The sequence below is a fragment of the Ornithodoros turicata genome, chromosome 9, assembly GCF_037126465.1.
Source record: "Ornithodoros turicata isolate Travis chromosome 9, ASM3712646v1, whole genome shotgun sequence".
NCBI lineage: Eukaryota > Metazoa > Arthropoda > Arachnida > Ixodida > Argasidae > Ornithodoros > Ornithodoros turicata.
Genome location: NC_088209.1, coordinates 78,494 through 147,806, shown reverse-complemented (window position 1 = coordinate 147,806; position 69,313 = coordinate 78,494). Strand labels below are relative to the sequence as shown.

The following is a 69,313-nucleotide window of genomic DNA, read 5'->3' as shown; positions in this document are numbered from 1 at the left end:
AAAAAAAAAAAGAAAGAAATAGAGGGGTGTTTAAAAGTGTAAGAAGAAGAAGAAGAAAAAGCTCGTAAGATCCTCGAGACCACAGTACGACCAAACTCGGAATGGCATTTGTTTCCTGGGGAGAAACAAATACTATACGTAGCTTGTCTCGCGAGGTTCCTGAAATTCGAGAGTACTGTCCGCGTGTGGGTCAAAATGAAGGGTGAGGTGTCTAAGTTTAAATTGGCGCGTACACAAACAACACCGAAATGATGAATTGCTTGTCGCATTAAATCGCCATTAAGGTAACGCTTTTGTTTCTTAGTGCTTTAGTTTTGAGAAATTCCCTTGGTCCATTGAGAGTCGAACTTATGCAGAGCTAGACCAGACCGGTTCCCTCTCACCCGGGCGAGATTGGTCTAAGCTTTGGCAAGTGCTTGGCCAACGAGGTCGTTTCTTGATATGGATCTGTACCGTGGCCGACGGCTTCCCAATCCTCGCTCTGCCTATCACTATGCAACGTTGCGCCAACGTTGGATGGCCGAAAGAGTCGCTGGCCAACTCTCATCCGACCTTTTGCCTACCGTCGGCCATCGGCCATTGCTTGCTTGGGCCGTGACCTGGGGTTGGCTCTGAGCAGTTACGGGTGGCGAAAGGTGGCGCGGTTTCGTATTATTCTTCGCCAGCTAAAGCTTGACATTTATCGAAATGTGACAAGAAAATCACGGTTCTTCCTGACTTCATGAAGGAATATTCGTGTCGCTAAAAAGTCGCTGAATGTATCAGAAAGTCGCCAAAAAATCCGCTAATCCCAAATACAAAATTTTGTCGCTAAACAAACCCCGAAATCCGCTAAATTTAGCGACTTTTCCCCAAATTTGGCAACGCTGATATGGATATATCAAGGGAATGAAACTCGCCAGTTCCTTTGCGGACTAAAGTGAGGCGCTGCGAGCCTTTCGCGTCATCAAACGTCATGAAACGTCAAAATTTTTACGTCGAAGCGCGGGTTCTCTACCGAGAGCATCCCATTGGCTCCTGCGGCCGCTCCCCTGGTATGCGAGCGCTCATTGGTCGGTTTGAAATTATAACCTTTTCGTGGCGCGGGAAAGCGGGCACCGCTGCAGCTGCACCTGCACCGCCGTGTCTGGGGTGCCGGAGCAGCTCGCCGTAAAGTTTCGAAATATGGTGCATCAGGGACGCACGCAAAGCATCTTTGCCGGTACCGCTTTGGATGGCTTTTAGTGCCCGTCGATACCGACTCTGCAAAACTTGAATCCTCTTGGATACTTCTGCAAGTAAATTCAGTGATAGATAAGTGGAAGGCGCAGGTCTGCTTCGCTTGCTTGGCGCGACAACGATTCAAGAAGGATCAAAACTGTGTTTTTCCACTCGTTGGCAGGTAAGTCAGTTCCTATTCCATTCTGCCTCTTAGCGTAGCATAGCACCGCACCTGTGGCATATACTCAGCATTTCGGCCGGTAGAATTTTTAGTTTTCACGTTTTCTGATCCCTGTTCTGGTCTTTCTTGCTCAGGTATCAACTAGGTACTGCTCAACTCATATCTGCTTCAGAAAAGCATCAGCATGGACGCAATAGAATTGATATGCCACCCTGAGTGGTTGGAACATCATCTTTTGGCTTAGCAGCTGCACAGGTTCCTTTGTGACGGGTCAGCCTTGACACGTGACACTATACAAGCAGCAAAGGGATATGGACATGTTTCCTGTCATGCTGGATTTGTGATTGTGTGTGCCTGTGCAGTGAATTTACTGATCTACTGTGAAGTCTTCCACTTTAGACATCAGCTAACAGTGAATGTGAAGTTGCTTCGGCATATTACTCGAACTTCAGAAACAATGTTCATATCAAGTTCGTGTTTGGCGCAGATACAGAAGACTGCATATGTGTGATTTGGAAATACCAATCCTGAAAAATAAAGCACCTTGTGCTTCCGCGCTTTATTTATTTCACTGGATGCGAACGAAAATCCAGAACCGCCAAAGCGGGGAGAGAACAGAGGGGAAAGGGAAAGCGAACCCCTCGGCAGCGTCGCTTTACGTCACGCGTCACCCATGGAGACAAAATAAAACAAAGCAAAAAACTACTCTACCGAGGCCCAACGATTGGCCCGACGTCTGAGGTCACGTGAGTTTTTCCCGACAATAGAAATATACTACACGTTCATTCCCCTGGATATATCCTGTGGCTTTAAGCGATGGAACGGGAAGTAGCTTGAAAGATGAAAGTCACTGAAAAGGTTAGCCAGCTGTAGGACTCGAACCAGGCCTCCACAGCTCCCCGCATTTGCGGCAGTAGAAAAATAAAATCACGTCACAGTCACGTGGTATTACTACATCGTCAGGCATCATGACGGATGCCCATTGGCCGAAGGAGGATGCGCGCTCCAGCGTTGGTTGACAAAGTTTCGAAATATCTGCTCACTTTTCGCGGGAGGCTCTTTTCGGCTGTAACCTGAGTCACGTGGGCGGAGCCTCTCCGATCATGTGACCGTTGCCTCCGCGTCACGTGACCGGGTCGACTGCTACTCGTGGCCTTCGTTGCTGGCTTTCCTGCGGAGCACGCAGTGGTAAAGGGGAAAACGCACCATAAAGCGAAGGACTGTTTCGTGCAGGAAACCCACCTGCGCAAAAATTGCTGCAACATTGAGCATAGTTAGAGACAGAGTTTAGAGACCACGTGAAATAGACGAAGAAACGCCAAAGTGCAGGCCAGCAGGGGATATTAACGGGGAAAACATGAGACGCGCGGCGGGTAAAGAATTAAGAAAAACCAAATCTGACACCGCATGCCGACCGCGCGCAGCACATGACACGCCGGGACTAGACGCGCGCGAGAAGCGGCGTCTCCAGTAGATGTTTTGCGTCTTGCTGAGGTGCTGTACAACGCTTGTGTTCACTTGTCTACCAGGCTTGATTCGCTGCTTTTTCCCGGAAAGAAGGCTAGGGGATGAATGTGGACTGTGATGAATATCAGGTGCTGAAGAAGCACGTTCACGACTTGCGAAAAAATCGGACGTGTTGGCATGGATATGTTGAATCTGAGAGTTGTTTAAAAGATTTCGAACGCGACTTGGCTGCCATCGGGTTTTCGTATCCCACCGAATGGTCCCGGAAAAAGGAAGGTGATGAAGGTGAGTATACCTCTTTATTGTTTGGGACGATTTCTTGTAAAAGCTGCACATGTTCGTTTACTCCAAAACTATACCAGGTTAGGTACCTTTGGAGGATATAATTAGTAATTGAACTTCAGTTACAATTACCATTTTTGTGAAGTCTGCATGATTACAGACGTCACTTTATGCTTATCTTTGACGCCGCCAACGCTGATCCTTAAAACGTATCCAGGGGATAACAAATCACATATCAGAATCAGACATAAATGCTTCTTAATAAAAATATTTTGGGAATGAATCCCAGGTGAAAAATGCCTGCAATCCCAAGTGGTTGATGAAAGGATTTCCACCTGAAACTACTTTGAACCAGTTTGAACGTAAGCGGTTTCAAGTGGAAATCTTTTGACGACGACGACGATCACGCAGTGTAGTCGGATAATTTTGACAGCTCTTCATTTCTAAGCCTAACGTATTCCTAACTCCTCTCCAGCCACAGGAACACTTAGACAAGGTTTGTGTTACCTTCGTTGCGACTAACTCCGAGTACCTCCCGATATACTGCCTGGCTATCGGGCAAAGGTGCGCTCCACGCGCACCTGTGCGCCTGTGCACTCTACAGTATGGAATCGGGGAAACGATGAAGACATGTCGAGCACAGAAACGATAAGTAATTCATATTCCGCGGACAGCGATAACACCATTGATGGCAACATACAAAAGTGCAACATGAAGAGGCCAGCGACAGGCTTCGATCCGTCAAGAACCCTCAATACCACTTCCGATGAAGAAGGTGGGTTCACCGAGATTAAGAAGAAACGTCCACGCAAAGCGACCCTGGGGAATGACAGAAGGATACTCTCAGTAGAAGGAACGACTGTCATCTTTGCACCTATTCAACGGGATGCGCAACTAGCGAAGATGAACCACTTGAAGTTGTCCGAGTATCTTACCTCAGAACTTCCAGGAAGAATAAAAGAAATTCGTCGAAACCCATCAAGGAACATCATAGCAGTTGACGTCGTCAATCCAACTGCAAAGATTACCCTGCTGAAACTGACGAGTATATGCACAATACCTGTGCGTGCCTACGAGCCACGCCCACAGAACTCTTCTTTTGGGGTACTCAAAGATATCGACATCTCTCTCGATGATGCCCAAATTTTAAAAAAGCATCAAAAGTGACACCCCAGTCCTTGCAGCACGCCGTATCAAAAGAGGTGCCGGTGCTGTAAGGGTTACTTTTCTTGGCGACAACCCTCCGCAGCAAATCACCTTCCAGCTGGTCAGCATGCATGTCTACCGCTACCAGCCACGAACGCTACAGTGTGATAAATGTTACCGCTATGGACATATCGCGACGTGCTGCAGCAACAGACAACTTTGCGCCAATTGCGGCACCAACCACGGAGATGAGGAATGTAGGACTAAGGAACCCATTTGTGTAAACTGCGGAGGAAACCACCCTGCTACTGCGAAAGAATGTCCTAAGCTCAGGATGCAGCGGCGCATCGCAAGGGAGAGGTCCCGCTCAAATAGCTCATACAGGCAGGCGAAGCAAACAGTGAACGGAAAACATAAGGATAAAAATAGGTCAGAGAACGCAACGCACCAGCGGACCCACATGTCGCACAAGGCACACAGACAGCTCACACAACCAGTAGCACTGCCAGCAATGGCGGTAGCAAATGAACAGCGGGATGTAATATCAGATTTCCCTTGCTTGTCTGAAACTACAGAGAGATCAAGACATAACGATGCACGCAATCATGCTCCCCTCCAGCAAATACAATATCAGACATCTACTGAACGAGAGCACGAGACTAAGCCATATTCACAGGCAGTATGGGAACAGGTGGAAGATTCACCCAGCGCACTCGTAGCACCCGTCCCGCACTCAGCAAGAAGTGGGTGCATGCCACACAATAAGTTGGCTCATCCTGGTGATAACCAACAGCATCGTTCATCGACCAATGCAATGCCATCGACCAATGCCACCGAAGCCATGCCAACGTACACTAGCTTCGCAGCAACTATTGCAACAATGTTATTTGCGGCTTTATGCCAGTTATGCTCATTGGACGCGCTTCCCGGGAATGCACGACGTATCATACAGCTCATCTTGCCATTCGAATCGGCAGTCCTGAGCCTACTCTAAAGGTCTCGTTCGTACATTTGGCGCGACACCTTCGCACAAAGTCCAACGAACCCATATAATGGCTAAAGTGAATAAGTCTGCCACTATATTCCAATGGAACTGTAATAGTCTACAGCAGAAAATGGGCGACTTCCGCAATTTTGTTCATCGTAATCGTTTTCCAGTACTGGCCCTAAGTGAACCTAGGGTAAACGACAGGTTCAGGCTGTCAGGCTATGAGACATACCACTCTCACTCGATGAATCACCCCAGCAGAGCCATGTTATGTGTGAGAAAGGACATACCATGTGCTCTCCTACGTGCGTCCACCGACGAAGACTTCGAATACGTGACGTGCCGCATCAGACTGAACAACGTCTTCGTTACAGTGACTAGTGCATATATAGTGTCCAACGCAAAAGTCACAGTGGAACAGGTAAGAGACTTGCTGAGTGGTGTTCCTCCTGTCATCGTGTGTGGCGATATGAACGCCCATAGTGTATTGTGGGGAAGCAGGCACACTGACGCTCGTGGCAAAATTTTTGAAACACTATTAGAAGAATTACACCTCACCTCCGTCAACGATGGGTCGCCCACTTTCTTCCGCGGACCGCGTTGTCACAGCTCAATAGATGTTACGATCTGCTCCACGGACATTGCACGCCACATCGAATGGTCTACGCACGTTGACTCCTTGGGGAGCGACCATATGCCCATTCTCGTTAGACATCGTATGCTCGGCTCTGAGAAACAACATCACCGCGTCCGTGTAGTGGACTGGAGGCTGTATAAAACCGAATCAGCTATAGATGTCGCAGATGCAACTACAGAGGAAGAGTTTGTCGCTGCTGTGAAGAAAACAGCAGACGGAGCCTCGAAGGTCGTCATAGCTCCTAACACGCACACGCGCGTAGACGCAGAGTATGAGAGGCTACGAGCGATTCGACGCAGAGCAGAGAGGAGGTTTCGCCGAACAGGAAATCAAGTCGATTATAGGGAAGCATGTCGGCTGCAGCGTGTAATACGGCGGCACTTACAACGATTGTCTCAACTACAGTGGAGATCGTTCTGTTCATCACTATCACCGTTCACACCTACGACACGCCTATGGCAGGTAATGCAGACACTCGGAACAGTAAACACTACGCAATCGTACCCTTCCAGGGCGCTGTCTGTTCACCTCAATACCGACGAGAGGTCTATTGCAAATGAGTTTTGTAGCCTACTGACGAAGCCATCTACCTCCTCTCTGACGCGTGCATACAAGGCATCTGTGGAAAATGCTACAAGGAGCACTGTGCTAACCGATAGCGCCCCGTGTACGTCCCTCGACAATGATTTCAGTCTAACAGAGCTGGAGGCAGCTATAGGATCAAGGCGAAGCAAATCTTCCCCAGGTCCGGACGGTATTACATACAAACACATCGCTGGCTTAGGACCCTCCGCTCTGAAGGCATTGTTAGGTATCATTAATAAGAGTTGGAACGATGGCAAGCTCCCAATTGGCTGGAAAATCTCTAAAGTGGTACCTTTGTTGAAACCAGGAAAATCTCCCAGGAATATAGCATCTTTCAGACCAATTAGCTTATCAAGCTGCCTGTGCAAGGTCATGGAAAAAATGATCCTTGGTCGAATAGAGTGGGTCCTAGAAAGCCAGAAGATGCTTCCGGAATGTATGTCTGGTTTCCGACAGGGCAGGGCTACTATGGATGGTGTTTTGGACCTCGTCACTTTTGTTGAACACGAACGCGCCCAAAACCGAACTACTCTGGCAGCTTTCCTTGACATTAAACACGCATATGATACGGTGAGCTACGGCCACGTGCTACATGGTCTGTACATTCGGGAGATAAGGGGTCGGGCTCTGCGGTGGATTGCTGACTATCTTCAAGGAAGGTCTGTGTACATACAGACCGAGGACGGGAACAGTAATTATCACGACCTCGGTAGCGGAGTGCCGCAGGGTGGGGTCCTGAGCCCTCTGCTGTTTAATGTAATCATGGCAGATTTACCGCACCGTTTACCCAAGAAGGTCTACATCAGCATTTACGCTGACGATATATGTATATGGACGTCTGGGGCGCAATTGCCTGCTTTGCAACAGCGACTCCAGAATGCGTTAGATTGCACGGTATGCTTCCTCTCGGACAGAGGCATGGACGTATCTGTCGAGAAGACGGTATTTATCCCGTTTACTCGGAAAAGAATGAAGAGTCTTCAACTGACTCTCAATGGTCTACCAATTCAGAGGGTGTCTCATCACCGCTTCTTGGGAGTCGTTATTGACGCTCGACTATCATGGTCTGCTCACATAAAACATCTTCAGGAGCGGTCTGAGGCACGGGTCAACGTGCTTCGTCGTCTCTCCGGCCCCCGTTGGGGAATGTCAACGAAGTCCCTACTTACGGTACATCGGGCGCTTATTCGGCAAATGGTGGCTTACCATCTACCTGTACTATATGGGATAAGCAACACAGCAGAGAGGACACTACAGAGAGTTTTAACAAGAGGTCTGAAAATCTGCCTCGGGGTACCTCGAGCCACCTCCAATGTTTTGGCAATAGCAGAAGCTAGAGAACTGCCTGTAGAGGTGCTGAGAACGCAAGAAATAGTGCGCCACTATCTGCGCCTGAATCTGCGCCATGACAAACACCCCCTGGCACGGAAATTGAGATGCCGAAATTCTGACTTCTACAAAGTCATTGCTCCTTACCAGCGCAACTTGCCAAAAACACAGCCTCCAAGAGCGACTCAGCACCCCCCTTGGACTCTAGAGCTACCCCGGATTTGCATCTCCGTGCCTGGAGTACACCACCCCAAGTCCACTTTGCCCACGACAGTGCTGAGACAGCATTGTCTATCTATGATGGAGCGTCACTGTAGCAGCATTGCTATTTTCACTGACGGATCGACGACGGCATCACGCTCAGCATCTGCTTTTGTGGTTCCACTGCACAGGAAAGAGGGAATGGCACGACTGTCGCACAAAACAACTTCAACAACAGCAGAATTGGTGGCCATCCAGCTGGCAATGCAGTACGTAGTAGCACAACAGACACCTGCCGAGTGGGTGGTATACAGCGATTCAAAAGCCGGACTCCAAGCCATGCTTTCATTCTTGGGAAATGGCTGTATGACACCAACAGTTCACCAAATACTCCATGAATACAACAAATGTAGAGTCGCCGGCCACAAAGTAACTCTGCAGTGGATTCCTGGACATGTGGGTATAGGAGGGAATCAAGCAGCAGACGAACTAGCGGACATAGCACACCTATCTTCAACACTACATCCGGTGACATACTCAAAGTCAGATGTTACATCTTCATTAAGGTCATTGTCGCAGGAAATGTGCAGACAGAGATGGGTGCAATTGCAGAGCGATTCGTCGCTGCTACATCGCATAGATCCGGAGCTGAAGTTCTGTGTTCCCTCTACGTTACCGCGCTCTGTTCAGACGTTCTTACACCGGTGTCGCTTGAATGTGCCTTATGGCCGTCATTTTCTTCATAAAGTTGGAAGAGCCGACTCATCGAATTGTTCAGTTTGTGCAACAGTGGAGGATAGTGAGCATATTATAATGCACTGCACTAGGTATGCATCTCAAAGAGCTACACTGAAAGCTACACTTGATCGGCTAGACAGCAGGGTCTTCGATATAGTGAAGGTGTTGGGACTTTGGGCACCGAACACGAGGGATGCTGCCTTGGCGGCACTTGTGAAATTTGTCCAGAGCTGTGGGATGGATACAACCCTCTAGCATCCTGTGTGCATGATCTTGGGATAATTGTGAATAGTGTTTAATTGTGGACTTCTAGTGAACATGTGGATAGTGGACTTCTGAACAGTGAATAGCGAACTTGAGAGTAGAGGACCTGGAAAGTAGTTTTGGGGGGTGGGGTGGGGTGATAATTTTTGTTAGGAGTAGCAGAACAAGTCGGGAGACGAGTTCAATTTCTCCTTGTTTTTTTTTCTTACAAACAAACAAACAAACATCAAGTGGAAATCCTTTCATAAACCATTTGGGGTTGCAGACATTTTTCACCTGGGATCCCACGGTGGCTTATACAGGTGAGGAGGGCATTGCCTTCAGTAATGTTTAATTCCAAAATTAACTACGAAGGCAGTAACCCAGTGCATTAGAGTCTCCCTTCCACTGTACAGTTGGATTGACACATGAACCTACATCTTGGCACACAGTAATCACGTTCACAAACACATTTTAAGGTGAGGTAAATTCTCTCTCCATAAAAATGAGGTGAGGACAAAGATCACAAGGGCAGTTGCCCACTTCTGGTTGTGTCTTTTTCTCATACATCCTAATGTGGTTACATTTGCCCTTCTAAATGAAATTATCTATTTTCCTACTTAATGCCTTTACTGGGGGAAAACTTCACTTCTCCACAACTCAAGGGGCTGTGCCTGTCTCTCTTTCGTCCCCGTTCACTGTCGTCGGATTAGTCAGCAAAGGATCCGTCTTTGGAAGAGACCGCCACAAGGTGAAGCCACATCGGCAGAGTGAGGAAGGGAACCAGGTCTGTAATGTGCCTGTATGGTATATGTTGTCCACAGTTCTTGTACCTATGTCATAACCCATATTCAGGGGTACATCGAGTGGACAGGGTCTTGAACCACGTAAAAAGAAAGAAACTGGATGTGCCCCTGCCCATTCACAATTAAAACACACAAACAATTAGACAATTAAAACAAATAGCCACATTTCTGTTCCTTTTGATACCTATGCTGAACTGTGAATGCATGGAATACTACATCAACTCCAAAGCTTATGCAGCAAGGCTTCATATTAGGAGCTCCCCTGTGAAAGGTTGTTCAGGCACAGCCAAAAGGAAAGCAGATTGCCTGCCACATTTCAGTGCACTGAAAAGAACAAACAGCAAGGAGCACTGGCGTTCCCGGGGCCGTGTGGGATTCCGTGCTGGAGCACTGCGAGCGACATGTGACATCCCCGTCAGTACGGATTAGTGCTTCCACCATTATATGTACACTGTTGCTTCCACCGTGAGGCTCAGTGCTGATCAAGGTGACAGTACGTGAATGTGCAGGATATTGTAGCAAGCACGGTGAAGATGACAGGAAATATACCTTATATCTCAAGTTTTTCTTTCAACATGTGCTAAGTGATACTAAATACCAAGATAAGGTAAGCACAACACAAAGTCAAGGTGAAAGAGATCATGTTAAAGGGCATAGTTTGTGCAACAAAGGGTATGAGGAAATGCAGGGAAGTAGCCCGACAGTTCCCGAACGCACTTCGATATAAGTGGTGTTTTGTGTTTGCTACAAGGTAACTGCTTTTACCGCTTGGTTGTTTTATTAGTGCTGCATCTAGATATGCTCTACCCGAACTACAGATACCCATTAATATGACGCTGTCAAGTCAGTAGCACATCTGAAGAAAAAAAGATATTGTCTGTGGGGTTCCATATTTTCAGGAAATTTCTGCCTTTACTTCTATTTCTAAGGTGCACTGTCAGAAGTTATAAATAATACAACTTTTCCTTCTATGACGTGGTGCCTGTGTTTTGTATCTGCACATGCCCTACCTGGAAAGAGAAGTTGACAAATCATATAAATCAAAAACGGAAACCGACAAGATCCCTCTAATGGTTGGATTGCAGTATGCAGTGTATCGTAGAAGCAATTTGTTGCACTGATACTACTTCGGGCTATAGGCCTCAGTTTGCCTTAGCAAGAAGCTTCTGCAGCTTTCGTACAACGCAGCAATTTCTATAGGGCAAGCGTATGAGGCTGTGGAACGCGAGGGCGTGGCTATAAATGCACAATAGTTCAATTTCAACACATCTTCGCATCATGCGTGTGTCTACAAGCCTACATATTGCGCTTCTGAAATAATTCTAGAGCTCCCAGCTCAACGAGCCGCTTCAAATGGTCCGATGGTTCCATTCCTATTGTATTGCAGGCACACGTGGGGGAAGGGGCGAGGCAAATGCGTGGCTATGTTTGTCAAGCTAGACAAAATGGCAAAGCACGTGACTTTTTAATAGAGGGGCTTTCGCGCAGCACCTGCCACCCTTCAGGTTACGGAAAAAGCAATCGAGTTAGCAGTCTCACCTTCATTTCTTTGCAAAAACATATGGCGTGCGCACAGGGCCGGTACTATATAGGGGTGTGCGGGGCCTGTTTCACACCAGCAGTAATGAAAAGATAAGAAGTGATAAGATTTTCGCAGGGGGAGATTTAGCAGTCTCGGAAATGGCAGCAGGAGAGGAGGGTGCGAAATCCTCAGTATAGCTTACAGGGTTGATGGATTTTTCTTAAAAGTGGGACTTTTTCTCATCACATGACGGAATGGCACATAACACTTCTCTCATTCCTGTTTCAGTCGAAGATCGCGTGTGCGATTAAGTAAAAAGCTGATATTTAAAAAAAAGTAATCCTAGGTAAGGGCCCAAGAACAGAAGAGAGGGAACAAAGGCCAAAGAAAGGGAACAAAGGGTGTAAGGGGTAAAAATAAGTAAGGGCCTAAGGCGATCGCGCCTTACTCCCCCCCTACCGCCGGCCCTGTGCGCGTGTCAGGTCGTGCATCCTAGCACAAGGTCAGCATGTGGCACGAACAACGGTAAGTAGATGAACGATGACAGTCACTGAAAAGGTTAGCCAGCTGTAGGACTCGAACCCACATCTTCTGGATTGCTTTGTATGTATTTGTCCCTTCTATGTTCCAGCCTCAGAACATCAGCTCTCATGTTCAACGGTAAGTAGGTTCGAGACAAATTCGCGAAATCACAAGACAACTGTTTTGTAAGAGTCCAGTCAGTGGAGCCCAGCGCCACGTGTATCACCATTTCACGTTCCACCCGTTCGCGACTTCCCCACACCAGAGCGTGTCACGCGGGAAAAACATTCACAAAGGCTGCGGGGATGTCGAGATGTTCACATGACGTGTGACGTCACGAGGCTCCGCCCGTGTGACTCAGGCTACAGCCGAAAGGAGCCTCCCACTTTTCGCGGGCCGGGCGGCCGGGCCCGGGCAGTCGGCCAGGCGGGCAGCTCCAAGCAAGGTCGCTGCGTCTCCGCGGCTCGCCGATGTCGGTTGAGCACAACGACCAAAGAGGAAGTGTATGCGCGGGTTTGTTCGTGAGTTATAGTGACTCTGGCCATGTACTGATCTCCGATAAAGTGTCAACCTACGGACATTCTTGCCGAGTCGGAGCGAGAATGCTTGGTGAGCTGACGCCTGAGGAACACTTTCGAACGCTGTCGCATTTTAAAATACAGTGACTAAGAAGAGAGTGTTCGTAACGACAAAAGTATTTCCCGTGACTGTGTGACCCACGGTGCATCGCAGGAACGAGAAGAAGATGCTCATCTGTGAAACGCGCGCACTCGTGGACTTCGCTCGCCTCCTGAAGTAGACTGTGGCTGCGTCTACTAAAGCAGCGCCGCTGCCAGCGCTGTCAATGGATGGCAAGTTTCCGTCTACTAGGGCAGCGCGCTCGTTGTTTCGTAGACAACCTGCTGCCGCAGCGCCGCTGCTCCCGCTGGCCAGCGCAGGCAGCAGGTCGGGAGCCACTGAGCGCGCTGGCGCTATGGTAGCTAGAAAGTACAGTGCTCTAGAAGCCTATATGATCTGAGGTATTTCTGCAGCGTAACCTTGCTGGGCAAGGTAAGTATGTTGTGCTTGCGCATATGCTCGTACAGTTTGGGACCTTTCATGCGCATAATGATGCACTCAAGGATCCATTCCTTCGAGTAGGTCATCCCCTTCCGGCTTTTCCTTTTTGCTGCTTTGAACATGTGCATGGCAGCTTCCTGTTGTTTTCTTGACAACGACTCAATTCTATGCTGGAAGGCCTGTTCATTAATCTTCGAATTTTCTTCACGCATGGTGCTGACCAGATTTGTGAGGGTGCACAGACGTTGAGACAACCGTTTGCTCTTCTGGCTGGAAATCTTGAGACGCTGGGAGAAGTTGCGTGTAGCCTTCTTTTTCTTTATGTTTGACTTTCTTGTCAATAGGGCTTTCCTTAGGTATCTGCAATGAATGCAGCAGCCTCCTAGAAGAAAATAAGAAACACCACAGTAAAGAAAACACATTTTGATACAGACTGGAATTCTGAATCGCACCCAGGGGAGGTGATAAGGTGACCATGCTTACCTTTAGCTGTGACTGTACCAAGGCAAGCCTTGTTGAAGACATGGCCATTTGTCACAATAACAGTGTTCTTCATTTTATCAGTCAGTTGCTGGCTCAATTCTTGGTATGTCATTGCACACATTGCACCTATACACAAATGTGAACTGTCAGCTTCTCTCAGTAAATCCTGTGCCTCATCGACTAAGTTGATCTGCCTCGACGTTTTCTCCATCCCGTTGTAATAGCAGTGGCCTTTGATACAATTCTGACCATCCGTAACGAACTGCACAAGCTTCGTATGGAATACGGCAAATGGAGCCTTTTTGATGCAAGTTGTCGTGTACAGAATCATGTCTAGATCGGGGGTGTTCAGCTTTGTCCACAGTTCAGGAATGGTTAGCTTTTCGGAAAGCAGACAAAGATCGCCTGGCCCAACGGTAACCTTTGCTTCCTCGCGGACACGACACAGATTTCGTTCATAGTTTGCACATGCGTTAGGGTCCATGTTTTCATCCTGGACCGTGAATAAGTCGCTCGCACCAGGACGTGACAGACGAAACTTCTTTTTCCGAGACTCTGTGGGACTGGTACGGTGCTTCCTTTCAGGTCTCGGTTGTGGTGATGGCTTCGATAGGTATTTTGGAAGTCCAGGCAGCAGTGTCGGGACTGCGTTTGCAGCCAGAGTAGGCCGCCCTCGAGGAAGTCGAACTTCGTTGCCGTTGATCACATGTACGTAATCACGAACAATAAAATGTTCTTCAAAATGTTTTTCACAAACTGCAGATGTTTCCGTCAGTGGTTTATCTTTGCGCTTCAAATTCCTCCCCCACAATCGTCTCCGTTCTGCGTCCTTTGGTGCAGAGAACAGGGAAAGTTTCCTGCCATCCTCCAAGCGTTTGCCGGGATATCCAGTCTTGCAGCCCGGCGCGAAGCAATGCGTGTCCGTCTTCTTTTTCTTCTCCATCAGAGCTCACCAGTCGTTTCTTTCACAAGTGCACATGTTGAAGAAACGCGCTTGAAAAACGTAGGCAACAGAACAGAAGAACAGAAGCACAGAAGTACCCACACCGACCAGACGCCCTTGGTATTTTCCACTCCAGCGGCTCGGGTTGTCGACAGCAGCGCCACACGCGGCTGTCCGCTTTTTTTGGCTCAGCTGCCGTTGGGGAGTGGGCCGGCGCTCTTCCCACTATGTTACCCTTCTAGAACACTGTATAGAAAGGGTGGTACCCCGACCGGCGAGAGAAGCGCACGCTCCCGCTGGAAGAAAGGCGCAGAGGGCGCTCCGAGCCGGAGGTATGCGTTGTTTCCCCAGTCGGCGGTACGCATTTCGATGAGTTTCGCCAATAATCGCGTTCGGAAGCATTTTCTTGCGAGTTTATTTTTGGCCTAGACACTACGAACAGGGGCTACGTGTATTCCTGAAAGATTGCGGGGCTTTCACATGAAAAACAATAACAACAAAATACAATTCGTACGATAACAGCCGACAGATCCTAGCGAGCGCAAAAAGCTGTCGCGGCTGCACCAATTACATATTATACCTTTTAGTTATCCGCCCTTTCCTCAGCAATAACGGCACTTTACTGCACAAACAGGATACATTTATGACTATTTATGGCTAGAACAATCATACAGCCCTGCCCAGAAGTCTTGGCGACTAGCATAGCAGCTACCGCAACGAAAATAAAATAAATATTAAATAAATAATAAATAAAGCTTGTTTAAATAAATAATAAATAAATAAAGCACTTGGCCTGGTCTTCCTGCGTGCTATATTAGTTTAGTCGAGACTGTTTGGACATATTCCTGCGTACTCTTCTCTGCTGCCTGTCGAGGTTCAGGCCCTTACGTAAAAATAAAGCCTTGTGATCAAATAAATCTTGCACTCAGCACCTCTTAGTTCATTTCTGTGGAGATCACAACCAACTTGGTGTGTTGAGGCTCGAGCACTGGTGGTCAACTCATGGAGGCTGTCAGGATGTAATTTGTACATGCTGAAAAATCTAGTGAAAGCTGCTTCAAAGGAAGCAGGGAAAAGGGAAGGGTCCTTTTGTGCCGACGTATTCCCGGCGTCTACAGCTTCATCACCCATGTCAGGATCAGATGTATTCCTTCTTTTGCAAGGCACTAGCGACTCCACGTTGCGGTTCCTCCTGTTGCGCTGAGCGGGCAGTTTCTTGGAATTTGTCCGGGAATTTTTGGGTCTGGGAGCAGGGATTTCCCTACACCCCCCTCAGGGGGGGTGTACACCCTCCCTGCATTTTTGCAACACCCCCCCTGAAGTTTCTCAGGTGACCCCACCCTGTTCGGCCACCAACACGTTCTGGTAGTGAGTCCGGCGAATTACATCCTGTGCTGTCAAACTTGGGCTGTAGGACCACAGTCATGCAGATGATCGTACCATGCATTTGTCCAAAATAATTTGAAAGTGAGTGTGCAATGCATATAGTGCGCGCATATACGAGCAAAAATGCGTGCGTGCATGCAAACTCAATGTGGATCATCAAGAGCCGTTTGCGCCCAACTCAATCAAGCGAGGTATTGTAAGGTTTTCACCGTTGGTTGCAAGGTGTCCATTGACAAGGTGCTAGTTTCTTTTCTTTGTCGGTCGTGTGATTATGCATCTTAATGTTGAAATGCCGTTCACAATGAATCTCTATTCTAATATATTGTGTTCTAAAGTAATAACATGTACAAATAAACCGGGAAAGCTGTGCAGATATGTCACCATTGTGCCAAGATTCTTTCCGTGTCTAAGAAAAATTCCGTAAGTGAAACCTTCACCAAGCATGGACCCCCCCCCCCTTGAAAGCTCGGCACCCCCCCAGTAGTGAATTTCTGGGGAAATCACTGTCTGGGAGTATTGTGCGTACCGCATCATCTTTCAGGGTAGGCCGGTCATGCTTCATTGGCTCGATCTTGACGTTCACGACAGGAGCGTTGGCGTAAAAGCGCAATCGTCGAAGTGTATTTCGCAAACGGCCGAATGCGTTTGGAGAGGCATGTCTGCACTTTGTGTACGCTGATTCCATTCTTGAAACCTTTCTGGGCCCTGCGGAACGGCGAAGAGCGCGAACTTTCCAGTTGCGGAACGGTATCCGTTGCAGCCGGGCACAAAACAGTGTTTGACACGCTGCTTACGTTGTCCAGGCATTCAGGTGTCACCCTTGTGCGCTGAGAGAACTAAGTGGTCACTTGCTGAGAGACGCGAAACGCTGAAAAGGCAAAAAAATAGACGCGCGGGCCGGGGACGCAAGCAAAACGTACGCGCGAACGCGGCGAACATAGCATACCTCAGACTCCCAGCGCCCACTGGCGCCGTCTTCCAGCGGCGGCGTGCTCCGATGTACGGGAGAAGCGGCGCGGTCGAAGTACCACCCTTTCTAGCTACCATACTGGCGCTGCTGCTGGCTGTGTGACGTCACGATAGCAGACGGCATCGCCCGCCGCGTAGTTTGAACATGGCGTCCACATCGACTGCTGTGCTCATCACTGTCACAATAAAAACACCGCAAGGATGCGTGAACGTTCTTGTCACTCCAGAAGAAGCAAGCAGACTGCAGCGCGGTACGTACACGGAACTAATTGAAGTACGTTTCATGTGCCGCGATGTACTAACTGAAATAAACCTCCCACGCCCCTTTTCGCGCGGTTTCGGTTCTGCACACATTTCCTTCTCTACAGGAGCACTTTTGCAATGTATACGACGGATCAACGAATTATACAGAACTGAGACGTCCCTCGTGATAAAAGGGAGTCGCCTTTGGGCATGTATTGGCGTGAGGGAGGGCTGGAGGCCAAGATGAGGGCGTCACAAAGCTCTCGTCGTCTGCTCGTTGACCGCCATTTTCAGCAAAACCAGCGAGCTTGTCTACTAAACACGGAGGAGAAGTAAGGAGACCGAACTCTGCCGCGCCGCCGTTGAAAAAGTGTGGTCCCGATTCCTCGAGTCTAATTGTGGCCGCGGCGCTCGCGCTCCGTCAGGTACTTGCTCCTCTGAAATGACGTGCTTGTAATGTGCAGTGTCAGACTTACTACTGTGTCCAGTGCAAGCAGCAAAAAATATTTTGATAAAGAAACACGATTGTCGTGTATCAAAGAACAATCTCTCTTTGCATTTTTCTCCTGGAGTCCTTGTTGGTGCAAAGCGGGAAGCTTTCATTTTACAATGTGGGGAAGCCGCCGTCAAGGGGGATCCGCGTTTGCTCGAAGGCTTGAATGTGTAAATAAGCGTAGTGCTCTCGCAGTTAAGAAGCTGTTAAGAATCGCGGAAGTACGTTTTGTTTTATTTGAAAAGGCACCCGAATGAGCACAAAGGTTGTTGTTTGACATCGTACAGGATGGTAGTATAAGTTGCATGACTGGCAAGGCACGACTGCGATATCTACATTGTTAATGGCGTGCACAGATTATTATTACTTCCCATGAACATCTCGCAGCGTGAGGAAATGACGGAATTGAGCACATTTGGATTCCAGCTGTTGCACGGCAGCGTCGTAGCGCGCGTTTCTACCACCCGCTTCGCGTGCACAACGTTTTGGGAAACGGGAACTTTTTGTCGTAATTGTGAAGCGTCCGCTAGGGTACAGAGGATAGAGTTACATTTCATATGACACCACACATGAATTTAATGCAAAGGTGCCAGAACGCACTTTCTGTCACAGGTCTGCAAACGCGGTAGAGGACTCAGTACACGTACTTCAGTTTAAGGATGAGATCCTGAAAACGATTTTCATCTTGGTGTCCGGTTGGGGTGTGAAGCCCATATATACTGGATTTGGGTCTTTTTTAGCTTGGGTAGAATACCTGGTGTAGCGTTTTGAGCAGCATGCTTGTGCTGAAGTAAATTGACCCCTAGGGCATGGAACTGAACATCAAAAGTCAGTGTTATTCAAGATGTCAGTGTTGGACAACACACATAACAGACTACATACCGGCTTTCTTTTCTGTTCCCAAAACCGTAGCATAGCGTGTCACTAAAACCGTCGCCATACACGAAGTTCTCTTAATTGCTACACACGTACGCAGATAAAACTTTCCCAGTCCCAGCTTATGCGGCGACACCACATAGAAATTCCCACATATTTCGGAAAGATCGCGTCCGGAAACTTTACAGATCTTCAAACACATCATTCCCTCCACGCCATTTAAATATGGCTTTCCAGCACAACCTTTGCTTCCTTTGGAGTAGGTCTCACCTATGACACGAAAACGGGGCAACAGAAATTGCAAAACAAGATTGGAGCTGACCAGAAAACATTAACTCATTATTGGATAAATCGTTGTTAAGTTTTATTACACAAACATTCGTTTTTAACGCTTCTTAGTAGAGTATTCGAGGACAAACAGCGCATTGCCTTGTAGGAGATTTCGCGGAGCGAGTACCGGAGGGAACGCGAGCGCCGCCCAGCGGCCAACAATAGACTCGAGGAATTCGGACGTCATTCTCCAGCCGAGTTCGGTCTCCTTACTTCTCCGTGCTACTAAACCAGCGCCTGCTGTCGCTAGCGCTGCCCCCTACCGGTGCTGTCGGCGCTTTTTTAGTAGACGCAGCCTGTGTGTGTGCTTTGCAAGTTCGAACTTGGTTTGGTTGCTGTCTATTCAAGGAACGAAACGTCCTGTACGCACGGTGAATATATGAGTCAAATATTTGAGTTTATACGTTGCATCAATAAATATGTATTTAGCCTATCAAAAATGTCTTTAGTTATTTTGGACTAACGGGCGCCAGGTATGAAAACCAGTAGAAGTCAATGGCAGCCAGGGCCGGCCGAAAGCAGAGCCAAACGGAGAGGTTACTGATTGGTTGGCTGCTAGGCATCACGACGCATTTTCATTGGTCGTATGTCCAATGTTGCCTGAATTATCTCAAACTACGGGCTCTATGGAGAGCTGTGGGCGCCTGACTCGAACATCGAAGGAAGTAGCTTGCGCCACATGGAGGAAGGAAACACAGGAGCGGCCGTTTCGAACAGATTTCCGTGGGACCCCTCTGGCAGTCGCTCCTGTCAGAACCGCCATTACTTCCTGTCCACCACGTGACCCTCTCTCAGTGTTGCCAAATTTGGGGTAAAGTCGCTAAATTTAGCGGATTTCGGGGTCTGTTTAGCGACAAAATTTTGTATTTGGAATTAGCGGATTTTTTGGTGACTTTCTGACATGTTCAGCGTGTGCTATATAATCTTTCGTGGAAGCTAAATCTGTACTTGCTGTCGTGTATCCTTTGGTAGCATCATGGACGCTCAGGACTCGCTACAAAAGCTATGCCGCTCCGGGGTTTTTAATGTCGGAAAGAAAGAGAGGAAGTCGCCCATGTGGATGAAGTTTGGTGACAGTTTTTTTTTGTTGCCCCCCCCCCACACACACACACACTTTTTTTTTTGCTGTTTTGTGCTGACGGGAAATAACGTTTATTTCCTGGAAAATTGGCCTGATATATCGAGGATAGAAACTGAACTATTGCTGCGTACCGTGGGGGACGCGGATTTTTCGGATAGGATGCGGATGTAAAAAGGCTCACCCGCGCAGGGCTTTAGCTCACACGACAAAAAGTATTACTTAGACCTGGCCATCACCGCTAATCCCCAATCTCCGTTGCCGGCACCGTGCACACCGGAAACAATGCCATAAACTTAGCCACCCAGGATTGCAATACGCGTGTTATGCTACAGAAGCAAAGGCTATGGTAACCTTGCAGAAGTCTGTGCCACAGCATATTGCTTGCTCATTAAAACCCAACCAGACCAGAGAAAAATTGAAAATCAAGGGAATTAAAACAGGAGCCCAAGAAACAAATATAGCACCCCACTGGACACATGCAACGTGGGTCACTGTGGTCGTAATACCCTCTACTACAAAAAAATTATTTTCTCCTGTATACGAAAAAACACCCTCGAGATTTTTTAATATGTTGTAGAGGAAGGCTCGTTCTATAAAACTGCGTTGGTTTCAGGCGTCTCTTCTGACCTCTTCATTGCGTGTTTTACGCTCGATTGTAGCGAATTTTCGAAAAATCGCATACTTCCTCTTTTTTTCCTGCAATGACTATGAAAGTTACGTGTCTGGCGAGTTTTTCTGTTGAAGTATTCCCTGGGGCCTTGGCAGGAAAAAATATTCATTAAAATTTAATGGTTTGATTTTCCACAAAAAAATCGCAAAGTAGGAGGAAAATTGCGAAACTTCCGGCCTTTGTATACCTGCAGCTATTACAGCACGACAACCGGGATTTGGATGTTGTGTAGAGCATAGCTACCTCTATATGCAAAAGAAAACCGCACAGTTCTAGGTGCTTTCTATGAGCCGCAGTTGCCGTTCACGCCAGGCACGGTTTTCGCCAGCGCTGCGAACTTTGCTCGTGTCTAGCACCCGCCACATTGAGATTTGGGAAGAAATGTTTCGTGGTGTGTCGTTTTGCATTATTAGGGACTGCTAAAAAAAATTTCGTAAAAATTTGAGATCGTTTTGTGGGGGCCGAGCGGGTCCGCTGGATCATTTCGCGTGGAATCGCCCAGGTGCTAGATTGTAGATTAGATACACTGTTATCAGAGCATGGCTCACTCCAGGGAACTATACAGTGGCGGCGTATTGTATCCTGAAGGCAGGTATCGTTCTGAGCCTCTTCTCATACGTGTTAGATAAGTAGTTGTTCAAGCACATACGACATAATCTCGCGTCTGGCAAAAGTTTCAGTCGGGTCCTAGGGTGTGAGCAAGATGCTGCTCTTGTGGATTCTCCTCGCTGTCTCGTTGTCCAAAGGTACGTTGCGTGTCAAAAGCTACATCGGACGTGACTTTTACGTGAATTCGTTTGCCTGCAGCGTGCTCCAGTATCACTTTAGCCGGCAACTTGAACAGAGCTCAGGCTATTTCTAGAATCACCTGAGATTTTTTCAGATGAGATTTTTTATTTCAAATTCTATAAAGGCGGCAGTCCAGGTATTCGTGAGCGAGGTAGGAGAACATGGACCAGGACCTTCTGCACTCTAAGAAAAAAAAAATTAGGGGGGACTAACTAACTTTTGGGGACTAACTGCATGGCCACAGAAAATAGTCCCTTTCGGGAGTAAATGCACGGGAGTAAACGAACGTCACAAAGTGGAGACTGCATGTTAGGCACTGTTCTAACAGTTTCAGGTACATAACTCGAGTGCATGCATGAAAATACTTTGAATCAAACCGTGAACTGTGATACATCGAGTAATATAAAATCTTGCGACATACATACGGCACAATTTTCAAAGAAAGAAACGTTAACTGTGTCTTACTCTGTGTAGGTGAGAAATTTCTAAGTTTGCTTATGTATACAGCCTTATGCCATCAAATTGACAAAGAATACATATTTACGTAGACTGTTGCATTCGGAAGACCATTGGCAACGTTCTGTGACTACTTGCAGTCCTGTGGAGTAAATGTCGGGGTTAGACAAGTAAAGTAAGGAGTAATTGCGGTACAGAGGACTAGAAGCTGCAATTACTCCGTATTTTACTTTTTTTTCTTAGAGTGTGGATCCGACGAAAATGAGACATTAAGGACACACTTTTCATCCCTCTTGTTTGACAGCCATGAGTATGAGGTACAGCCCTCTGTAAGTTTGAATTACAAACACGTCTAGTATCATTTATTTGTTCCTTTAATGGCTTTTTTCCTGCATTATAATTCACTGGCTTGCACTGTGGCTTTGAGGAGTGCTCAGTCACCCTCCCAGGTGTATATCGCTCGCTGAGTGACCCCTGGTTTGCCAATCCCGAACGATGCGCAGCTACCCAGGGCCGACGAGCCGCAAACACGGCGAGACACGTGTCCTCTGGTGCTGTCGCATCGTTCCATGAGTATCTGTTTTTCTACGTGCAGCCATAGAAGCCATCTTAATCTGTAAGATTGAATTTCAAACACATCTAGCGTCATTTTTCTTATTTTTTAATGGCTTTTTTCCTCTCTTTATAATTCACTGGCTTGCACTGTGGCATTGAGGAGTGCTCAGTCACCCTCCCAGGTGTATATCGCTCGCTGAGTGACCCCTGGTTTGCCAATCCCGAACGATGCGCAGCTACCCAGGGCCGACGAGCCGCAAACACGGCGAAACACGTGTCCTCTGGTGCTGTCGCATCGTTCCATGAGTATCTATATATATATATTTATAAGTCCCAAACGTCGCCACACCAGCATTGGACAGCTGTTTCGGCCTTATTGGGCCTTCATCAGCAATGCGTAGGTGGGCGACGTTTGAGCAAGTGGCGTCGGAAGGTCACGTGGAACGTGATGTCCTCCCGTCAGGGTGAGTGACTCACCTCTGAAAGCCCAGTGCGAAGCCAGTAAAGTATTAAATGAAGAAAAATAGCATACGCTCTTTGGCTGCACGTTGAACATATGTTTATAAGTCCCAAACGTCGCCACACCAGCATTGGACAGCTGTTTCGGCCTTATTGGGCCTTCATCAGCAATGCGTAGGTGGGCGACGTTTGAGCAAGTGGCGTCGGAAGGTCACGTGGAACGTGATGTCCTCCCGTCAGGGTGAGTGACTCACCTGTGAAAGCCCAGTGCGAAGCCAGTAAAGTATTAAATGAAGAAAAATAGCATACGCTCACCTACGCCCACCTACGCATTGCTGATGAAGGCCCAATAAGGCCGAAACAGCTGTCCAATGCTGGTGTGGCGACGTTTGGGACTTATAAACATATGTTCAACGTGCAGCCAAAGAGCGTATGCTATTTTTCTTCATTGAGCGTATGCTATATTATATATATATATATATGTATAAGCACATTTTCTTTTGTAACTTCTGATCCCCGAGTCATTCCCACATGGCAGTCTGAAGTACCTGCAAGAGGACTTACAGCAATGACTTCGTCGGGGAAACATCCCATGTCATCGTCACTTCTTCATTTATTGTTGTTGTTGTTCGTCGCAATTATATTTCCCATGGTTCGTCGAACTGGTTATATTGAGATGATTCATTACAAAATTCTTCATGGACGTCTCTCTCCGCCCTATATTCCATGGCACATCTTTCGTAGGCTCCGCAGTGGTACGAACATTTTCCGTATGGGTCCCACAGCAGAGAAGACCTAAAAACAATCAACCGTGGAGTGTGACAAAGAGGAATAGTGAAGAACTGACAAGCACACAAACCAGGCACTGATTCCAGGTGTATTATTTTGCAGGCCACTAAACACAGTCATACAACCTCCTACAAGGTAGTACATTTGTAGGAGTGTCTGTCTTCTCACGTTACTTCACGTTACATGCGAAAGCACACTCCGTCAAATGCAATAGCAGCAATGCAATAGCAAGCTGTTGACATGGGACGTTCACGACTTATATTTCATCAACTTCACCCTTTCATACTGTGCGTGCAAACTACGCGCTAAGTGGGGCCGAACGTTGTAATAAACTCCACACAGGGATGGATCAAAGTAAAGGAGAAATATACATATTTTATCTAGAACATTTTTTTTTAAATTTCGTGTTAGCGCCGCAATGCAACCGTGGCTATGAGCGGCGTACAGACGTGTACTGATGGAGAGAGGACATCAGGAAGGAGTGGGGAATGCGTAGTATGCGTCCTGGGCTGACTTCAGGGGGAACTGTGCCGACATTCGTCTGAAAAATCTTGGGAAAACCCAGGGCAAAACCTCAGACAGCACAGCCGGTGACAGGATTCCAACCCGTGGCACCTTCCACTCTCTGCGTGAAGAGCGATCATCCTAACCCATGCCCAGCAATTCGGGACAAAACGTAAAGCAGGCTTCACCTGATACTGCTACCATAGAAGCCATGTATTAGGAATAGAAAATCGCGTGCAGCACGCTCCGTTGTTGCCGCTTTGCATTCGTTCTCTAGTGGGACGTTGCCTGTGTCATAACGAAACATTTAGTGCAAGTTTCATTGACGAATATTGGGTTCTTCGAGGTTCCATTTTGGTTCCAAATTTCCGACCTGTAAAGGAGGCTTCACGAGATACACTGAAGCTTTGGTTGAGGCCCTCAACCAGGTGAGTTAACGCAAATACACCACGCATTTTGCAAGAAACGCGTGAGTTGAATGCTCTGTACGGCATCTCAAACACCCTACAAGACAGATAAGTTCGCAGAATTTGTTGCGCACGCAAAAATAAAACAAATCCCTCGCTGTCACGAGACTCTTGCTTCGATGCACGGAGCTTGGGATGAGGTCTGAGGTCAGTGGCGCGCAGGCAAGGAATATCGTGATATGAGCGATGGTAAACTATCACAGAGGCCGATATTAGAGCACTAAGTTGATTCTTTTCGCCTCGTAAAGTAGGCATCATCTACCTACCGCCGCGGGATGCGCGCATTGAAAATCGAAGAGCGCGTGTAGTTTGTTGTTTTTCTTATGGCGATGCTTTTAAAAGTAGATTTATGGGTGAATATTGTCAGGTTCCTTCGAGGTTTCAAACTTTTCAGCAGGGCTGGTTGAGGGAGCTCCACTTGGAAGCCACAACGTGGGTGGTTCCTCTGCACGCTTACGCATCAACTTCGCGTGCTCCAAATACAGCTAATAATGCTAATGCACAAATAATGCTCGATATTCGAACGGTAATGGCAACATCCCAGTTACGAACATCTGTTTCCAAAGTCCCCAAACTACAGAGCCGGCCTCGCCACCTTTGTCCTTTATGATTCGTCCTTGAAACAACTGATTTACGCAGCCATATTTGCGTATGGATGACTTTTTGTTTGCGCTACTTGGCTACGCGCGTTTCGGGTCGTTTTTCCTCTCTTTGGTTGGTAACGTGTATTAACCAATATTTATTGATGTCCCAACTACCGTGACATTGTGGCTGGGATTTCCGCGGGTTCGAATCCCGTTACCGGATGTAATGTCTGAGGTTCTCCCTGGGTTTTCCGACAGACTTTCCATACGAATGTCGGCACAGTTCCCTCTGAAGCTGAACAAACCCCCCGCTACATCCTGCTGTCCTCTCTCCATCTGCCATGTCTGTACTCCGCTCATAGCCACAGTTGCTTCGCGGCGCTAACACGGAATTAACACACACAAAAAAAATCAAACAATTGTTTATGTGTCCTTCGTCATCCAATGTCCATCATCACGTCTCACTTTGTCAAGCCGGGCACCCTGCTGCTCTGCACGCAAAAGAAAAGAAAGAAAAAAGCATTTCAGACATAGTACATGAGCAATTGGTGCAGCTTTTGGTACCCGTTTACGGAACACGGCGCTGACGTATTTCTTCGTCGAAGCGGCCCTCTGTTAACTATCAGGAAGAGATCGAATAAGAAACGAGTGACCGGCTATATTCTATCCATGTCAGTGTGATTGTCCGCTCCTGTTTGCTGCACAGCTGTCGCTCGAATTGAGAAGTACGACACCATGGTGTTGCTAAACTTTTGTCCCAATCAGTACATCAAGCGGAGGACCAACTGTCCAGCAGCAGAGTTGAATCCGTAAAAGTCAAGCACAACTCCATTTGTTGGGTATATACGGTCACCGTAATGCAGCGCACACTTGCAACAATTTTCGTTTAAACATCTCCTCACATAAAGGTGACATCGAGACGCTTTTACTGCACCCTCCTGTATGCGATGAAGAAGCTTGACGAGTCTATACCATGTGTTGAGATGGAACCGTGTCCAGTACAATGTCGATGAGAAAACAAACAATGCCCTCGTACAGTTATCGCTTATCGGTACTTCAGAGACACGTAAGAGGGAAGCAACGATGCCTTTGATGCCCCCGAATCGCACAATATCGTTTTTTTTCTTCTTCTCTCTTCAGGTTGAAGCAACCACATTTCTGTGAACTCCATGACGCAAGCTGAAGTGCACACGGGTGTACGTTGAGCAACAGCCCAAGGGCTGTTCCTCCAAGGCCTGTTTCCTGGGTTGGCACCCACTCTCTGCGTTGTAGCACTTCGTTGTGTCTCTTCGTTGGAAAAGACATAACTTGTGCTACAACGCAGAGAGTGGGTGCAAATGAAAAGGTGTAAAAGAGCGGCTTCATAAATTTCATAGCCCACAGCTTTTCTTCCTTTCTTATTGATTTAATAATCTCGCGCTCGTGGTTCAAGGTAAGCCGTGAGCAGATAACTTCCGCTTCCCGTGTTTTGTGTCGCTTCACGCCTAAAAAACAAAGAATCAAGAGATAAAGCGCCGCAGTGACCTCGCTGGTGACCTCGCTGGTGTCCCCGCACCCGTGACAGATAACAGCATAGGCGGGACGGACGACATCAATGCTTGTTCGTCAAGCGGCCGTGAGAAAGCGCTGCAATCAAGCGCTCTTTTCGCGCGACGGAAACTGATTCCGTCGTAGTTTCGGAACTCCGGGCCCTTTCTGCTGGCCCGGGAAAAAAAGACTCGTATGAGCTAGAGAGTTGCAACACACTGCATTCGCTTTCTCATGTCAACTGTGAAGTTGTGGGCGTTGACATCTCCGGTGTGATCCTCCTAATTAAAATGTTAGAAAATTAAATTAATTAATTAATCAATTAATTGCGCGACAAAAATACTATGAAATGCTCCAGGTCACTGGTTACACTATGCACTTGGTTTCACTCTTCTACGATGATTCATTATTTTTTAAAGGTGGGGTCAATCTTAAATGGAACACCCTGTATATATTACTGGGCATATTCTTTGCATACTGGGCAATGTGCCACAACGGAAGAATTTACGATTTTCTCGTTCTTCCGTGCCTTCTTTTTTTTGTCTTACAACCAAACAAACTGTCGGTTTTCCTGGGTTTGCAGAGAGATGTCGGCATGTAACGCACAACCCTCGTCTATCCCCCATCCTTTGCCTGTCTCACGTCGGTTGACATCTGTACAGCACTGATTGAGCAGCCGCTTCGCGGCGTTAACAATACACAACGCAGGATAGACTTGATGACAATATAATAAACCAAGCACATGTGTGTACATATCGCCCGTTTCTTTTTGCCAGGGGAAGAGCAGCCTCCATCCTTTCCTTCTGACTTTAAGGTGGATGTCCTAGTAGACACATGGTGGGAGAGAGGACTCAAGTTGTACACCATCGCATACACTGCCAAAGGCAATGGAAGGGGAAATTTGCTGTACGTTTCGGAGACGTCGCATAACAAGGAATACATCAAAATGATCGACTTCGGGAAGGACACGATCATTCTGGCTAACAGTAAGTAACGTCGGGAACTGTCAAAAGTGATTATTATCTTTTGTTATTTATATTTTTTTGCGTTTACGCTACGCGGCGCACGACATACCGGGAACTTGGATGTTTACGTGATTGAAATACTTGACGTAGTTCTAATGGTGATTGTCACATACGCAGCTCTAGACGAGTCATGCAACTATGCGAAGGGCATCCCAGAAGTTGAGAAGACCAACATTTTCTTTCCCGTGGATTTCGAAAGACGCGGACACCAAGTGCAATTTCTCACGCCAGATAAGCTGTTCCGGTTCGATGGAAAGAAGGTGAGCAGAAGAAGTTCATATCGAGTGCGCGAGTGTCGTTCAAGGTTGACCGATATTTTTGCTCGGGAAAAATTAGCGAGTAAATGAATTAGAAAATGACTGTAGTCTTTGGCGCACGACCAAACGCGTATGAAATGCGATAGCATTTACTACAGACCAAGGACGACGACTCCATTTCGGATGCGAAAGAAGCACACTTTTACGTTCAGGAGTTTTAGCAGATGGCCAGCACTCTATACGGAAACGATACTATATCAAGGAAGCTGTCAATTGAAAGGTCAACAACGTTATCTAAGCCACTTCAAACGAATCAGGCGATTGACACCTCATGTTACCCGAAGCGTTATCTTAGGACTTTCCCATCTGTTTAAACTCTCTTCCTCATGCCATGAAATAACCTGAAAGTATGTGTGTCAAAACTGTCAACGTACACAATCACTCGGACGATTCCTCTTCGTCTGGGTGGTCTTCAGTTCTGGCGATGCGGAGAATGGGTTTGTGAATACTGTAGTAGGAGATGTAGTCCATGCAGCGCACACCATATAGCTTGGTTGACACTATACCGCGTTTCATTGCGTGCAGACACATATACGTGCGTATACATGCTACATAACTCACGTAAGCAATCCGCTGGAAAGACTCCCGTATTATCACCCGTTACTAACACGCATGTAAATTAGATCACAACAGCACCGGGATGTACCTCACATCTCAAGTCATATGCATATTTATTGTGTGTGTGTGTCGTCGCATGGTGTCTTCTGTTCTGTATGCATATTATTTTATTCATGCGTTATTGAAACGCTTTCAAGAAATGGTGCAGCAGACCCCGATGGGTGTCACTCAGCTCCAATGTTTGTAAATAAACTGGTATTCTCCCTCTCTCTCTCTCACACATACATGTGGGCATCGATAGTGTCAGCCAATGCGAGCCTTTCATGAATAGTTGCGGCGGAAACTTGAAGCCTACGTTTGAGTTCAGCGTAACGCAAACTGCAGTTAGTTTGTGTGCAATTAAAGTGCTAGTGTAATTAATCCTGCACCTTTTCTTGCATGTTTACTACGGCCTTGTTGAAATTCATATCGCACAAAAGAAGGGAAGCGCTTCAGCACGCAAGCGTAGCAGGCGGCGATATGTTCAGGCTTGGGCGGCTCGATGCGTGCGTCGGAGAAAGTTCAGCTCGGCTCGGGCGAACTCCTTGCGCTGGGCTGCGGAATGTCTCGCACGCGTCCGCACGCAATGAAACGCAGTAGTGTGAGCCCTTCTCGTGAACACACGGTCTATCGTTGTGCCGTTGCCTGTGGTCGGCACGTTCACATCACCCACGATGTCCAAATTGAACGTCTCCTGTGTGCTCGGCGCTCACGCTGGGTTTCTGCGCGTCGACATTTACGTTCGACTTCGGCCGGTGCGCATATGGCGGTTCGGTTCGGCAGTTTGAGTAGGCGGGTAACAAATACTTATAGGGAAGTATTTCGAGTGTAGTATAGTTTAGTATTTATGCAGCGTCGCGCGTAATTCGGCCCCTCCTTCGGCAGCAACGGTAGTGCGCTTTGCAGCACGCAGTTTCCTGGCATTCTCGGCGTCGCGTCGCTTATGTTCATTTTCTTTAGCGAACGTGTCCGCATTTCCCGCAGCAGTGGCGGCACATCTCTGAGCTCTATACTTGCGCGAATGCTCCGCGGTGCGTCGTTTACACCGTGTACGACGCGCCCAATCAAAAGAACTCGCCGACGTCTCCCTCCGGCAACGCGCTTGTCCAGGCCGTCTATTAGGTGCGGAACGTCGCCGCCTAGCGATTCCACGAAGGAACGAGGCACTACACCTTCAGCGATGGCTTTCGAAGTGATCCCTGGATGGTCTTTAGTCGATGTAAAATTTGGGATGGTGAACGGTCGAATTGTCTACCGTACTTTTATTGTCCAGAATTCTATTGTTGTCCGTGTATGTCACCAAATGTATACAGGTTTTGTCACCAGGTATACATAGTGTTCCCCCACATGAGCACTGGTCGACGATGATGGAATTAATGTCTCGGAGGGCCGGGTGTGCTTCTCAAGTCGCGGCTTCACTCCACGTTGCCGATAGAACTGACTGGCTTGTGCCATGGCGTGCGGTAGTAGTGACGCGGCGCCATATCGTCCACGGGCCGCTGCAGCACCACTCCGGACTGAGACAAAAGCGTGTATTTTATTTAGTCCATGAAAAGAAAGTGCCTCAAGGATTCTATACGCGAAATTTCAATCCTGTTTACGAACGCTGTGCATTTCTGTCAATTTTTGAAGATCTGCTGAGCCTCCACAAGTTTCGATGACGCAGGCAGCGGGTGATGTAATCATAAGCCCACAAATTGCGATGATGTCATGTTCTGGAGAGGGTACTCGTCTCCTACCAACGACGCCGGCGTCCGGGGAGGGTCACGTGATGGAGAAATGACGTGACGCTGTTCGAAAGAGGGGATAATGGGAGAGATGTCTTCTCCCTCCTTTGTGTTTTCTCCAAGGTCGGAGCGGTCGTGTGATGTGTCACGCGGAAAACGCGAAGGGCAACAACGTTGCCAGATGAGAGCCGGGCGCTCCGTCGGAGCCTAGCATGACGTCACAGTTCTCAAAAATAAAAATTAATTTTCTCTAGCTTTCTCGTCACGTAGAGCTAATATATTTTGCAGGAATGTAAAGTGAGACAAGAAGATTTCAGTAACATAACTTTGGTAGGATTCTGAGGACACGATATTTAGTCCGTATGATGCTGTGCACAAATGCGTTCTTTTTTCCATCGATCGTGCGTTTTGTTCCCTCAAACTTCCGTATTTTGGAATGTTGATGATAAAAGCGCTACATCTGCGTGACTCCGGCCTGTGAGAGAGATAATCGATGTCTCTATACCCTTGTAAAAGCCTTCCATGTTCGATACGGCGTGTGCTGTGACAGTGCAATTTACACTCGTATAATTGTCAACGAAAGTGGAGCCAATTGTCTGTTCAACTTGAGAACGGTACGAAATGGAGTTCATCAGCCCTAACAAAGTTGCTTCGCCGCGTGACTTATGCTACAGAGGCAACAGGCGAGACGCCAGAAGTTCAGAGCCATTTCGATGGCGGTACTTACGATACATTTGGAAGGGCCGTCCGGTAGAAAACGTACGTGCGATACATGTGTCGTGATGCTGACGTTCTGGTGGGTGGTGAGGTGACCCTCTCACACATGACAGCGAAAACTGAGGAGTGTACGTAAACGGTATTATGCGCCAGCTACTTATACCTGAGAAAGCGAGCATGGAAGCAGTCTCAACATCGATCTGTCTTTGCAGACCCCTGAATCAAGTATTGCGGCAGGCCTGTCACGGTGGAGTTCAACAACTGTTCTGCATGACTCTCCCAGTGGAAAAGACGTGCAATGCAACATATCATTCGCCTGGACAAGTACGTATCGTTCTTCTTGACGCTCCTCGTGATGTGCCTCGTACCATTCGTGTAAATAAAATGTATAAGGCTTGTCTTTCACTTACAGCAAACGGAACCAAAACTCCTCGATGCGATCGAAATGCCGAGAATGTTAACGCCTGTCCTCCGATTCCTGTTGTATCCCAATTACTATGTGACAAAGAAACGGCCACCTACACGTTCTCCAGTTATACTGAGGAGTTGGATTACAGCATCTTTCAGGTAATTACCCAGCGGCGTTATTGAACCAGGGTGACGTACAAAGTACCGAATAAATGGTGCGACTGTCTCCCACTTTCAAGAGGTTTCACTACAGAGCACACATCTTGGGCTATCACGTGTTACGGCGATTGCTTTGAAGTGCCCCGATCGAAAAACACGACAGAAATTTCTGTTGTGACAACAGGATTTTTTGTCGTACGACAGACACTTCTGTCGTCATGACAGAACTTTCGTCGTAACTACAAAACAAGTCTGTAGTTACGACAGGGGCGCCTGTCGTAACGACAAGCACTTTTGTCGTGTGACGTACACGTTTGTCGTCACGACAGACTGTTCTGTCGTTACATGTCCTCCTATGACAGGTCTCGATCAGCGTGTCTTGCTTTGATACAAAGACTTTGCACCATAAATTAGCACTACGGTCAAGTTTCACGTGGATGGTACATGTGGGGTCAGCTTATGAGGGCTGTAGGTAGCTGAATAGTGGGTATAAAACATTTCACGCATTCTGTTAGTTTTTTTAAGTTGCATGTTAGCACCGCGGAGCAACTATGGCTATGAGCGGCGTACAGACGTGGTCAGGTTGAGAGAGGACAGCAGGAAGGCGTTGGGGACAGAGGGGTTCGTATGCCTCCTCGGCCGACTTCTGGGGAACTGTGCCGAGATTCGTATGGAACGTCTTCGGAAAGCCCAGGGGGAAAACCTCAGACAGCACAGCCGGTGACAGGATTCGAACCCGTGTCACCTCCCAGTCTCGGCGTGGAAAGCGATCATCTTAACCACTATGCCACGAGAGCTGGTCTTCTGTCAGGTGAAATGCTGTTTTGCGTCAGTGGTTACTCTCGGCAGTCAAAACGTTTTCTCCGCCCACTCCATAGGTTTCACATAGTGCTCTGTATGATGTCCTAATTATGCCGTAGTACGGTTCTTGTTGAAGCTTGTGTTGTGCTCGTATATTTGTGTGTTCCAGCGGCGCAGCAGTTACTGTGTCACAGTCACATATATAAGCGGTTTAGTGCCTCATGCCTTGTGACATTTCCTTGCAGGAACCACTGGGATTCTATTGTGGCGGGAAAGAAAAAGCATTATCCCTTCCAAAGTTACCAAGCGTTTTTAGCCTTAGAGCTGAGAACATATTTCCAGGATCTGGAAACGTGGTCTGGTATTCTTATGTAAGCACCTCTTCCACATAGTCAACAGCAAACCGCTTAGTTCACTGTCTGAAGCGCTCTGGAGCTCCTGTAGAACTGCATGACCTAACAAGCAATAACGTTTCTTCCAGCTCTGGGCTGACCTTAAGAACGGCGCTGTAGCTACTCGTCACAGGGAAGAAAATGAAGATGTCATCATTATCTCCGACTACCGAGCCGGTACGATAAAGTCCTGTACTGTAGATCCGGAGCCCATTTTAACGGACTTCTAGATGGATACATGACTGACCAAGGGATGCTCCTCACCAATAGGAACCTCAGAGGCCCAGGCTAAACGTTTCGTGCACTTCGTGCGCTATACCTCAGCTGCACGTTTCTAGCTCTCAAAGTCTAATTAGTCTCGAAGTATATTTTATTTATTATTTATTTCAAAAAACCCCAAGGGTCCGGAGGACATTACATGGGGGTGGGAACATCATATTGGAACATCATCCTACATTGAGTACACATCATGGGACATTGAGAATGGAAACAGAAAACAGAAACAAGGAAACAAAATAACAACAACATCTTGGAATAGCAGGATAAGAACAATACAAATAAGTATACAAAGCGATAAACTAAGCAATACAACAGAACTAACACTAGTATTGAAGATGAAGAAAGCGAGAGAGGGAGCTACGGAAAACTGTATGGTCGTCAATGGTAGCGATTGATGATGGGAGGTTGTTCCAGTCAATGCTGGTTGTGCAAAGAAACGATTTGGAGAACGCGTTAGTAATACAGAGGAACCGAGTAACCTTGTTAGTGTGATCAAAGCGAGAAAAAATGACACTCGAGCGTGAGATGGGTGAATGTCGAGCAGGCAAGGTGAAAAAAAATCTATGGTAGAGGGTTAACTTGGCGAAGTGACGACGATGTTGGAGTGGCTCGAGATTGAGACTTAGTTTTAACGCGGGAACAGAGGTAGTGAAACAGTAATCGTTGACAATGAAGCGGGCAGCGCGATTGTGAATGGCTTCGATGGAATCACAGAGATAGTTTTGGGGAGGGTCCCATATTGCGGATGCGTATTCAAGCTTGCTTCGTACCAGAGTGGTGAAAGTTAGAAGCTTGAGATGGACAGGTGCCGATCTTAGGGTGCGTCTGACAAAGCCCAAGGAGCGAGAAGCATTGGCCACGATGTGATTAATGTGTTCGTTCCAAGTTAAGTTGGAAGAGGGATGAACGGCAAGATATTTGTAGGAATCTGCTCTGGTTAAAAATAGCTAATTGTGTAGCAGAAGGGAGGAAGATAGGAGACACGTCGGCGAGAAAATGTCACGATGCAGCACTTAGATATATTCAGGGGCATTTGCCACTCATCACACCAGCATTGAATTAGGGCTAAGTCGGTTTGTAAGGATTGTTGGTCAGTAGGAGAGTTGATCTGCCTGTATACAACGCAATCATCGGCGAATAGTCTTATAGTGGAAGGTATGCCTGAAGGAAGGTCATTAATATATATATGAGGAATAGAAGGGGACCAAGAACTGAACCCTGAGAGACCGAATTATTCATCGATCAATTATATCACCGAATTGTTCATCGTCGACCTGAGGGGCCACGAATGTTGCGCCAAAGGCAGTCATCATAGTGTACCCTAGACAACGTGCACCCTAGACAACGTGCACAGACTGTAGAGAGAAAGATGTAGGAACGGTAGCGTTGTCTTTCTCTTGTGATGCCCCGGATGCGGACATCAGCAGTTCGCAAAAAACTCTTTGTGAATGCGTACTTGCTTGTTGCCTTACAGCGTTAAACGTACTTTATCCTCAGGATATCAGTATGAAATCGACGTTACCACAGAGACATGTGTACCAAGAGCAATGGGAGGGGAAGGGTTCACACCGAAGTCAAAAGAAGAACTTGTATGGGGCGAAGAAATAGCAGACGACATTCAGCACTCAGGAGACGTAAGTCGTATCACATTGATCCTACTTTACATGTACAAGTATTTCATTTACGTGCGTACAGTTGTTCTAATTATCACTAGTGGGCAAGAATAGCACACTTCCGCTTTTGCATGAAGTACGGAGAGATCAGTAATCGCTGAGGAAAAGGCAGTATATATAGGAGGAGTGAAATGGCATTCAGGGTTGCCCGAAAGGCTGCTTAATTAATCAAGCAGCATCCACGGGCACTGGGCGAGAGAGGGACACTGGGGAACTGCTCAGACGGCTGACCTACTTGCATATACCGTACACTCGAAGAAAAAAAGGTAGAATTTCCTACCCAAGCTGATAGAGAGATAGTACTTCTACCATTCCGGGTCAATCCACGCGTGCCTTCTCCTCCGAGGGTATAAGGGGCGACGTCCCTTTCCCTTGCTTCTCTCTGTCACGTTTGCTCGAAGAAAAATTGGTAGAATGTACTACCCAAGCTGTGTGGAACGGTCTAACAGAGACTGTTCTTCTCCTGGGCGAAGGACAGTCTCCGTTCGAAAAAAAAAAAAAGAACAACGACAGCTCTTGTCCTCAGGCTCCTCCTTTAACATTTCCTCACCAGTTTCCTGGATTTTCTACCTTTTTATAAAAACACAAGAGATAGGTTTTCCAAGCATACTGCAAGTTCTTTTATGCTCAGCTTGCACCTGGTACGTGCATCGCGATGAGATACCTCACGCATCATCATCACAATAAAGCGTTGTTGTTACGTGTATGTTTCTCGTCTCTTCTTGTCTTATCTTCTTGTTTTATGTACGCTCATGCCAGTGTAACCAGGACTATAGTTGGGAATGGTTATGGTTGGATTAAAGCTGGAATTTTTAAATTTCTTTCTGTTGCTCGTTTTCAGCACCGTTGCCGTCTTTCGAATTGTCATGTTTATGCTACGACCACGGGCGAAAAAGTGCAGAATTTGTATTACGCTTACGTAAGTATAGTTTGTTTTGCTTGCTCTTCATCTTTGCTCTGCTGTCTCCATGTCCACTTCAGAGAAAGGGAAGAGTACGGTTATTAGTTGCGTGATTGAATATGAATCTGACATTGAGAATGCTGGGTCTTATTTTGCTCAAGCTTGCACTTCCTATAGGTCGAACCTATAGCATTGGACACCCTAAATGGTACAAGACGAACTCTAAGCAAATAAGCCGTTATTCCATGTCATGTCGCTGAGCACCAGATGTCCAGCTGCTGTGAAGGTACCCTGAAGCACACTAATGGAGCATTACGATGCAAAAACAACTTGCTCTCAAATTAAAGTCCGTGTAAAGAGTAAAGTAAGAGTGAAAGGACCGTGCCTCTAGTGACCTGCCTGCGCAATACAGCCACCACCTACCATTCCCGTAACAGGACAATGCCCTGGACTTCGGTATAGGAGAGGCCCGTCGTCCAGCGTACATGGAGACCAGACAAAAGGGTGTACGTACCAACAGCTTTGGTGACTTCTTTCCGTATAAGCACGGTATACTCTTTCTGGTTAGGGAACACCGCTCGAATACAATAGACTAGGTCACTTAGGGACAATTGCTCCCGCTTGGGGCGATCGCGTCGGTCAGGGGGAGACACCCTCGTGGAGCAGACGACGCTTCCGCAGCACTGCGTGTTTTCAGGGAATATTTGATGAGCTACTTTTTAAAGTTCATTTCGTGTTCATAGTAGAAATAATTAATTCTCGAAACGATTCATGATTTGAGTCAGCACATTTCAGTTCAGTGAACGTAAATTTACAGATTTGCTGCGTATATTGCAGCTTTCGTTGTTGTCTTTCTTTGACACGGAAAAGTTTACTTTTGCTCTCACTCGGGGCTCTCAATCATGGTTGAGAAACATATGATTGCATTTCGTTGCACAGTCACTCAATCCAGTGATATACTGTAAGCTAATGACGCTTTCCGTAGTTATTGCGTGAGGGCGAAACTTTCCAAACGCGTGATTTTCTTGTTTTCCTCGTAGCAGGTGTTGTTGTAACTTGAACAGAGATAAAATGACGAGGTGATTCTATTTCAGCGCAGACAGATAAGACTTCAGAAGAAGTACGTATAGAAATCCTGTATTTTAATCGTCTAAAATGATATCTGGCGGTATGAGAGCCGAGGGATACACATGCTATAAATAGTATGCCTCGATCGTTTTCGGCGAGGAAATAGCTTATATTGTTTTTTGATGTGGTGCAGTGCCATGCACAAGGCTTAACGTATCGTAGATAGCAATTTTTACACACTTTGGGAAGAGATGATGGGAAAACTCGTGAGAGATCACAACAAAACGAGCAGGTACAGTGATTGGTGCCTCCTGAATGTAGTTTGGACGAATACTCTGTACGGAGGAAATGATATGTTCCTTTGCCGATTCCAACAGGATTCAAGCCGGGTTATTAAATTAGCACGATAGAATTTGCTCTTGCTGAGGTGTGGCCTAGCTGATAGCGCTTTCCACCTATAGAATTGAATTTGGCTGACAAGATTCAGATGTCAAACTCAACCGCTACACTGTCATCGCGTTGTAGATAGCCTCGAGATATGAGTCAGATCAGTTCCAGGACATTTCACTGAGCAAACTATTTAAAATGTGGAATGGAGTTTTACTTGGGAGGACAGAAGGAAATTTGGGGATTGCCCAAAAACTACGTTTACGAGAACAACACGGTGGTATCTCGTAACAAAAAATAATATTAATGATGAAATAAAATAAATAGATAAAAATGAAAAGAGATAAGCAGGGGGACGGAGACAAAATCTCTTGTGTTAGCCTTTCTCTTCAAATTGAGGATGAATACAAGGAAACTGTATATTTTTAGCACTATACATGGCCATGAATGGGCTCTAGAGTCGTAGTTTATGGTCCGCAGAAGCTTTTGACGCCTTGCAGGAGCATTACAGAAAAAAAAGGAAAAATGAATAGATAAAAAGAGAAAAACATCACCCCTCCCTCTCCCTGCTTCCGGTGCAATAAAAACTAGGTATAAGCGGACTTCGTTTACTAAGCCGACTTGGCATTACATCTTTCCCCCCAAGTTGTGCACCAAGATGAGTTATTGTATAAATATCATGTTGAATGACTTATATTTGAAAATTTTACGGTTCTTAGTGTCTGATGCTACTCATATCACACAGTGAACAACTTGAAGGCTCAACAAACGTCGCTCATCGCAGTACATCTACAATAAGGCTATTAGCGAATGTTTCCCGTAGACCAAGTCATCTCTATTTTTTACACAAAGAAAAAGTACTTTCATTCAGTCCTCGTCAAGTTAAGGCTCCCCTTCCATGAAGAACGTATAATCATTAACGAAATGTTGCGCGTTCGAATCAGGCGATGTCTCCTTTATATGTGCAGATCATTCTTACATACGAACAGAGTGCAAAGATCGCAATAAACGTCAAGGATATTTAAAAAATAACCTCTGCTTACGCATTCAAAACACAAGCACAAAGGAAGCAAGAGTGTACACTTCCAAACACTCATAGAAACACTCTGCAAGCCATACGCGCAGGCACCGGCAGACACGAAAGTCTCCCCCCGAGCGATCGCCGCGCCACCACTCTCCGCCCTGCCGCCGAACTGAAGTTCTCGCGCGAGTTTCCTGACCAAAAAGAGTATTGAGTGACCGTGGTATAAGTTATGAAGGCGTGTTGGAACATAATGCTCGGCGTGCTTTGCTAACACACAGGTAGTGCAAAGACAGAGACACGTGGTGGCCTACGATGAGGACGTGAGATACTGGGACGTGTTCAACTTGTACCGTTGCTTCCATCAAGGTGACATTCGCACGCTTGCCATAACTCTGGAAGGTAAGCACACCAGCGACAATTTTGTCGAGATAGCAATGACTACGCCTTGCGATAAGTGGTGTGTACACGTCATAGTTATGTTCACCGGGTGATCCTTATCGTGGCCACAATATGCCCCTGCAACACGTATCCTTCTTCACGTCGCGCTAAGCGAAACCTGTAACCGTAGGTTGTGTATAGTGTGTCCACCGCAATGCTTTGTCCCAGTGACTTGTCGCTAAACGCATGCATGGCGCTGGTGACTTTTGGGCGGATGGGAACAGATCCCCAAGCTGCGTTGCCAAGGTTCTAATCTACACAGAATACAGTACTGTAGGGGACACGGTCGTCTAAAATCAGCACTCCGTGGTTTGTCGCATCTGAAATATCCAGGTGTTGCAAGATTATTTCTTTCGAGTAATGATCACGTGGTGCACATGGTCCACCTTCAAATACAATATTGGCACAACACTTTCAAGCGCAACCGATCTATTATGGGACGGCGGAGCACACTGACAGGCGATTTTAGCTAACCGTGTCCCCAATAGTACATATATGGTCTCTTCAGCAAGTGCACATAGGTAGCTCGCTAGCGCGGCCAGACGTGCCAGATGAACTCATATGTTCACAAAAAGGGTCCACACGTCTTTGGGAAAACCCATCTGGTATGTTCGTCAAGTCTCTCGACCACTGATTTCTCGTTCGCCATCGCGCGCTCGCTTGCCATACACGGCACCACATGTACGGCGTGCCCAAGATATGGCCGAATGTCGTCTGCTAGAAGGTGGCCAGACTGACTTTTGAAAAGGGTCTATTGTGTTATAAAGGTGCAGAGCGACTGACCGTACCATAGTACATATTCCCATTGTACCAGAAGAAGGACAGTCTCTGTTCGAAATATCGGCAGCTCTCACATTGAGGCGCTTCCCCTCACATTTCTTTACGGGCTTACTGGATTTTCTATCCTTCTATATAGTACCATAGAGTACCACAATGTACCATTTTGGAAGTTCTATTTTATAATGTCATTGCACCGTTGCACGCAGGAAACACCAATTTCGACAAGGACATTGAATCCCTTCACGATCTCCGGGAAGCTTACCGCGAAGCTGTCGTCGAAGCCCTCGGCATTTCCCAAACATTGAGGTTCACAATATTCTGGGTCAGTGTCAAGTGCCTGCGAACTCTGCGGTAAAACTTAACGAGGCAGCGCAATGTTTTGAATGTCCAGGTGCATAGGTGTGGCTGGCAGGCGCTTTATCAGTGGAGTGCTTCATTTTGCAGAGTTGCAGACTGTCTATACCCTTTTGCTATTTACCCCTATGTCTATCCCTGTGCATTGCAGCTGTCTATCGCTATGCACTGGGATTGTCACACACATTGTGCTGCTTGGGGATTGCTGTGTGTCGAGTCCTGTTTCCGACACGGTGTCATGAAAATTGTGAAAACTCGGGTGGTTAATGTGTTTATGCCTATCGTGCGCAGTTCGTCCCTAATGACACCAGGACTGGCATGACTGCAACCGGATTTGTATTCCCATCTCGCAACGTCAAAGGTTCGTACACGTACGTAAGGCATGTTTATAACAGGTTTGTGACGTCTGCATACCGGACAGTTAGTGCCTTACTCCTGGGGTTTTAGGACCAGTATCTGTCAAGAAAAATAACCCAGGTAATAAACATGGTAGACTGCGCTGCCCCACAAGACGTAAGCCATGAAACGGACAGGCACATTGTTAAGGGCAAATTGTACGGGTCTACACTTGGCTAGTAGTGTTCAATCTAAGAACTGCACGGTTCAGCCCCGCCCTAAGGGTTGCTGTTACTGGCTGCAACAGCTAGCCGCATACCTCTACGTTTTGACTTCGTCGAAACTCACATCCCCATTTTTTTTTCTTTATTCACATCACACCACATCACATCTACGTTGCGACAGACACTGAAACTATTGGAGCCTTATAGGCGGCATCATGTGGCGCTGCAGCATAGCTTCCCCTGATCTGTGATAAAAACTATCTCCCCAGCGCACATGTCCGCAAAAAAAAAAAGAAAAGTAAACAGCGGGTAGAAAAGTGTTTTCGAGAGAATTAATGCGTTAAAACGCTACACTTGATCGACATCCTAGTGCGGGTGGAATGGGAAGTCGAACTTGGGTTTGACCGACCTTTGCTACGTAATTTTCGCATAAATACATAACCACCCCCCCTTCCCCGGCCGGCCCTTTATTGCGAGCCAGTTTTTCTTCAGCCTGGTTACAGAAACGCATCTTGCTTTCGTCAATAGGTTTCGAAGACGCTGACACAGACGCCGCCATCGAGCACCTGAAGTCCGTTGTAGACCAAGGAAAGTTTTTGTTCCGAGTGAACGCTAGCTTCGGAAATGATGTAAGTATTGTTCCAGAATTTCGATAGTGTCACTGTATTGTGATCTGATCATGTGCCTGGGAAATGGTCCAGGAGTCCCGAAATAAACATGCTTTTCCTTCTGTTTCAGCCCCTGACTTACAAGGCAGTGAGCGTATCTAATGGCTACCGGAAAGCTGCTCCAAGTGCCTCTGCAGGTGAATATTCTGTAATCAGTGTGCAAGGAAATATGATGTGGTAGGAAGAAAAGCGAGAGGCATGGTTATTATTGAATTTCAAGCGGAATTTGCAGAGCGGCTGGAGACACTAGTCGGGGGCAGTGTCACCTGGAAATAAGAATATCGCGTTGTCCCTAAAAATACTCTGTGGTATTGTGTTTGCCGTGCTTTGGTACTATCGTAATATTCTGGGTATACTGCACGTGCCCCAATAAGAGTATTCTCATAAAAGCGACATTATTACGGAATTCTTTTTCTGCCCAAGGCATGACACGCCTTCTGTATACTGCAGCGCGTGTTTGCAACATGCTTTGCATGATGCGAAACTGTATGTTTTGCGATGTGTGGCGTAACACAAGCATCAGACAGGAGGAGCTAAATCTTGACAGGAAGGATTCGAAATTGATTTGACGACTGAAAATACTGAACAGTTTTGCGTGTTGGGCTTAGTAGATTATGGGATCCACTGTAAAATCGTCAAGTGCTGCACTCTATAGGAGCCATATTCAATTAAAAGGGTGTCACTCGATGCACTGTTTCACAAGATTGATTGATTGACAAGTAAAATGTGCTCTGTATTCTTAATCTATCCACCCTTGCATTGCAGTACAAGTAACTCAAGGCTACACGTCCGGTAAGTATTTGTTTTTATTTATGACAGTAACTTCAAGGGCCCTATCAGACACATATGTTTGTCACTCGTACCAGTGATGTGGCTAATTTCTCGTAGCAAAGTCACAGCCGGTTTCTCTATGCACATGTTAAGTCCGGGCGTGCATCACGATTTAGGGCGCGTTAAGTAGCGGTCACAGAGCGCCGGGAGCGCGCTCCTTTGTACTAAACGGTGTTGCTCCATTTCCGGAGCGCCGCGCTCTCGATGATCTCCCACGCGCCAGCTTGCAGGTCGGAGCACGAAAGTGCTGCTCTGCCTCGTCACGTACGGACGACTGGGTGGAGGAGGGGGGGGGGGGGGAGGCTGGAAAATTAATGAACGACCTTGGAAACTTCGCCTGGGCTCGTATCGCGGTCGTGTCTCTCAAAGGCCGTTAAGATGACGCACCGCAGTACGAGAGACTGAGTGCACAGAGCGCGTTGGGTAGAGCCGCTACTTTGCGCGCCCTCGGACACTTGTAGCACAACTGACACGTTTCTTGACGACATTGGCAGGGAACATGGCTTGTCTTGGATTTGGCATGCTCTTCCTCGGGATCGTCCTGACAGCTGCGGCAGTCTACGTCGCAGTTCGGGTTTGCCCCAAGAATCAGATCAGTGCGATATTTCTCCAGAATCAAGGCTGAGTACAGTCTAGGGGCTTGACGGCACATATCTGCAGTGACCAGCGTCCCATGGCTACATCAAGACGTGCTGGCTGCGCTATATTTACATTGGTTAATTTATATTGGTTGTATATTTACATGCCACAGAGCCTGGTTCAATACAGTGCGTGTTTCTTAAGCTCCAAATCTGAATATGTTACAGAGAATAATGCTGTTGCAACAAAGTTTGCACAGCGCCATTTCGGGCCCAAGCGGCCACGGATCGAAACAGTAGAGAGTTTCATCCGTGGGTTCTTCGTGGTGTTCCAAGCGGTACCGCCGAGGAGAGCTATGAAACCTGTAGGAAATACACAGAAAAAGCAGTGCATCTTGCCAAGTGCAAACAACTCGAGACCATGTATTTGAAAGTGCCACGTCGTCTGCTAAACTACCGCGCGTGGCATATTTTGGGGCGCTGACGTTGCTGCTCAGTCTATAGACTATATGATAGAATACAATCACGCGCACAGGTGTTGTGTCTCATCAATGTTTCACAGCAAGTCACTATGCCTTCTGGTTGCCTTGGACATGTACAGCAATGGTCCTAAGGAGCACCGAGGTGACCCCCAATTTTTTATTTTTTTATTGTTTCGCTGCAGAGTGCTTTCCAACGAATAAAATCGGTTCCTGCGCATGAACGATTGGAGTAGGCGCCCCACAGAGCGAGCGCGGGGGTTCTGTTCCGCACACCTTTGAAGAATCCTCCTCCTCGTGAAAAGCAAGCATCGCAGAACGAGAGGACGTTGTGACGTATACTACTCCCCTCAGGTGACCAGTGACGTACGGCGGCACAGCTCAAGCATGTATAAACGGCGCGCGAGCTGCAAGAAGGAGGCACGGCGCCTTCTCCACGTCACGAGAGCATCGCGTCGGCCGTCCGCGGCTGCTTTCTCCGACCGTTTTTTTGTAAATTCGATTGCACAGCTATAACGCAGCGCAGAGGGAAAATCTTTTGCGGGGTGGACCCCTGGTGGACAGCTTGACAGACAAGGTAGGATTTCGAGCGATGATAAATGTCACCTCATTACTCGTTTAAAAGGGCCGGCACCTCTTCACTGCTTCTCAAGGGGAGCAACAATGATGGGCGGCACACCATTCGTCTCCGCAAATGATATATACGTGCTCATGCACATTATTGCGTTCTGACGTTCGATCCGCGGCCCGTTCCGACATACAGCGCTTTGCTCCAGAGCACTGGAAAACAGCGCTGTTTTTCCCTCCTCTCCCGGCTGCGACTCGATGGAAAGCAGCGCTTGGCGAAGTTGAGCTTCGATGAACTTTTCCATCGCTGTCTCCCAGCGATAGGCTCCCTGAACCAATGAGAACGCGGCGCCGCGTTCACGTGACGGGGCTGACTTTTTTTTTTTTCGATCACGCGAGATCACCAAGTACAGCGCTGGGGCAAGGGGATGAAACTCGCGAGTTCCTTTGCGGATTAAAATGAGGCGCTGCGAGCCTTTCGCGTCATCAAACGTCATGAAACGTCAAAATTCTTACGTCGAAGCGCGAGTTCTCTACCGAGAGCATCCCATTGGCTCCTGCGGCCGCTCCCTTGGTATGCGAGCGCTCATTGGTCGGTTTGAAATTTTAACCTTTTCGTGGCGCGCGTAAGCCGGCACCGCCGTGTCTGGGGTGCCGGAGAAGCTCGACGTAAAGTTTCGAAATATGGTGCAGCGGGGACGCACGCAAAGCATCTTTGCCGGTACCGCTTTGGATGGTTTTTAGTGCCCGTCGATACCGACTCTGCAAAACTCGAATCCTCTTGGATACTTCTGCAAGTAAATTCAGCGATAGATAAGTGGAAGGCAGGTCTGCTTCGCTTGCTTGGCGCGACAACGATTCAAGAAGGATCAATACTGTTTTTCCACTCGATGGCAGGTAAGTCAGTTCCTATTCCATTCTGCCGCTTAGCGTAGCATAGCATAGCACCGTACCTGTGGCGTATACGCAACGGCCGGTTATATATATCGGCCGGTAGGATTTTTAGTTTTCACGTTTTCTGATCCTTGTTCTGGTCTTTCTTGCTCAGGTATCAACTAGGTACTGCTCAACTCATATCTGCTTCAGAAATGCATCTGTATGGACGCAATCGAATGGATATACCACTCTGAGTGGTTGGAACATCATGTTTCGGCTTAGCAGCTGCACAGGTTCCTTTGTGACGGGTCAGCCTTGACATGTGACACTACACAAGCAGCAAAGGGATATGGACATGTTTTCTGTCATGCTGGATTTGTGAATGTGTGTGCCTGTGCAGTGAATTTTCTGATCTACTGTGAAATCTTCCACGTGAGACATATCAGTTAACAGTGAATGCGAAGTTGCTTTGGCATATTACTCGAACTTCAGAAACAATGTTCATGTGAAGTTTGTGTTTGGCGCAGATACAGAACATTGCATACGTGTGATTTGGAAATACCAATCCCGAAAAATAAAGAACCTTGTGCAACAGAAAGAGCCAACGCGTCCGCGTTTATTTATTTCACTGGATGTCAACGAAAACCCAGAACCGCCAAAGCGGGGGAGAGAACAGAGGGGAAAGAGAAAAAGAACGCCTCGGCAGCGTCGCTTTACGTCACCCAGGGAGACAAAATAAAACAAAGCAAAAAACTACTCTACCGAGGCCCAACGATTGGCCCGACGTCAGAGGTCACGTGAGTTTTTCCCAACAATAGAAATATACTACACGTTCATTCCCCTGGCTGGGGCAAGCGCTGCATGTGCGAACCCCACAGTGGAAATACAGCGCTGTATTGCAGTGCTGTGGTGCAGCGCTGTGGAGCAAAGCGCTGTATGTCGGAACGGGCCTTTACTCTGGCAGACCCTTTCTTTTCTTCGGTCCGTTTCTCTCGTGGTCTCATCTTTCCTTCACTCCCAATGTGAGAGACACTATCGCCTCTTGCGTCATGGAAAAAGATTAAAAGAAAACACAAAACGCAACCCAAGATAAGGGCAGTCCCGATAGAGTCACCCGATACATTTTTTTTTCGCAAGTTAAAACTCATCTTCGACGCATGAGGTGGCACTGTGCTCCTTCACCCTCTCACATTGGGAATGAAGGAAAGACGCGTGGGGGATGATGCGCAATGAACGAAATAAAGAGAAAATTGTGGTCCTTCACGAGTATTTTTGCGGACTATCTATCGAACGGAATTTTGTTTTGAAAACGGTTCCGTTATCAGGTGGCCGAAGGGACCAGATGTTCTCATTGGGACAACTTCGTAGCCTTTATAATTAAAGAGTTAATTAGTTAAAGTTCATTAAGACATTGTCTTAGGAGTTCGCTAATGCCCTCGTAAGGAGTGTCCTTCAGCATATGCTGTATTGTAGTTGATTTCATCTTGGAAAAAGTGATATATATATATATATATATATATTATATATTTATATATATATATATTTTTATATATATATTATATATTTATATATATATTTTATATATATTTTAAGAAATGTTCGCATTTAGCTGGGACACCTTGTATATATATATATATAAGAGAAAAAAATTAGCCGGAGCCCTTTGGCTGCACGTACAGCATATGTTTGTAATTGCTCAAACATCGCAATGCCAGTACTGCACAGCAGTTAATAATGCAACTTATTTCTAAATGTGTCAAACACTGTAAACAATCAATTGCTTTGAAGTTTGAACCACGCCACCAAGGGAGGTGTGCGGAGGGCATGAATAAGCATGTTGGCATGCACTGAACACCCGGCAACACTGTTGACGACAAAGACAGCGGGTAAAGACACACGAATCATGTTACTTGTACAATTTTACAGCGTCAACTGCATTGTGGAGACTTTCCTGAGATCGCGTCCGCGTCGTCGGCATTCGCATATCCGCACAAAACTCTTATCGCACATGCACGCAGCGCTGGGAGTATAAGGAGGAGAATCCCGCCAATTTACAACCGTTATCGATGGAAAGTCAGATACCTGAGTGAGCTGGCAATGAGTTTAAACTTCTATCGCGGAACGGCGAATATCGGCAGAACTTCGACGGACGAGTTTCATCGACTGCTAAAGCACCGCCTAAGCGCCATCAACTAGGCAGTGCGTGGAACAAATAGACAAGCCCTATACTCGTTGACACCGGCTCCCCCCAAATGTACGCTCCGTACAGCGTCCTGCGTAAGACATCATTTCTGTGCTTTTCCGAGACGTGGATGAAGACATAGAGACTGATACAAGTCGACGGCTTCAAGTGTTGCTGCAGGGCGCGTCGCAGTGGCAAGGGCAACCGAGCGGCCGGAGTCGCCATTTACCTGCTCCGGAGTACTGGCTACCCCACTTGAAGTCACCCTTCCTGGAGACGGCGTCGGAGAAATTTGTGCTGTGCAGCTTCTCACAGGGCACGTGGTGGCTGTATGCTACTTCTCGCCTCGCGCCGCGCCAGAACACATCCGCGACTTTATAGTGTGTACTGTAGTCGCGCCTTACCGCACAATCTTCTCGTCGTCAGAGACTTCAACGCGGACGTTTCACTGGCCAAGAACACCACTTTCGAAAAAAAAAAAAAATGACAGGACGGTGACGTTCTGCAATTTTTTTTTTTATTTCTTCATATAGTGTGGCTCATATACCTACACAGTCACTAGAAAATAACTGTGCAGGCTAATCTTGCGAGAAATGCTTCACCTGCAGGCACAAACACGATAAAGCAAAGTCGGCGGTACGTTTGGACTGCAATGACTATGGCGATATGTCGTTGCGTTCCAGATATATTTTCGTATAGCAAAACAGTTTGAAATGTGCTATCAACACGCTCACTCTAGTTTTGCAGCTGATTGTTTGACAGAAACCAGCTTCCTATAGTTCATATGCGTATTATATTCATAATCCTGTTGCGCTTAGCTTATGAGACTTTGCGAAATGGAAGATCATCACGGCAGTCTGCCTGATTAACAAGTAGAACGACAAGAAAAATTCTGCTTCGCCGTTATCTCGCTTTTTATTTCCGTTCCAGGACTTCTATAGTGCATATGAAAACTGAGTGTGAAAACTAACGGTAGCGGACAAAGAGTCCGCTGCTACCCATATTTGGAGCGGAAAATACTTTTTTCCGACACCAATTTAAAATGTAGCGGGATCGCTCTCTGCTACTGAAAAAAGTAGTGAATACAGTAGCGACGCTACAAGTAGCGCTGCTATGTACAACACTGATCTGCACACACACCCTGTATGTCTTTAGAAACCATGTTCTGTGCTTGGCAAGTGTAGCAAGTCGAGCAACTTGGTCGGAACGAGCTGCTATACAAAGCGCAGGGGTGCCCTGTCGTATCCCTTCCCATTGAAAAGAGCGTGCAACCCTGCGCAAAGAACTGTGGGACGGTTCAGGCCTGACGTTTACGCAAACGTCATCACTCACATGATCAGTAAAATGGCGGCGCACATGATCGCCGGTGAACACGTTTGTAAACAATGTCAGTTTTGCTTCTGTGATTGGATTCAAAAGCATGTTTTGATCGTACTGACAAGTTTGATCGAATGCAGCAACAGTTAAACATGATCCTCATGGATGTGACCTCATAGTACACGGTGAAGTGTTGCGTACAGCGGCTAATTCCTTCGCAATATTTCCGCGGTTGGTATACCGGCTGCCTGTTGATAAATAAACCTTGTTGTGAATGTATGTCATCTTTATGTTTTACCTAAACTGAATGTGAAGTGCCCACAAAAAGAAAAAACAAAACGTCCCCTACCTCAGTCAGTTGGGCAGCCGCAGTAGTTTATCGCTTTACCGGGTTTTACCATGACATGGTGTTCCTGAAACCTTGGTTAGGAAGTTTGAGAGACAAGTTGGTAGTCCAGTAGTTACTAAATGAAGTATTTACTGACGCAGGTTAAAGGAACAGTGCTGGGGAGACCCAGAACAAAAAGCAGCAACAAACTATTTACATGAGCCAACGTTTGCTCTTGCCATACACTATGTGTAGTTTGTATTGTATCACTATATACAAGGCAACATGACCCAAGGGCAAGTGGGTGAAATATTTACAAACTATAAAACAATGAAAGGATGCTCTATATAATATATACATTACTGTAGTAGAACAGAGTGTGTTACAGTAGTAACCTGTGAAGTGGTCGTAACCATAGATCGAGAAAGTGCCCGTCATAAATAACTCGTTACAAATTCAGTTACCCTGTGAAAAATATAACAGTTAATAATTATGTTCTTCAGCCTGAAATGTAACTTGCAGTCACTGAGTTACTTACACTTACCTTACTTCGAACAAAAAATAGGTAAATAGTATTTGGTAATAGTGTTAGGTAATTAGCAGCGCGTGTGAGCAGTTGAGCTAGACCCTGAGTTACCTGCGGAGAAGTACAATACGACTAGGTCGTTTTCATTTATGTCCAACAATAGACCTCTCCCTTTTTGTAAACAAATGACGTCATAGTGTTCGACACCGCTACAAATTTGGTAAAGTTGAACTACACTCGAAGCTAGAGGTGAACAAGGTCAACCCCGAAAGCCTCCGTCTTGATGATATTATGATGGTCCCAGAAAGGGATGCGACCTTCTGTCCTATTTTTCTTCCAGTAGGAGGCAGCAAACAAGTTCCCATTCGTGGAACCCAGCCCACCCCTTCTGATTTGTCTCTGTCTACCAACATTATGATGGCGTTTCTCTGGTAGGGGTCCATTCGAACGCTTTGCATCTTGCTCCCTGTGGGCACACAACGGGCCAGCTTCATTTCAGTGGCAGCAGTTCTTACTCCCTGAATAGAATACTGTCATTGATTGAGCATGACGAAATGGTAAAAAATGGCAAAATGAACCGGAGGGAAAGCAAGAAAATATGTGGACGTGAGTGAAAAGTGAATTAAAAGTAACTTGGTACTTAACTTAAGTTACTCTGGCAAAGTTACCTGAAAAAGAAACGAGTTCCTCTGAAAGTTACCACGGCACAAAAGTACCGAGTTAAGTTACAAGTTGCAAAAAAAAAAAACGAGTTACTTGTAACGAGTTACCTCGAACTCTGGTCTTAACCGTGATACTGAGTACCTGCTCAATGCAATGCTTCTTGCAACAAACAAAACATTTCAATTACTCCCCCTTAAACTGTGTTAACTTTGTGAAAAGCTGCCTGCAGCGCTGTCTATGCAAGTCAGCAGTGGCTTGCCTGCTTGCATGATGTAATCGTACTTCGAGGTATTTTTGTGCTATACTCTTCACGATGTGATAGTAATGACTTTCCAGTGGACCCTGATCAAGCATATGTTGTTGCCGGAGTGATTGAAACACTTGACTTTCAAAAAGGGGTTCAAGCACACGAGGAAGCAGTTCACGCAACACTATGCTCGACGGCTGTCCCTTCTCATTTAGCGCCCCACGGAGAACTCTTTCTGATTTTCGACAAACGGCAATAACGTCTTGTGACGGAAAGACAGCTTCACCTTGCAGTCTTCGTAGTATCAAAGAGTGATATGGCCTTGGATCTGACATGGTTAGCGTTGGGACACATGTCTCACATTTCAGGTACCCTTGTAGGTAACGTGCAATATACCCTGCGATGTACACTACCACCCTCTCTCCAAAAACTGAGGGTTCACGTGAATCTGGGAAGTAGTCATGGTCCCGCAGGTCAGCCGGCACGACGTGGTCCTCTGTTGTCATGTTTCTTCTAATCGATGTTACATTAATGATGTCTTCTGATCGGGATGTATAGCTGCTGGCATGAAGAATTGCAATGTTTTCTAGTGGAAGGCAATTTCCCATTCCTGTTTCTTGTACTTCATTTTGGATGAGCAGTTTCTTGAATCCAGCTGCCAATTGTCGTGCTGTTGGGTTGTTATTCCATCCCCCTGAGCTCGAAGTGTGCCAAAGAAGAGTTCCAAGTGATCTTGGCTGATCCTATGTGTGGGTAGGTAGGTTATGGCACCTTTGGAAGTCAGGTGCTCATAAAGTTCCAAGGAGCTCTGGCAACAAACAAGGAATCCCAAGAATCCAGTTTTCCTGTTGCATTTTAGGAGAGCAGGGCCGGATATGCTTGTTCTAAGTGAAGTGATGTACGCTGCCGCGCAGTTGAAGAGGTCACGAACATTTTCTATGTTTTCTGGACATAGGGGCTTCTTCCAATTCTTCTGTATCATGCTGCGGGAGTTTAGCACATCAAAAATGTCATTTACCATCCTAAGGAACTTCTCAGTGGCTTCCGAGTCACTGAACTCTGGAAGGAGGAGACTGCGGCATTCAGCTAGTGCATCAGCTACAGATGTGCTCATTACTTGGGCGGCCAGGTTAACCTTCATAGGCTGCCGCTGCCAGTTGATGTGTGCCACCCGCAGCCTATTTCCTGCATGCAGGCCTTCCCTCGCTTGCAGCAAAGGCAGCTTCTCTATATATGCCCATGAGATAGTGTCTCCTTCATTATCTACAAAGGTTTCCTTGTGGTACAGGGCATTGCGGATTAGTTTTAGCATATGACATGCGTCCAAAAATGCACTTAATGGCTCACCGGTCTCAGGGTGGGGAAAGCTTGTCTTGAGGCCCTTTTCGTAGTCAAAGGAGCAACCCAAGTTGCGAAGCATGGCAACGTTTGACGATGCCCCATCACAAGTGATTGACACGATTGTTGCACCTGCTTCATGTAAAAGTGATAATGCCTCGCGCACAAGGTGTGTCTTCTGCTCACCAGATATGCCATCACCTAAGAAATAGCCGATTGGCAGCTTCCACTTTTCCGTGATGGAAACAATCATCACAAAAAATGCTTCTTTGGCTATTGCTGTATCATCGGTGGAGTCAGGCCCGAGGCTGACATAGCCGTATGTCCTCCTTCCATCCCACTCGACATGTTTCCTTATTGCCATTTCATCAACCATGAGGCTGCACACTGTAACTCTGCCTTTGCTATTTTCATAAGCTGTCTTCATTCGGAGTGCTGTGAGGGCTTCTTTTGAGAATCCTGGTTCGCCGTCGATTGATTGATACCACTTCTTTATTGTCCGTGGATGTGGCAGGCAGGTGTCGAAAGTGCTACGCACATATTTATATGCACGAGGGGAATAAAAGTGGAGTGTCAAGGCAAAGGCACGTAACTCTGGGCTGTACTGACGTGGCACGGGTTTTCCCTTCTGTTTTGCTGTTTGTCGTTTGAGGATGTCTTTGTGGGCTCCTGCTATGTTTTCTAAGCAGTCTGCATTTTCTTGCAGTAATATGTTCTTGAACCTCAAGTCTTTTATTACATCTTCGAGGTGTGCCACTTTTTGCTTTATGCGTCGCTGTGCCTGCTGGAGAGCCTTTATCCTCTTTTTGCTGGCAGTGTGCAGCGATGCCACTCGTTTGACCTCCTTTTTCAAAAACGCCTTAACAGGTGTGTCCTCAGTGGCATGGCTGTCCTGGACAGTGAGCATGCAGTCGTCTTGTTAGACGTAAATTCATAACACACACATTGAAATTTACAGGCTTCTCGCTATAAAAAATAAGTATGCATCATTTAACTTATGATTTTATATATTCTACACTGAAATTATCGTGCAAAAATGCAGGTTGTACGGTACATAATTATGCCAATCAATATTAGGTACCTCATTGTAAGTTTAATCAAAGGACCTTCAGAGAAATGCCTCAGCTTTCTTTACCGCTACGTTGTTGCAGTTCACATCCCCCCTGCCTTTGTGTGAAGGGTCAGCTGCGAGTGTTTCCACCTGACTTTCAGTTTATAGGAACAGGCATGATTCATGATTGATTTGTACCATGCACATGATTAGAAGCAAACGAGATGCACTAACAGCTTGCGAGGGCTACGTAGATGGACAAGCTGGAGTGCTCTTCCTCTATGCCTCCCAATCCTACTTCCTAGAATAAATGACACAGACATGCAAATCAACAAAGAATAAATCAATGTAAGTATTTTATTTCATCATTGAGTGTAGATCATAAATGCAATTCATTTTTCTCATGCTGTTAGTAAAAATCAGTCAAATCACAGATCTAAATCAATAAATGCCATCAAGATGTCATGTTAGGAATTAGAAAATACATGCAAGCACATTTGATGGAATAGAAAGAGGCTGGTTTATAGCGCGTAGTACGCTCCAAGTAGGCTACGTAGATGCAGCCTGTACAAAATGTCAGCCGCCATCATACCCTCGTGATGAAAGATTTTTCTTCTAAAACGTAAAGGGCACAATAAACCCTTTAGTGTTCAGGGTACATCTTGCTCTCCCTTTCTCTTTTATTGTGTGCAATATGTTGTATTTAACTGCACTTAGTTATTAATTTCGAGGTAGTGGCCATGTCTCAAGACAGATTGGTATATCCTCCAATGACAAGAAGAACTATATGGTTTGAATGTATCCCCAACTGTAGTGGCACAGAGAGATTCTATGTTACTGTTGATATAAGCATGCCGCACATTCCCTCTGTGGTCTGAGATGAAACAGTAGCCCTCCTGATAGTTCTTACCAATATAATCCCTCTGGTAGGGGTCACAGGAGTGGAGGTGCTCGCAGTATCCTATGTGTCCGATAGAAAAATAAAATGCATGTATATACCTTGACTGCACTTAAATGTATAGCATCCTTTCAACTGTTTTGCTTTTGGTAGTCCTCACCAGTGAAATCCTTCTGCTAGATGTGGCAGCAGCATAGGGAGCATAGGTGATGGCACTGGTTTCCTGTATACACAAAGGAAAGGAAAAGATGGAGATCACCCTCAGCTATAGCTAAATGTACTGTAGAATTGTAAAAGCAGGTGTACACCAATAAAGAAGGCAAAGCATAAAAACGTTAGCATTCACAAAGCATCACTACTGTGTTTCCATACTTATAACCCCTTCATAGCAACAGTGTGGGCGAGTTGGTACATACTGGACACAAAATACACTGCAGAGACCAGACATGACTAGTCAAATGAGACGGATGATTCAAATTCATAATAGAGGTGGTAACAGTGTGCCTTCCATTACCCTCCTTTCCCACGAGAACCAGTATGTCAACCACAAAATTGTTTTCATTCCTTCCCAATAAACCACAGTTGTTAGTCAGAGCTTCATTTGTCTACTCACGTCCTGTCTCTGCGCTGTTTTCTGTGCCAGTTTATACCTAGGGAGTGACTTTTTCGGGTTCAATGCCTTTCTCAGATTCGGGGGGTAAAAATCAGGCGATATTTGTGCCTTTGTTATACATATATATAATTATATGTATAAATATATATAATTGTGCCGGGTGTTATCGGGTGTTTTTGTTTCTCCTCTTGTCTATTGAGTCCTTTCCTAATCTCTCTTTTTGCGTTTTTTTGCGGGATCGTGACCTTCCAGTGGTAATCCTCGAAGGCATAGACAGTGTTGACACACATGGGTGTATTGCTGGGAACGTAAGTGACCCATTCTTAAATGTGTTACACGTGGCGACCTTTGTTTGTCTTCAGTGGAAACGTCACTTGAGGATTCCATCGTGACTGGAGATCAGAAAGAAATCGGGTTTAACCCGAAAAAGTCACTCCCTATTTATACCCCTTCTGCATTTCTCTTTCACATTAACATGTCTCGGACACTTGATAGCCTTATGGACATAATTATGTTTTGGCCCAGCTTACTGATTTGACCCAGGTATAAAAATAACCTTGGGTCATGTGTACCAATATGTAAATTTCCAAAATCAATAGGCCGGTCCAAAACATTCAAAACAGGATTGCATTGAGCAGGAATTCTGACAGTTGACATTCTCACCAGTGAGGTATTTAAGCTTGAACAAGAAGCTTGAGGTGATGCATGTCCAGCTCGGACATATCCCTGCAAAATTTGATGAATGCAGTACTGTAGCACAGTTAACTCTGTGCAAGCATATGGAGAACCAGAGAAAGCAAGTACTTACTAATACGTCCTCATCTTCGAGCTCTGTAAATGGGTTGTGCAACGGGTTACAGTCAAAGCCCATGCTTTCCTGCAGCCAAAGTAAATCACATATAATACAGGTTTGATGGTTTTAAGAAAACATAAAAAAACGATTGTTCAGACCAATTAGATGCCCAGAAATTATGGTGCTCTGTGCATATGACTAATATTTTGCATAGCTGAAAAGGCAGCAATTTATCTGTATAATGTAAAAACCCCGAGACTAAGGAACACGAAGGGACAGACACAATACCCTTCGTGTTCCCTAGTCTCGCGTTTTTTACATTATGCATCATCTTCACCAGTTCGCGTGCTTCCTAGCCATTTTTTCATAATTTATCTGTGCCCTGTTGTGACCCCGTCAGATGAAAAGTACTGATAACCAAGCAGAACGTGCACAGTGACGTGCTTTGTTTCAGCACAATATAAGAAACAACATCGAGTCGTCTCACTTTGTGTTTACTGGTTGACATGTTGAGCTCGATATCAGTTGTTTAACAGGAACCACACAGTTTAGTGCAGCATGATTTAGCATCATAAAGCAAAATGTACTATACTTACATCACTCATCTCTGCACAGGAACTGGACAATAAGTCTTGCTGTCAGGATAGAAATTTCAATGTGAGCTGACTAGTGGAACTCACAGCAGAGTAAACTAAACTGTCTAAACTCTGAGGTAATAAAGATGCACAAATAAATTAGCAATACGCTATGCAAGTAGGTCTTTGCGCACGAGAGGGGAAATGTTTGGAAGACGACATGACAAAGTGAGTATCCTCTCCGAAGGCAACAATAGAGGACCACATGTGGACATGTAGTAAAATTATGACACTATATGGTGAAAGACGAAGCCACCTGGTACACAGTGTAATTGATGGCCCTCTTATTTTCGAAAAGGGTGGGAAAATTAGGATGGCTCCACCGGCACGAGGATAAAGGGGCAACCTAAGGGGCTGCGCAGATAGCTCACACGCTTGCATAGCATACAATGGCATACCAGTTGATGTGTAGAGACTACACTCCTTCACACAGTAACATACATTATGCATACTGGTTGTAGCAATAGTAGACAATGGATAGCAATGGTGGATAAGTTTTTTAGACTCTGTGTTAGTACTGCAAAGCAACTGTGGTTATGTGTGGTGTACTGCGATGGATAGATGGAGCGAAAGAGAACAGCACGAGGGAGTGGTAGAAAGGCTGTGCATCCTGTGTCGAATTCACAGGGGAAATGTTGCATGATGTAGCAATAACTGTCCAAATAAAAAATCATATACATGTTTGAGGACTTCAAGTCCTGTAGCTCACAGCACCCTGAGTGTGTACACGAAAGGGCCACTCACTTCATGTTCTCCCTCACAGGTTTCCTCTAGAGCGAGTTCCTTCTGTGTTCTGGCTGGAGCTGGGAGTTGCTCCTGTGCTCCACCAGGAGCTGTGACTAGTTCCATCTACGAAACAACCAGTATGCCATACATCAATTGCCACGACATAGAAGAAAAATACAGAATATAAACCTAAACGTATGAAGCACAAACACTGTGCAAGGAAATGCTGTGAACACTGCGTATCATGCCCTGAGAGTGTGAACACGAAAGTGACACTCACTTCATGCTCTGCTTCACGTGCTGCCTCAGGTGCTGTTGAAAGCTGTGCTACCTGGAACATAACCGACATTATATGTGTGCCATAGGTAATGAAATATTGCTAGGGATTGGCAGAAAAATGTAGATCACAAGTCCATATCTCATGTGCTGCACTTTCTCGTCATGTTACTTAATTGAAAATTTCAATAAGGTTACTGCGCATGACCAAAACAAAAAGTATGTTCTCTCACAGCATTACTTACAGAATTTGCTATTCAAGTTTTTTCTTTCCTTTCTTTTATTTTTGTCGACATTAACGCTCACTGAATCATAACAGGTTGTCACAATTTCTTGTACCGTTCAAACAATATTATACGCACTTTGGAGTACGGGAACGAGAGCACTCAAACGCACCTGCAGCTCAGGAGCAGACACAGAAGGATGAGCGATGGTCACCGCACCAGGTCTTAATCGAATCCGTGCTAACGATGTCCTGTCCATGTCACGGTTCTGAAAGTGCTTGGAGCACACTACACTGTGTTTGCTGGGTGTCCATCCAGTTCACCCAATGGCCTCAACCCAAGCTTCTCGAAGCGTAGGATCTCGTGGGAAACTGTAATCAATAAATAGAAGTAAAGTCAACTGTCGTACGATGTGCGACAAACGCATATACTTACCAGTGAAATGTTACGCCCGAGGCTTTTGTTGCCTCGCCGGACCGGTGCTGACAGCCCATGTAGCAACAACGTCCCATATTTATTATTGTAAAGTGTTATTCACAACTTTAACTACCTATCCATTCAATAAATATATATTCCCCCCCTTTAAATACTTAAAAGCCGCACAACGACACCAGACTAACACCACATAGTTGCGTTTGGCAAGTTGCCACCGATTGCCACACAGCATAGAAACCACGCCAATTTGTTTTCGTCGCCTTCCGTGCGCGCCGTATCGTCTGCTAGTGACGTCAGGCCTGGACAAGATGGCGGTTTTGCAAGGAGCGACCGCTTGGGGTGGTTACAAGGTCTGGGACTTCTGGCACCCCTGTGATACAAAGCCATGAAAGCCAAGCAACTCACGCCTGCACCAGTCATGGTCTTGCCACTTCTTTCTGGTTCATTTCATTACGACTTTTCGCAAGTTCGGCGTTACAACGGCCACAGCGTGCATTACTATCACGTACGCTATTTTTATTAGTATTGACACTTCTCTGTTCTGCTTTCAAGAAATTTGGTCAGCAATTTTGATGTATAGACTTTCTGCACGGCAGAAAGGACAGGCAATGGATAGCTTTCCGAAAAACGAACAATCACGGTTTGTTATGAGTGGCATCCGGGGCGTTATGTGGCGCATCCGGGGCATTATGAGGCGCATCCGGGGCATTATGAGGGGCAGCCGGGGCATCATGAGGGACATTCAACACTTTAGTCGGGCTTGGGGCCGGAGGGCTTTGTGGAGGTGGCTTCTCGAGGGGCCACCGTAGTGCACGGTATTCGCGAAAAACTTGTGGATCTCTTGGTCCCCAGTCTTCAGTCGGTAGAAATGCGCTTTTGAGATTCTGGAAGAGGGAACGTGGTTCATTAATATTGTGACATTCAAAGCTAAATACATAAATTATGTGTCGTTTATAGAGCTGCTTCGCTGTGCCTGATTTGTTCCCAAGTAGTCTACGCACAGCTAGTGTGACATCTGTATCGGGAGACAGCAGGACGTTTCAAACCAAGGCCTTCGAAGAAGCAGCACGAGGCGTGACCTTATAGGTTGGTGGTGTATGAGTAGTTCGCACTGCTACGTTTTCGTAGCAGTGCGAACCCTAGTTGGTCTAGACCGAACTCCTCGCGGTGTCGGAGACACACAAGGCCATGCGGCTGATCAAGAGCGAAGAAAGGGTCAAGGCGAAAGTAATATCAAGCGTGCCACCGTATACTTTATTTTGCTTGTCGGTCTGTACCTTATGGAGTCATTCACCGCGTGCATAAACTTGTAAGAGGCGCTACAGCAGGTGTAAATACTTTAGAAGGTGTTTTATCTCCGGCTTAACACAACAGTGAAAAAAAAAAGTATTGAAGACGTAGACATTTCGCCGAGCTATTCAGCTAGCATCATCAGTACACAATGTGTCCGAAGGTACAGATCAGCCTACTTATCCACCAAGATATCGTAATAAACCTCCGGCAGAGGGCGTTACATGCTGTTGAATCACGCCTGGTACACCAAGATTCTAAAAATCTTCTAGGGCCCCAACGTTGCTCGCGCGCCAAGGTCGTCACGTTATCAAAATCAAAATCGTGACCTTTAGACCAACAATGGTCGACCAACTCTGTTTTTGTCTTCGTAGCATGCGTAGCCCTGGCCACATCGCGCTTGTGTTCTTTTATACGTGTCACTCGTCGTCTACCTGTTTCACCAACTCGCCTCACAATCCTGGCAACTGATCTTATACACTGCACCATTTTGTTCATTAGTCGGCGTGAGGTCCTTCGGTTTCGTGAACACGTTCGTCAGACTACACATTGGTTTAAATATTGTCCTGATGCCCAAAGGGCTTAACGCTCTACGGATCTAAAGGCCGACGCAGGTCTAAAGGCCGACCCACATGGTGCGTATTTCACTGCGTGAAATCAGCGCGCGTGCTACGCGGACCCTAACTAACGCAGACCGAACCACATAGTCTCGTGAAAGTAAGTCACTGCGTGAATATGAGAAACCGCGGCAACACTACTACTTCTGCTCAATCCGCATGATACGTGGCCGGTCTTCGGTTCGACTGGCTACTGCGCATGCTCTACTCTTTTGCGCAGCGTGAAATTCAGAACCCTCTTGACGCGCTGTTTCACGTGGAGAAAACTGATCCTCTGCGTGAAATTTTACGCTGAGCATGACACGCTGTGTGTTACGCGCCTAAATACGCAGCACGTGGATCGGCCTTTACTGCAGCGATATCATGAAGGACGTCAATTCGCTCATGCGCTGGGTTAGGAGAGTTCGCAGCAGCTTCAGGTACGAAATCACTCATGAGATCGAGGAGACACTGAACACTTTTATTTATGCAAGTAAACGCGGCTCTTACATTTCGCCGGTTATATAGAGCCACGATAGCCCAAAGAGGAATTTGCACCATAGACAAAGCAGCGATGCACCAGCCGAAGATGTTTGCCCATTCTGGGTAAGGATCCGTGTTGTTGTATGTTATCGGGATGGCGTGGAAAAAGCCGTGGAATGTTAGCACCTGCAACAAGAGGTAACATGGTTGTCCTAACCAGGAATATTGGTCATCATGTGACAGCCGGTGTGTCGACATTATTGCATAGTTCTTGCTGTGGCCGTCAGGGAATGGGCAAAGAATCTGGCTTGCTGAGCTCGTTCACACGGAGTAGTTCACATGGTGAAGACAAGAGCGTCGTCTGCTCCGATATGCGCTATCTTCTCCAAAGCGTTGTCAGCTCTCTGCTGACAAGACTCGCAGTCTGAGGAAGTTGGTGAAAGCAGACCACAACATCGAGGCATGGTGACCGGTAGGCACCAAAACGGCGACATGGCGGCGTTCGCCTCTGCGAAGGGCGACACACGGACCTATAGTATTCAAGCACCCTAGCTAAGCGTGGAGTTTCTTCCTTAACTTGCGGGAGTCATATATACAGGGTGGTTCACCTAACGCGATAAATAATCGCATAAAAAATGTACTTGGCTAAACATTAGGGGGGTCAACTATATTTATCTCGGGGGCGACTTTACCATTAGCTCTGAGCACTTTTATTTTAATTTCAATTTCAATTTTATTTCTCTCTCGAGTGGAAGAGTAGCTAAACGTCCGAATGGGCTTGACTAGGCCAATCTCCCAAATGGGAGAGTTGTCGAAATTATCGAACTTAATTTACGAGAAATTGAATTTTCCCAATTGATCTCCGAAATATGCCAAATCAACATCACGTTGGAAATTGATGTTCTGAGGCTGGAACACAGAAGAGAGGACAAACATACAAAGCCTCAAGTGCCTAAGAACGATGAAAGAAGGAAGTCACTGGAAAGGTTAGCCAGCTGCAGGATTCGAACACACATCTTCTGGGTCCAGAAGTAGATCCTTCTGGTAATCCAGAAGATGTGGGTTCAAGCTCCAATATTGCCGCTTTTTGGCCGCCCCTAAACAACTGATGTAACATGTTGTGTCTATAATAAAGAAAGAAAGAAAGAAGTCCTGCAGCTGGCTAACCTTTTCAGTGACTTCCTTCATTCATCGTTCAAGATCACGTCTTCCTTTTTTTTTCTCTCGTTTTCTTTTTTTTTTCGGAAACGAAGCGCACGTCGGATTCTACCGCATCGCAAAGCAAAATACCTTCCCTACTACTTTGGTAACAGCTGAAAGAAAAAGGCGAAAACCGTCGTTTCGACGCGCGCAAACTGTAGGCCGAGCTCAGTTTCCCATCAAGTTAATGCAAGACGCCGAAAAAAAACAAAAAAACTTAGCGGCCACCCAGTTGACGCAAGGAGGAGTAATGCGAGTAAATGCTGATATGATTTTTAAAGTGCACGTAATGGTTTGCAGAAATGGGTCAAATGTAGCAGCAGAACTGCAATGAGTTACGATGCAATGCTAGAGAGCATACCGGCGCTGTGGAGTTTGGCGTCAAGAAGTAAGGATCCACTGACCCGAATTAGCGGGGAATGTGTACGCGGGTTTACTATACGTACATAGTGAAGGCTTGTGAGTGCTGAAATACTTATTTCGAGAGCCATTGACTTTAATTATCTGAAGCATTCATATGCAACCTGTGGAGATGACGATAGGCCCAAATGGATTTACTGCAACGCGTAGACAACGGCCACCAACATGGGACTCAAGCAGCACAACATCTTGACCCAGTATTGGACCGATATTGGCAATACCGGCCCAGTATTGGACCAATATATTGGGCCAAGATGTTGTGCTGCTTGGGAGCCCGAGAACGACCGCTTTGGCAGGCCGACGCCACGACGAAGTAAGACGTCGCACTCCTATCCCTGCAGTCTCGCTTGGAAGATGTAAGATAACGTAACATTCCAACGCCCGCAGCCGCCTCGTGATAACCTCAACCTGCAAGCACGCCCCGGTGCACTCCTAACCGCTAGGCACTCCTAGCCGCGAGCGGGTTCTCAAGCGACGCTCCGCACGCGAGCTGTATAGGGGAAAAATGGGAGGGATTCACGACGAATACCCTACCATAAACTTTTCTGCGCCCACGATTCCCGTGGCGCCATCTGTCGTCCGAGCTGAGTTTTCGGCGCAGACCACAGGAATTTCTGATGGGGTAGCCCAATAATGCATTCACATTAAATGCGCAATCCGCCCCTTCCTGTTTCCCTCTCGCTCTTATTTCAAATAACTATGCCTGGCAACCATGCTGCCGTTATTAACAGAAGCTTGAAAAAGGGAAAGTGAAAGGGCAGGTACATGACCTCCTCGCATTGCTTCTTTCTTTTGGAGATCTGAGCGCGAGCCGGCAATTTACGCTCCTCGAAACGGCACAATTTTTTCCTCCGGCTATTACTTGTAACAGTGAATGTATTTTGCAATAGAATGGGGTAAATACGGCATGTATGGTTTCTGTTTCCGTCAAAATATCATGAGGTTGGCTTGGTTGGTTAGGTTGGCAATTTGCAAAATTCAATTCCTCGCGACTTAGATTTCAAAATCTTCCTCGAGATAAATAGCGTTGACACCATAATGTCCAGACAAGCAGATTTTGAATGCGACTTTTTGTCATGTTAGGTGAATTGAAGACGCTGCCAATCCCGCCGCCTCGTATACCAACAACGAAGTCTTGCACTGCGCTGACAAGAAGTAACAATGACTTTCATAGCGCAGCCAGGATGTCAGTAATAAGAGAAGGAAGCGAATGATAACAAAGGGGCCACACTTACGAACAGAACACCTGGAATGACGTAAGCCCAGCAAATCCTCATGAGCAAAGATGGAGTCGATCCGATCATGAAGCTTATGTCTTCTGAAAAGTTGTTCACGCCTGCACACAAAAGAGAGAGAAAAAGAAAGGAACAAGATACACGGCTGCTACATGAGTATATCGCGTATAGTAGGCGCTGCTGTCTCTTACCGTAAATCCACATAACAGCTGTGACTTCGCAAAACCCGATAAATATGAGAGAGAGGCCTGCGCTGTAAGTGTCCGTCAGGTTGAGGACATACTGGCCGCCCTGCAACATATTTTGCAAGCACGAGTCAACACCTTTGTATATATACCATGCTCATGTGGTATCACGTATCACTCACACACAGTATCTTTTCGCAGCGGAGTTTACAAGCATAACCACCAAGTCATTCATTTTCTTGAAACACGTACGATGGTACGCCATAATTTCGACTCTTTTGACGCAAGTGTTCTCGGGCAGTCAGGGGATGTGGTCAGATAGGGTGGCATTGAAAACATGAGGCTCTCGACCAACAGCGACGAGATCAAGAAGTGCGGGCGCTGTGCAGGAATGCGCGAACTTCTTTCAGGCCCCAACATTCGACCCTCGTGATATACGAACGGTGCGAACGGACGTTGACATTTAATTATTCGATGTCAAAAGGATGAAAGCGGTGCAGGTGCTTTATCTTGTAATGGCTTTTGTGGTCCTCATAGGGTCCTAGCGCCGATCCGTGTCTGTAGCAATAGCATTGTCTTCATTTCTCACGAATTATGACAGCGCGGTGCACACTTAAAAACAATCTATGCTGCAGCGACATCTGAGGACGGAAGCAGTAAGCAGAGGGCGTGTGTTGGAACCCCACCGCTGGTGCCTTTTCTTCAACAATAGCTGTATTGTGAGACCCCGAATGGGGAGCTCCATCGCCAGGGGCGATATTCTACCCCAGTGCTGGTGGTGATGTGGGTTCAGCTGTCATCATTCAATTGAAAAACAGTATTGTTTGATTGTGCACCTTCTTGGAAATGCGAATCGATTGGAGTAATTGTAGTAATCGGAGAGCTGCCTTGTCATGCTATACCGACCTTACCATGTATTCATAACCGAAGAGTGCTAACCCAAGCAGCACAATGTACTGAAAGTCGAGTGCAAAAGGGGTGGACAGTGTGTGTGTCTTATCAATGTTCTTTAGCTTCAGGAGTCTGTCCAAAGCCTTCCAACTACCCGTCCACCCCTATTGCACTCGATTTTCAGTACATTCCCAAGCAGCAAAATGCACTGAAAGTCGAGTGCAATAGGGGTGGACGGGTAGATGAAAGGCCTTGAACAGATTCATGAAACTACAGAACATTGATAAGACACATACCGACCACCCCTAATGCACTCGACTTCCAGTACATTGTGCTGCTTGGGTTGTGCTGCTTGGGAAAGGGTCCACGGCCTAGAAAGGGCGACACACCCACTGCCAACACATCACACCCTTCCCAAGCAGCACAATGTACTGAAAGTCGAGTGCAATAGGGGTGGATGGGTAGGTGGAAGGCCTTGAACACACTCTTGAAACTAAAGAATATCGATAAGACACATACCGTCCACCCCTATTGCACTCGACTTTCAGTACATTTTGCTGCTTGGGTTTCCTCCATTCTTTTTAAGCTATCTCTATCCTCGAGGTTACCTGATAAAATCTTGCAACCTCTATACCAATTCGGAATTGAAGCACAAGTTAATGTTCGCCTGCTTTCGCAGAGCAAAAATTTAGTAGATACCACTAGAGATAGCGTACAGGTTGGGAAAAAAGTTTACGGAACACGCGAGCGGCGTACTTTTTTTTTTCGGTGTGACACCCTAGCGGGCGCCGGAAGCGGGTGAGTTCGCTGTTTCGGAGGGGTGGAAGGGTGCGCCGTTAGCGACACACAGCGGTAGCATCCATCACAAGCCCATCCAAGCGGCACCGGAGCTACCACTGTGCGTCGCTAACAGCGCACCATTTCACCCCTCTGAGACAGTGAACTCACCAGCTTCCGGCAGCCGCTAGGGTGTCGCACCGAAGAAAAAGTACACCGCTCGCGCGTTCCGTAAACTTTTGTCCCAACCTGTACATCTCCACCGGTGTCTACTACATTTCAGTTCTTGCGTGCGGTCCGCAGAGTAGAATGAATTCATTCGCCTGTGATGGTCGCGTGGGACAATACCAAATACACGGGGATGACTGGCAGGTGACCCTGTCAGTGGCGCGCCCTTTTTCGCATGGGCTGCAACGAAGAAGATCCTTGATCTACCCGTCCAACCCCCATGCAGTCGCACTTGCACTTCACTGTATTGCTTCGGATCGCCGGCTTGGTATGTGCGCAGTTTGTCCACGAGAGACAGTGTCGGTTTGGATGTGGGTCTGTATGTGTGCTCTTGCCCAACATCTCGTTGTGCTCACTGCTACCATTCGACTACGGATGCGTCGGAGGCGACATTCAGGAGCTTCAGTGGTCACCGTAAGTGAGCTGTACACATGCTATTGTTTACTGTTACTGCTCAGCTGGATATTGCTTCACGGAAAGTGTATACTCCTTGGCACTGTCTGCTACCTGTGTTCGCACCCGTACCATATGCTAGTGTCTCGTTAAATTACACGCGAAGTGTACAAGTTGGGAAAAAAAGTTGACGGGAAACGCGAGCGGCGTACTTTTCCTTCGGTCCGACACCCAAGCGGCTAGCGGAAGCGGGTGAGTTCACTGTTTCGCAGGGGTGGGAGGTGCGCTGTTAGCGACACACAGCTGTAGTTCCGGTATCCCTTGGGTGTCTGTATCGCTGACAGCGCACCCTTCCACCTTTCTGAAACTGTGAACTCACTCACCTCCGCCAGGGTGTCGCACCGAAGAGAGTCTCCGCTCGCCTGTTCCGTAAACTTTTGTCCCAAGTTGTGCAGTTGACGTGCAAGGAGAGCATGCTCTTTCCCATCTCGGGTGTAGGGAAGCTATATTCATGTTTCGTTACTCCTCTTATTAAAAGCACAACAACAAGTATGTGGCAACGTGTCCTTACGTCGGTAACGTTTGTAATCCCGATGAAGAAGCACAAAGTGCAGGACACTATCGACAGCGTAGCTCGGTGATTTTCAAGCCATGGAAATGTGTCTGACAGCACAGTGAGCGCAGTTTGCAGAAGTGGAAACTGCGAGGAAATGCGACGAGTTAAGTTTTAAATGATATCTATCATATTTAAAAGATGCACGCACCTCGCTGTCGATGCCCAGGATGAAGAGCATAAAGAAGAAGATGACGGACCACAAGTGCGGAAACCAAAATGATGCGAGGGCCTCTGGATAGACTACGAATGCTAAGCCTTGTCCTGCAAAGAAAACGCCAGTGAGTCGAGTGTCGCCCAATTTCATATTGTGGCGTTATCATAAGCGTCCCAGGTGTGGCAGGGGTCAAAGATATGTCTGGTGAAGATGAACACGATTCGAACTCATTGAGCACACACAATTTGTGGAGGCATTCACGAGCACATCAGCCGAAAGGTGTCGTGTTCCACCAGAAGACTATGGAGCATTTGGAAGGGGGTATCCCAATATCCCGGGATTAAGAATCCACATGTTCAAAATCCCAAATCGGTATCTTGAGAACGTACTCAAAATAGTGTTTTAAATACTTTTCCGGTATTTTGGTACTTAAAATACTTCCAGTATTTGCTACTCAGTGCTCCCAATACTTTCTTTCCTCGTCAAGCCGTATCTGGTACACTTCCATACAGTGTCCAGATTTTCAGCTCCAGAGTGAAGTTCCTGTATTAGGCTGGTCCCACGCTTGGCCTTACTTGTCAATAGCCAGATCCCTTCGTTAAAAAACTGTTCCTATTCATATTGCCATGTGAATCCCCAGGGTCAAAGCATGTCACCGAAGTTCACCTAACATTACATCACACCAAGACTTTGTAAATAAGAGATATGCTTAATTAGAGTGGACGAGGTTTCCTTTCATTTGTACTGCACGTTCAGAATCAGTGTTGTACCATTACCGAAATATGGTATTGCGATACCGATACTTCTTTGTTAACGTAACGGAGTACCGCTACCGTTACTAAGAAAGGTAACGGGATGCTTTGCCCGATTTTGTTGAAAATACGAAGATGATCCAACATCGAAATCTCGCTTACGTGAATATCTCATTTGTGTAATAGCAAATTAGGATAAGACAGTTTTGCAGCAAAAAGACAGCACATTTATTATGTAGCTCGCACACTTTGCTTGACATTTATCAATACTTGGTTCTCAAAGCTTTATTCTGCCATCCTATAGCAGTCCGTGGTTTTTCCGGCAGCTGACGGAGGCCAACACGACAATTACGTTAGTGTCAGTGTACGTTAGTGTCATACACCGTGAAGCGCAATGACCAAGAAAACCTATCCGAAGTTAATAGCACAGTAGGTGCGAGCGTGACTCAGCAGCTTTGCAGTTGCAGACGCAATGTCGCGACTCCCCTCCCTTTCTAGAACAATGATAGAATGGTTAGCGTACACGGTGCGCGGTGCAATGGTAGCGTACACGGTGCCCAGCTATCCGCTGCTTGTGCTCCTCATGTGATACCTTGCGATGGATAAACTTGTTTTTTTTATGCTTCAAAAGAAATACGGCAGAAATGCAATGTCTTTAAAAAAAACAAAAAAACTGGAAACTTTTTTTGAGAGAGAAGCACAAGTAAGGGATTCGTCCTGGGCACTCTGTGCTATCAATCCAATTCAGCATGAAGATCAAAGCATCAGGCTGCTTCTATATGAGCAGGAAATTGCATTACCTGCTTTTGCAAGATCATAGCAGCGAGCTCCGAGGCGGCGAAATGTTCAGGCTTTCAGGAACATGTTGTGCAGCTACAGCGCGCTATTAGCCAAGCTCCTCTATCATCGGACCCCGACATGGATGCAGACTTCACGGTTGCAGAACTCAAGGCGGCCCTGGCGTTTTCTCGGAAAAAGTCGTCACCTGGTCCGGACTTGGTCACCTATGCTGCGCTCCGTAACCTGAATGACACCTGCCTTCTGGCCCTCTTAGAGATCTACAATAAATCATGGAGAGATGGACAAGTCCCTGCTCAGTGGAAGGAGGCCCTAGTGGTTCCCATACTGAAACCTGTAAAACACCCCTTGGACCTGGCGTCTTTTCGGCCTGTCAGCCTTACCAGCTGCCTAGGCAAAGTTCTGGAGCGCATGGTGCTGCACAGGCTCGAGTGGTGGCTTGAGAGGAGATGTGTTTTCCCCCAGGAAATGTCAGGCTTCCGTAGGCATCGTAGTTCAATGGATTCGGTGATGGATTTGGTCTCTACTGTTGAGGAAGCGAAAGCCCGGAGGCAAATCGTGATGGCTGTCTTCCTGGACATCAAGCGGGCGTATGACACCGTAAGTCCCCCCGGTGTTCTGCATGCGTTACTTCGGTCGCAAGTGCCTGGGAAAGCGCTTGCATAGCTTTCCGACTTCCTGAGCCAAAGGCAAATTTTTGTCAGAACAGGCGAGGGTGACACAGAAAAGACTGCTGTTCCGCAGGGTGTCCCGCAAGGAAGTGTCCTAAGCCCGTTACTATTCAATATCGTCATGGTTGATCTCAAGGAATGTCTACCGAGGAGAGTAAATCTCTCCATATATGCGGACGATGTGTGTATCTGGACTGTCGGAAAGTCCCGGCCGGCAATTCAACATCGGTTGCAAAGAGCACTGGATGCCATCAACAACTTCTTCTTGAACGCGGGGATGGATATCTCCACCGAAAAAAGCGCTGTCCTTCCGTTTACTCGAAGAGAGATGCGGAGGTTCCAACTGCGGATTGGGGATTGCCCCCTCATACAAGTCAAGTTTCACAGGTTCCTGGGTGTTATCCTGGACCGCAACCTGTCGTGGCGAATGCACATTGACTTCATCATCTCAAAGGCTCAGCGCTGGGGGAATGTGATTCGCCACTTTGCCGGCGTGCGCTGGGGCTGCACTGAGCGGGATCTTCTTGTGCTCCACAAAACTCTGGTTCGCGGCTCCCTGCTATACAGCTTGCCCGTATTGCACGGTATATCAGCCACGTCTGAGCACAAGCTTCGGTGTACACTGGCACGCAGCCTGCGGACGTTCCTTGGTGTCCCGCGCAGCGCTGAGACACGGATGGTGATCGCCGACGCCGGGGAAATACCCATCGATGTCCTCCGCCGAAGAGAAACCATCAGACACTACCTACGGTTGCTCGCTCACCACCGGCGTCATCCTCTGGTTCAAAAGCTACGTAGGCGGAAGAACAGTAAACTCTCGCTATGTGTTACAGTAACATCTGGAAACATCCCTGGCTTCACTGTTGCCCCAACCGCCCCTTCAGTGGCACCATGGACACTGCCGAGCCCATCCCTCTCGACACACATCCCTGGCCTCCTGGGGCCGAAGAGCCAGATCCCCGTTTCGGTTGTCAAGCAGTCTACTTTGGAAATGATGGATACAAACTACAGAGGCCGCACGGCTGTGTTCACAGATGGTTCGTCTACGTCGGATGGCTCCTCCGCTGCCTTTGTCATACCGGAGGAGTCACTATCATGTGGGTTCCGCCTGTCACATCGCACTTCGTCGACCTCTGCGGAGCTGTATGCCATCTTGTTATCTCTGAAGTCTGTCTCAAAGTACCCTCCCCGTTCCTCCTCGCAGCTTTACGACACTCCTGCGGCGTCTACTACTCAACGTCGCCTTCACCCCTGCGTTCCGTGCTAAGCTGGGTTACAGTAACACGGCGCTGTGCCTAGCTTGCCGCACCCCAGCTACGATCCCCCATATCATCGAGGACTGTGAGCGGTACACGTGTGAACGCCGGGTACTTCGACGCCAACTTGAACTCCTCGACCATAGACCATTCAGCTTGTCCAAAGTACTTGGCCCATGGAGCTCCCCTGAACATCAGTGCCGGGCTCTTCGCTCCCTTTTTGTTTTCATGCAGGCCACTGGTCTCCTTGAAGAGCTCTAAACAGAACTCCGACCTGTCGTTGCTTCATTCTCACCATAATTCATCCTCTCATATTAACCACTGTGAAATGGGGTAGTGTCCTGTGGCTACCACGGGGAAACATCCCATGTCATCATCACTTCTTCATTTATTGTTGTTGTTGTTGCTTTTGCAACGGATTCAATAGGAATTCCCAGCTCCAGGGACATGTGGCCCAGTCATAGGTGGGCATTTTGGTGAAACTTCACTCGCCCTCACCCTCACGGCCCTCACGGGCACATGCCCTCACTCGCCCTCACCCTCACACCCCTTACGAGCACATGCCCTCACTCGCCCTCGCCCTCACGGCCCTCACAGACACATGCCCTCAATCGCCCTCACCCTCACCGCCCTCACGAGCACAGGCCCTCACTCGCCCTCACCCTCACGGCCCTCACAGACACATGCCCTCAATCGCCCTCACCCTCACCACCCTCACGAGCACAGGCCCTCACTCGCCCTCACCCTCACGGCACTCACAAACGCAAGCCCTGAGGGTCTTACCCTCATGATGTCTCCTGTGAGTGCACTCATGAGGTTGTGTCCCTCATGAGACCTCCTGTGAGTGCACTCATGAGGTCTGAGGGGCGCCAGGTCTCTGTGAGTGACGTCACTGGTGAGGCCTGAGGTATGTGAGGTCAGTATGAGGGCATTCAGAAATGAGGTCAAATGACGCATGATGTGGTTCCAGCGACACAACCACTGGCTGTGTACACTTTAA

General features: G+C 47.0%; 1 protein-coding gene and 3 long non-coding RNA genes across 4 annotated transcripts; 1 reads left to right on the top strand and 3 right to left on the bottom strand.

Moving 5' to 3' along the window:
* Nucleotides 1-20,974: 20,974 nt before the first annotated feature.
* On the top strand, nt 20,975-42,398 carry LOC135369172 (uncharacterized). Its single transcript, XM_064602822.1, has 17 exons — nt 20,975-21,126; nt 27,287-27,496; nt 27,653-27,795; nt 31,106-31,217; nt 31,306-31,460; nt 32,507-32,632; nt 32,743-32,830; nt 34,430-34,566; nt 35,447-35,524; nt 35,944-36,012; nt 38,264-38,384; nt 39,410-39,525; nt 39,849-39,918; nt 40,646-40,746; nt 40,856-40,922; nt 41,551-41,577; nt 42,111-42,398. Exons 1-17 carry the CDS (start codon nt 21,084-21,086, stop codon nt 42,239-42,241), a joined length of 1,794 nt encoding a protein of 597 aa, XP_064458892.1. The 5' UTR covers nt 20,975-21,083; the 3' UTR covers nt 42,242-42,398.
* A 9,957-nt stretch (nt 42,399-52,355) lies between these two features.
* On the bottom strand, nt 52,356-54,127 carry LOC135369171 (uncharacterized). The gene is made up of 4 exons (XR_010414947.1): nt 54,088-54,127; nt 53,943-54,005; nt 52,827-52,889; nt 52,356-52,729 (listed from the first exon to the last, which is right to left on the bottom strand). It is a non-coding gene; the product is annotated as an uncharacterized LOC135369171 (long non-coding RNA).
* A 2,943-nt stretch (nt 54,128-57,070) lies between these two features.
* LOC135369170 (uncharacterized) lies at nt 57,071-61,687 on the bottom strand. Its single transcript, XR_010414946.1, has 3 exons — nt 61,593-61,687; nt 58,765-58,923; nt 57,071-57,252 (listed from the first exon to the last, which is right to left on the bottom strand). It is a non-coding gene; the product is annotated as an uncharacterized LOC135369170 (long non-coding RNA).
* Nucleotides 61,688-61,788: 101 nt separating this feature from the next.
* LOC135369169 (uncharacterized) lies at nt 61,789-64,952 on the bottom strand. The gene is made up of 3 exons (XR_010414945.1): nt 64,831-64,952; nt 64,638-64,766; nt 61,789-61,883 (listed from the first exon to the last, which is right to left on the bottom strand). It is a non-coding gene; the product is annotated as an uncharacterized LOC135369169 (long non-coding RNA).
* Between the last annotated feature and the right edge of the window lie 4,361 nt (nt 64,953-69,313).

Coding starts and splice junctions, on each gene's coding strand:
- LOC135369172 (XM_064602822.1), top strand. CDS start 21,084: ATGCTGCTCTTGTGGATTCTCCTCGCTGTCTCGTTGTCCAAAG. Junction 32,633..32,742: donor ACGTGGTCTGGTATTCTTAT/GTAAGCACCTCT, acceptor CGTTTCTTCCAG/CTCTGGGCTGACCTTAAGAA. Junction 40,923..41,550: donor TGCTCCAAGTGCCTCTGCAG/GTGAATATTCTG, acceptor CTTGCATTGCAG/TACAAGTAACTCAAGGCTAC.